The following is a 72,089-nucleotide window of genomic DNA, read 5'->3' as shown; positions in this document are numbered from 1 at the left end:
AGCGAACGGTTATGCACACTGGGTTTGTTTGCCAGCGAAGTTTAGAAATATAAGCCTCATTAACGTTCACGCCCCTACTGAGAATAAGAAGTCGGAGAAGGATACCTTCTACGAGGTAATTGAACGGACCCTGGAAGTCTGTTACAAGTATGATATCAAAACCATTTTAACAGTTAAGTAGAGACGGAGCCCGTATTCAGGTGATAAATCGGCTCCCATATCTTACATCAAACTACAAATGATAGCGGACTCCGGATTATTCAGTTAGCAGTATCGCACGAAATGGTTGTTGGAAGTACCTGGTTTGCGCGGAAAGCGGTCCACAAACATACGTGGGTCTCTCCTGACGGGATCACTTCCAAACAAATTGACCACGTGTTGATTGAACGCCGCCACCTCTCAACATTGATGAATGTCAGAATATATAGGGAGGTCAATATAGACTTGAAACAATATCTCGTTGGCATAGTGCTCCGAGTTCGAATTACGACACCACCTACACTCCCCTCTGACAATCAGGTGAGAGTCAATATTGAATCCATGCACAACACAGCCCTCCGTAGCACCTATAAGGGGGAAGTGGATGCTGCAATAACCTCAGCTAACAGATGTGCTGAAGATGAAGCATCAACAAATGACCTTCACAACTACAAGAAGGGCGTTGTCATAAATACGGCTACAAGCATACTTGACCTCAGTCCCAAGAAAAGTTGGTGTGACAATGAATGTAAGCTAGCAACGGAAAAATGCTGCATATCGAGTAATGTTGTATTTTCAACGAGGGGGGTACACGTAGAAACTTATCACGAACTCCGTCGAGCGGAGAAGCGATTTCACAGAAAGAAAAAGGAAGCCCGTCTGAACTAACAGGTCTGTGAACCGGGAACAGCCGCACCAGGTGATAAAATTTCACCAGAAAGTCAGCAGGATAAAGCCTTGCACACCTCGATACTCATCCTGCCGAGACAAAAAGGGAAATTTGATTTCCGACAGAATGGACATATTAGAGTGATGGGTTGAGTTTTTTAATGAACTGCTCAACAAACAAAATATCGGCGAGTCAGATGTCCCACCAACTGAAGATGATACACAAATACTGGCGTCACCAATCATCGAAGAAATAGCCCGTGCAATTCATCGGCCTAAAAACCATAAGTCGCCAGGAGCCGGTGGAATTGCAATCGGATGGGTTAATTATAGGCGACCAACTACACCAAGCGATTCATCAACTTATGCTGACGGTGAGGGACTGCGAATCAATGCCTGACGACTGGCATCATATGCCCCATACATAAAAAAGGGGATATCACACCGGCTGAGTACCATTTATAAAATATTAGATAAACTATCTTGCTAGGCCGGATAGCCCGTACGCCCAGAACATCATTGACCCATTCCAGAGATTTTTTCTCTCCGGTGATCGATGGAAAAACTGTTGGAATATGGACATCAGTTGCACCATCGTTTCATCGACTTTAAAGCCGCCTATGATAGCATAGCCAGGGTAAAACAGTACACGGCCATGGGAGAATTCGGTATCCCAGGCCCCGAGACCAGATAAAGGCAGCAGGATCACTCTAGAGACAATGCAACATCAACAACGATTTAGGACAAGGGGATGTCTTATCATGAGTCCTCTTTAACCTGGCACTGGAGAACGTAATGCGCGGTGCAGATCTCAATGCAAGAGGCACCATCCTCTACAAGCCCACCCAACTACTAGCCAATTCTGACGATATTGGCATTATTAGAAGAATGACCCGAGATGTACAGTCTATCTTCACCCAGATGAAACAGACGGCGTGAGATCTCGGGCTGCATATTAATGAAGGCAAGACGAATTAGATGGTGGAAACTTCAGCGCCAAAGAACAAAGAACTAACAACATCGCATCGCGCTGATTAAACAAGAAGAATAAAGATTGGAGAGGTTAGATTTTTGTCTGCTACTTGTAGTCTACCGTAAAATTGATAGACAACGGGGTTTATGGAGTTCCTCACTAAGGCAGGCCTAGATCAGATTCCCGTTGTTACGCCGTTGATTATGATGATATTGTTAATATTTTTAAGATTTTTCGAAATTAAACTAGAATTGAATTTTTTTCTTTTCATGTTATGTATATTTCATGGTCTATTTCCCGTCTATTGCCTATTTTATCAGGATCGTTGCATTTACGCGTCTCGCCTCATGTATCGGGTAGGTAATCACTTCATCTGTAGTTATGTGGCACCATGTCAACATGCCACCGTTGATGTTTTGCTAAAATGAGTTGCAATTCTCACAAGGATTTCCAGAGAAACTTCAGCTCCTCCACCGCTATTCTGCACCATGAGTTTCTGAGGCGAACCACCCATCAGCCCGGTTAGGAAAGTGAATTCTACTGCATGGAATAGCAAGCAATGGAGCTGTCGCATTTTCTCTATGTGCGACCTATTCAATACCACTGTCTCCTCCTTATTAGCGTGTCCATGCTATCTGTCCCATGCGTCGAAGAAATTCTTATGGCACAATGCGAACATGTGTTAATGAAATCTAGGCGCTTTTGAGTAACAGTGGTTGTCAGTTTCCGTATGGTACCTCCATAGAGATAGTTCCAGTTCAAGATTTTATGTCAAGCGAAATTAAATTCGGTGTCTTCGTCAGCAGAAACGATGCTTCTGAGAGACAAATTTATCAAAGGCTTCTATGATTTGCCCATTAATGTGGATAGGACCAGTGTGATGACTAATCAGACTAAGAAGCTTGGTTTTGTTGGTCTTTACTTCAGACCGAGTCTAATTGCTTGCTTTTCCAAATTCAGAGGTATTTCGCCAAAATGATACACTCGAAGTTATGGTATATACAGATGACATCAGCATTGGCGAGGTATTTGAGGAAATATATTTTGGTCAATTGAACGACCCCCTTCCAAAGTCGCATGGAAAGTACCACCGATAACAAGAAAAAATAATCTCAGCCACAGGATGCAACACTGGGGGGCTCGGTTGGATTTCAAATTCTGTTGAACGCGGATCAGCGTGACGACGAGCGAAGAAGTGACGGAGAGAAAAAGGAGGCCTACGAGAATCAACACCAGGCGCGCAAGTTTTATCAACAACAGGACAAAACCTAATGAGTCGGGAAACCGGAAGGTGGACGCTTCAGGTATGAAAGATTTTGTGTTTTCTAATGTGGAAAACTTATAATGCATGACAGTAACTGTTGCAAATAGTTAAAAATGCAATTGTGCATTATTTTCCATGAACCATTTACATAAATAATTTGCTCTAGGAGGTATTGTATCGTTAATAGTCAATTTCATACGCTTTGCAATGCAGCCGAATTCCTATAGACGCAGTTGTGGTAAACAGATGTGGTGAGTGAATTTTATTGCTTTTTCTGTGTTTCATTGTACGACAGGCGGGCTTTCTTTATTTTCTTCAGAATCAATTGCATTATCAATCAATTGTTTTAAAAAAATAGCGTTTTTTGAAGATGAGTCGAAGGAAATTTCTTAATGATGAAGAAAGGAAGCTGGTAAGATACTATAATATTATTAGTTTATTTGAGCAGATATTGAAATGGGACATATTTTGGGGCATATAATTGCATCGTCCTCAGTTTTCCCAGATTTTTGGGTTGGCTAATTTCCAAAAATGAGTCCTGTCTCACTTTAAGTTTGCAGAATTTGACGGGTACATAAGGTGAAAAAAATTTTTACATCCACTCCTGGGGAGCAGTTCTTTAAACTCCACGTATATTTATGTCGACGAGGCAGACCCTGCCTAAGATGGAGCGATGGCGTAGGTCAGGACGCCAGACAGCTTTTAGGGATATCGAATTGGTGGACCTCGGCGCAAAACCGGAATGTTTGGAGTTCCTTATTAAGGCAGGCCTAGACCGGATACCGGTTGTAGCGCCGTTGATGATGATGATATAATTATTTATTTAGGGCACTATAATTCCAGAAATATCATCGAGCATGACCATTATTTCAGCTCTGGACTATGGTAGTTATTCGGGCGAAAATGTCCATACCGTCACGTGTTTTAAAATCAGGTATTTTTTTCTGCTGTTGTTCGAAAGCTTTTTCTTTATAATTCTGCTTGACAGAGAAGTAGCGTAATTCAGTGGGTGCATTAGTAAGCCGCGTTTATATACTTCTGGATTAGGAGCTTCTGCAATATTTTTCCCGCTAATAGGTTCGACAAAGTTATTATAAATTATGAAGCGGTACTGGTGTGTACTTTTGTGCTTTTTAAATATTTTAAGAAACGTGAAAGAATCATTGAATGAAAAGGCAGAGCCGGTGTGAACGACAACAAGGTGCGTTTTATCAGCTAATTAAACTGCTGCACTCATATATATCTTAAATGTTGTCAGCGAGATCTACAGTGGTCAAGAAAGTTTGTCTTTTTCTTATGCTTCAGCCTTTGCCCCGTTCGGAAGCGGGGTCGGCTCGTTTTGATTGGTTGTGCCATTTGGTCTGCCAAAGCCTTGATCTGGATGCAGTCGCGAGGTTTCCAAATCACCATCCAGCATATCGAGCGGAAATTGTTTCGGTCGGTCTTTTGATCATTTCCAATCGATTTCCATGTTCAGACTAATCTAAACAAGTGAATTATATCATCGTACCATCGAAGAAGCCTTTCTTACAATTATTCCGATCGCGGATATCCTCATTTCTGCTACTGATCTGATCTTTATTAGCACGAGAGGCTGTTCATTGTCTTTTGTAGTCGGCTAACACTCAGAATCATAGAGTGCGATAGGTCGAATGACATTGCGGTAAACTTTAGATTTGAGACGTTCCTTGATACGTCGATCACAAAGAATATCAATTGTGGAACGCCACTTCATTTAGGTTGCGCTAATGCGTGAAACAATTTCATAACGCTGTTTTCCATTGGTTGATAGTATTGACCCGAGATATTGAAATTGCTCAGTTACAGCCACTAACAATAATATTACCTGTTTCATGGGGATTTTCGTCAAAAATTCAGTTTTATTCAGATTTAATTTGAGAGCGCATAAAGCAATATACGAGTATATGGCGCTGGGGCGGTGCCCATGGCCAGAATGAAAAGAAGTGAGAGAGAGAGCTTTCGTTACGGACACCGACAGAGACACGAAGCGGTTTTATACACACGCCACAATTTGAAATTTAATCGAGTTTTTCTCGCATTAAGATGTTATAGAACATACCAGACGAGTTCGTGTGGCACACGGTCAAAGGCTTTCTCCAAATCCCGAAATGCAACGTAAAAAAGGCGATATTTCTCACGGCTTGATTCCCAGTTATTTGAATGATTTCACGAATACGTTTGCGGAGAATGTGTTTAAAAATCTTTATGGTATGGGACAGCAACCGGATCGGATGGAATTTGAACATTCTGCTGAACTACCTTTTTTTTCCATATTGAAACTGTGGTACTTGCAACAACTCGATTGAAGAATTCACTAAGTTGCGCTTTTCGCTTTACAGAGTTCAGATGCAATGTCGTTAGGTCCTGTCAATTTCCCTAATTTCAGTCGCTTTATTGCTTCCGCGACTTCAGTGGCGCTGATAGGTAGAATTGGTGCATTAGGAGGATGAACGAATTCTTCAGTTCAACTCTGCTTGGAATATTCTCGCCATCTATCCACCGCTTTTGAGAAGCCAATAAAGCTCTCTTCCGCCATGCTGAGTGTCTAGTTTATCGTAAAGATCTTTGCAATGGACGGCCCGGGTGGTTGGCATTCTTATAAATTTGCCAACTGCCCAGCGTTTTATCGTCGAAAAACTTGAGTTAGAGGTATTCCTTTTCACAGACCTTCATTTCAACATTGTCATTCGAAAGCCAGATATCTCGGCTAATAAACCATCAAGTTTGGTGACCCTGAGGTTTGCATAATCCGCTTTGTGGATCGTGTCTTTAATTTGGTTTCACGATTCTTCCACGTTCGTAATGGTTGGTAATCGCGCAAGTAAGATAATTTCTCTTTTTTTCTCAGGAAATCGCCACCATTTAATGCGAGGCGGGCTAGTGCGTTCCTTCATTCTGTTTTATGGATGGCTTGATTCGCAAGACGGCAATCAATGGCCGGTATGGAGGTGCGATGGTCTCATTGGAAAGGGATTAGTAGTCAATGACGGTGGTAAAATGTGGGAGTCTAAGAATATAGTCAATTTTCGTTTTATTGCTATAAAGTACAAGGTGGATGTCCGCAAAATTGACTATACGCTCACCACCGTCATTGCGCGCTCCAAACCTTCTTTCCCCATCGCACCTGTTGCCGTCTGCCTTTTCAGCCACATAGAAATGGTGATATACCCATCAGTAGGCACGTTACAGGTGTTTGTATCGAGAAGTTGCCAGAAGGCATCTTTCTCAGCATCGCGTCGACCTGTCTGTGGTGCGCATACAATGAAGAAGTGAATAGTGCGATCGGCTGATATAATGGTAAGCTTAAGGGGGTCATTCTGTGTGTCGGATAAGCGGATTAAATTTTTTCTGGCATGAATTGTATCTATATATAGGGTAGAATATATGGGCAAAGTGATTTTTTGATATTCGGAGTCGTTCGGGAATTATAGTGTTAAAAACGTGATGAGTGACATGCCAGATTTATGTCGATCGCCGTAATAAAGCTCGTATTTATCGGTCCGAATGACTTTCGAATGACTTCGTTAAAAGGACAAGAGTTAGAACCTAGGCTGTACATGTGGTTTATGGATTAGGTATAGCAGATTAACGGTCAGTTAAGGTTTTGTGGCTAAAAATCGCATTCTACTTTTTAAATACGTTTTTCTCGAAACTGCATGTTGAAAATCGGCTGCCACCATAGCCCGCAATCTATCTAACCAACTTCTTTCAAATTTTCACGACTTATTCAGAACGTATTTGTACGGTCCGCAAACTAGGATAATTACGATTCATTCAGTAGTTTTTTTTATTCATTGAAGAAGTCGTGAAAAGACGCACCAAAAATTTAGCTTTTAATATTTTTTAATAATCCTAGTTTGCGGGCTGTAGTTAAGTCTGTACATTAAAATGCCGTTTACTTTTTTTCTTTAAGATAATTACAGCGCCCTCTAGCGTGGCAGCAGAAAAACACTTTTTTTTGAAGATGGGTGTATAAATTGCTCTGTATTTCAATAATGAATCATGCGATCGGGCTGGAAAAATTACTATGCACACTCAAGATATTAGTAAATCTATGGTGAAAAATTCGTATTTGTATCTTTATCCGGTTCTTCACAAACAATTTCTTAAAAAAGTGAAAGAAAAGGGCCTTCACACGGGATGACCCTCTTAATTTACCAGTCGTCAAATCGTTTGACTTCTTTAATGGTATCACGGAAACCCTCAGAGATGGCAATGTCTACACCGTATTGAGTGTGTCAGCTACCAAAATAGAGAAGTTTATAGCCATAGGGCAAGACCAGGGTCTGTGCTGCCGCGTTGACTGAAGTGAACGCTCCAGCGTTCTCTCCAAGGCTTAGCATAGACGAATAATGCCAGCTACACTTTATTTATCTTCTTTCCTGTCTCAGCATTTTATTTTTGTTTTATTGGGGATAGTACCTCAAACCCTTCTATTTTGCCTGGGCTTGGGACCAGCATGCTACGTCTTGCTTTAATTGACTTTTATAAAAAAGAAACGAGTACGATAAACGAATCTACCAACGAACCTGATAGCATTGCAACCTCAATTAGTTTCCAATTTCACCCTCAGTCACTTTCGTCCATAATTAGAATTCTCTCTCGCGGCGAACTAAGTAGTATCCGTTTTCAACAGAATAAAAGTTGAATTGATTTCACTGGTTTTTATCGCCTCGGGTCCAATAAACTACATGTTATGTGATTCACTGAAATGGATTGCATATTGTTCATTGCATCTGGATACATTCCTGCATACAAAATTTCTATCGAAATGCACTAGTTTCGAAAACAGGAAGCGTTTAGGTCCAACTAGTACAAAAGGCTTCTAGCTGAAGCACAGACAAAATAGTGAATCAATTAAATCTAAAAAATGGGCAGAAAAAGGATTTTCCAATTAGCGACAGTTTTTCATGTTGCCATGAAAATTAAACCTTCACTTTTCCTCGCATTTAAATCTTTTCTATTGCGTAGCTAAATAAAAAGTAAGTGCAATTTTATTGTGCATGTGACCTAGCTGAGATTTTCAAACGTTGTGAAAATGCATATATATTCGTGTGTTGGGCTGTAACCCAAATTAAAACAATAAATTGTAAAGATTGTGGCCAGCACAGAGGGATATATGTATTTTTTTATTAAAAGCCAAATGGGTGCATGGATGCAGTTCGTGGGGCAAGTCGTTCCAGCAAACAGAATCTGATGGGAGGGTAACCTCTTTTGGGTTTTGCTAGAATTTCGGTCCTGCTAACTTGTACGCTTTCTTGAAATGCTTTATTGTAATTAATATTTTCGTAAATCAGTCTAGTCATCAAAGTGAGGTTCAGTCATGATAAGGGTTGAAAAGTGACTAGTCAGTGTCAGCCACAGACATTGTTGAGCCGCAGACTTCCATAAGCAACTGCAAATCGAATACGAGTACACCCTTTGTCTATCAAAAAATCTCATTAAGAATTCTAAAGGACCCTGAAATAGATTTAGAATCAGTTTCCATACATTCCGGGCAGAGCATCATATATTCGAGATTAATATAAATTTGATAAGCATTAGCCTAGTTCCGGGGATGTTCTCTGTCACAAAAGAAATTTCACATTTCATAGTCAGTCACACACGTGCTCAAGTATGACATCTCTATTTGTCCAGGTACGTTGTCTGTCTCCTCTGTGACCATCTGTTTCTCCCAGAAATTGCTTTTTAAAAGGGCTGACATCCTATTTAATGACTTTTTCCAGAAAAAAGTGAAACGCAAAGTGGTCTGTAAATGACATTGTAATGGAAATGGAAGATGATGAGTATTTCTACGTTGTTGGTGAATATAATTATTCCTTTTATTCCTTGTTCGATATATAAATTTAGTTGATAAGCATGGAGAACATATGAAAAAGTTGCTGGAGCGAATATGAGGTTCAGCGATGATAATCGTGAGAAAACTCCCATATTGACTTCAGGAAAGGAACGTTTGGACAAAGGGGATGGTTGTTGTAATTAGTTTGGATTCATTTTATCAATAAACTAATGAAGACCGTAATTCTTTCTGTGCACTGAGATGTTTCTGTTTGCATGAATTTCGGTAGAGAGGAAGAGAAATTGCTATCACCTACTTGTCGGAAGAACATTTATCCTTTACCTTTGAGAATCAAAATTGGTTGTCTGTTTTAAAATAGTCACTTGTTCTTTTAGCTTTCTTCCTTTTACTTTTTGGTATCTGCGAACTCACTGCATCCAAATTTCTGTGGTTTCTTTATTTCCTAGTGCCGAGTCACTGGTGCAAAGCCATTTGTTTTCGCTTTTTCCGACTATTGCACATAGCCTAACTTTTCAATCATTATTTTCAATTTCGTAAATGTTCTCCCAATCTTCATAATAGTTAGTCAATTTTAAATACAGATAGTCTATTATATAAAATTGAGAGCTGTTGGTACACCCAACGTTTGTGATTGATGGACACAGAAATCGTTGAAACGATCACCATGAAAATTGGTACATATATCCTTTTTTTAATGGAGAGGGTTTATATGTACGTTGTTGTAATTCGCCACTGGATTGCGCTACAAACGATCAATTTCTACATGTTCAACTTCTCACCATTCACCTGATTGTCATGAAAACTGGGGTAAAAGTTGAATTTTCAATTCCTTCCTCTTAGGGGTGAGGACTATCTGCAGGGCGAGGGGGACACTCCTTCCTGGCGGCCCATTCCCTTACAAAGTGACGGCCCTTTATGCGTTTTTTTTGTCTAGATGGTAATGTTTTAACTTTGAATCCTTTCCCCCCAGTCGAAAAGCAAAATATGAATGGGGCAGCGGAGGATCTTTTTTCTCAAAGCCCGTTGAAAAATCGCAGCAGTCGCCTCGCCTTAAAAAAGAATGGCGCTATAGATTTGGTTTGTTAGCGCTACCTGCGGAGTGGAAGTGGATAATGAGGGTCCACAGAAGGAAGAATAAGGTCTCCCTTTCTAACATCGTCGGTGAATTATAGTGATCATCACCCGTTGAAAGGTTATAATAATAACACAATCCCGGCCTCCATCAAGGAGCGTGTTCAACTTGAGGTCATCGGGGAAACTGATAACCCAGAGTCGATAGGGGCAGAGGCTGCGGCATCAACAACATCACACCGCACTGCTGGCAACAGTTTCAGTACTCGCCGAAGCATTCTTCTCCACCGTCCAGCTGAGGTTTCTGCTGAGGTTGGGGACGAATTCCAAAGAGCGTGTGTAGAATTCTCGGATCTGGATCCTTTGCATAGACCAGGTATTCCCAGGCTCAATGCATCTCAAGGAACTCCGGGAATTCTATCTCAAATCAATGATGAGATTGCATCTCGACTGTGTGCTGATATGTTGCTGCTGCAACTACAATCGCTTGTGTATTGTGGTGCAGTTGCGGCTATCAGATTGCACGGTCAGAAGATTCGCTTTCGCGTTATTGGTCTGAGTGACAAAAAAGATCCACCATGGAAAATTCGTCTGGAACATCGGCGAGACTCACTAAGGTAGGATATTGCTAAACTGATTCACATCAGCACTGGCAATGCCAGCAGATGGGTGAGAAATAAAGTGCAGAGGGTTTACAGGAACTATGCCATCGGCAGTGAGACACCCGTAGTTGAAATTCTGGACACACTAAAACAGAAACTTTCTATCATATGCAGTCGATTACGACGGCATCGCGAAAGTCATTCCAGACGTGTTCAGAATGCAACATGCGCGAGGAACCAGAGGAGCTTTTTCAGATCCAACAGTGCAGTTTTCGGTGACGTAAGCGAAAGAATATTGCGTTGGTTTTGGGGGTTACCCGTCCGGCATGTTGAGCATGCTGAGTGGATCACTGGCGAAGGCACTCGCCATGCCAATATGCCTGGCATGAATTTTGCGGATGTTACCGAAGAGGAAGTTCGACGAGCCATAAACAGCTCGAAGAACTGGAGGGGTCCAGGTATGGATCGGGTACAGAATTTCTGGTATGAGAAATTTACCAGCGTACACAGTCGGTTGGCACGCAGTATAAATGAGGTCATGAGTCGGCCGGTGGAATTTTCACCCTTCGTCATTGCGGGGATTACCTACCTTATCCCTAAGAAGGACACGGGGCAGGACCCCGCAGATACAAGGCCGATTACTTGCTTACCAACCCTCTAAAAATTCATCACATCCATTATTAGTGGAAGGATCAATACGCACCTCGAGACCAACAATATTCTGTCCGAGGAGCAGAAGGGCTGCCGAGTTGGATCATGGGGTTGCAAAGAGCAACTCATTATCGACTCGGTAGTTGTACGACAAGCAGCTTGAAGCCAAAGAAACCTCTTTAGTTGGTATATCAATTATGCGAAGGCTTCTGATAGCGTTCCGCATATTTGCCTAATCGATATCCTACATATGTATCGCATTGATCACAAACTAATAAAGTTTTTGGCGACAGTCATGAAAGAGCGGCACATCACCTTATCATCGCCTTCATCTGAGGGTGCTAATACCTCAGAGCCCATCCGTATACGGAGGGGCATCTTCCAGGGGGATTCATTGAGTCCCCTTTGGCTTTGCACGGCACTGAACCAACTTTCATGACTAATGGATGATGTTAGAGGGAATGCTTTTGCAATTAAATATGACGTACGTGCTAAGTGCGATTAACTTAGATGACATCAAGCTGCATGCTGGCACTGACGACCATCTTAGAAGTCTATTGTGAATAACAGGCATGTACAGCCGGTGATATTCGGATGGAGTTTGGATTAGACAAGTGTCGAATGCAAACCATCCGCAAAGCTCATCACGAGCCGCATGCCGGACAGAGTATTGGTGGCCTCCACATCGAAGCTATGACCGAGACAGATTTCTACAAGTACCTAGGAATTCTGCAAGGAACCTATGCTCGAGTTGGTGATCTGAATGATGCTCTGCTGTCCGAATTCCTGCGACGTGTAAAGCTGGTGCTGAAATCGGATCTCTCGGAGAAGAATAAAATAAGCGCGTTGAATGTATTCGCTATCCCTTCATTGGCTTATGCATTCGGAATATGCCGTGGACGACGACCGATCTGGAAAACGTCCAGCGGCGGATACGGACAACTATAATCCAAATTCCGAATGCATCATCCAAACTCTGCCGTGGGGCGGATGAAACTGCCTCGTGATATCCGAGGTAGGGGCGCGGTTAACGTGGCGGCACAACTTCATCGCCAAGTCGACTCGCTGCGCTTTTATTTTTACAGCAAAGAGCAGGCAATTCCCTTGCATGCGGCTGTCTGTGGGCTGACTCCACTTAACTTGAAGGATCGATTTTTCAATCCTCTGAGTGGGGTGAAGTCGGACCAAGAGCGGATCGATGGATGAAGGTAGAAGGCAATGCACGGTAAACACGTCAATTGCCTTTGGCAGCCATTTGATGATTTGCATTTGTCGAACAGATGACTGGGTGCGGGGGAGCTCTTTGCTGAGACGAAAGGGTCCACGTGTGCCATTCAGGACGGCGTGGTCGCCACCCGAGCTTATACAAAGCTCATCATGAAAGGACTGGTGGAGAACGACCAGTGCAGAATGTGTGGTTCGGCGTTAGAGACGTTGGACCGTCTCATTTCTCGCTGCACTGTTATGGCACCGGTGCAATACATCACCAGGTGTAATGCTGTATGGAAGGTGATCAATCAAAACCTTGCATGTAAGCATGTGCTGATCATGGAAACATGTCCGGTTTACCGATATGAGCCGCAAGCAGTACTTGATAGTTCTGCTAACAGCATTTATTGGGACCAGCACGTTCTGAGTGATCGCCATACTGCACATAACAAGCCCGACGTACTGTTACTTGACAAGACGGGTCGCTCCGCGCAACATTAAACGGAAATACGTGGAGAAGAAGGTGAACTATGAGCCACTGGCTCGGGAAATCAAAGAAATTTTGCGTCTCGAGCGGGTGGTTGTAGTTCCCATAATATTGTCAGCTACAGGTATTATACCTAAATCCTTCACGACTTCCCTTCATGTCCTGGGACTTTCGCACAGTTTGGTTCAAACCATGCAAAAGTACACCATCCTGCATACGTGCTCGATGTTGCGGGGAGTTCTCGACGGATTCTCCCATTAACCTACCACCGGCCACCACCACCAACGCCTAAATGCTTGACACTTAGTTCTAGTATTAGGTAAAATCGGGCATCTGCCGAGATTGTGATAACTCGTAAAAATGATAATAATCGTTGGCGCAACAGTCCATATTGAATCAGGGCCTTGAAGTGTGTTAGAGCACTCCATTCAAGAACGAAACGGTACACTACAGTATACTGTAGGAGCCAATGTGGTCAGTATTGCGCTCGCTCGAGATTATTACCCTGATTTGACTCAGGTACTCATTCACAGCTGAGTCGACCGGTATCCGACGTCAAATTATGATACAAATCCCATTGCTACCGGTGAGATTTGAATCACGACCTTCCGTACGACAGCCTTGTGCTCTAACCACTCAGCTATCCGGACACCATTGAAATGTTATGGCGCCTCGAAATGGATAGAAAGTTAAAGCGTTGCAAATGGGGAATATTTTGATACCATCATGGTAAACCCCACCACCCGAAAAAGTCCTTGTTTCTACCCCCGCCAAAAACCCCATTCCGAACTTTACCAGGATGGTATCAAAATAGAATGGAAATACCGCCAAAAAATTGAATATTGAAAGTTCTACCAGCCAGATACACGATTTGATAACAAATGAGTTTGAATTTCCTCTTCGAGGACTGCCGAAACATCTCAATAATACGACTATTTGCTGCTACAATTTCTGAAGACCAAGACACCCTACGTGAAGCTCACGACAGGTTCGGACAAGGTTGAGAATAGATCCTAGTAAAGCAGTATTCAATTACAATGGAGACTACGAGTATAAAATGCATCGATTTGGCATCATTGATATAATATATATTATGCTTATATTGTCACGCTTTGAAGTTTCTATAAGAAACGCTCGGCATGTATTGTTTCACTGGCTAGGTCAATTTGTCACCATTGACTGACTCATATTGCTGGAGCTACTCTGGAATCCAAACACTATTTACAACTTCGGAAATACAATGCATGCTTTCAAATCACATCGTTTGGAGTGATGAATATTGCAAATTTGGTAATTTTACACCAATATTCGAGTTGCAATGATATGAAGTTCCAGGGAATCTAAGGTAAATGCCGGTGAGGTAGGTATAATCCCATGGCCCCACTTTAGACACGGATTAGAGAGATTTGGAGAGCACAATCAAAGTCCCATCGAAATTGGAACAGCGGTACTAGTTTATACTGAATGCCTGAGAATCCTATCTAATACCACTGCCGCAACTAAGAGGTACATGGTGCCAGTTGTACAGCGTAACTCCACGCTATACCCTTAAGGAATTCTGCTCGCAATATTGCAATTCCCACAAAGAACCAAGTAAATAATCGGGCCGGGAACACATCCCTCAAAAATTTTTCGGGAGCAGATGTTTCAGACGGCTATTCCGGTTCCGAAGGTGCCAAATAATTTCCAGTACCCTTCGTGGCAATAGCCACTTCAAATGGCGCCCGAGTTATACAGCGGAACTACACACTATAGCCCGCAAGTAGCTCTGCTCCTGATACGGGTACAATCACCTTGGAACTCGGGCGCCAACTGCAAATAATCTGGTTTGGGAGCATATCCCTGTGGGATTCTTCTGAAGAATATACTTCAGCCGGAAGCACGGATAAGTGTATCATCTGTATTTGTAAGTGATAAGTGTGTCATCTGTATTTGGAAACATGTCTTTTTCTTTTTCATACATTTAGCGTTGCAATATAATGTATCTTTGTATGCTAGCGTGCCATTGTGTGACTTTCTATCTAGAGATTCGAAACCGACAATGGAGAAACCTATATTTCCTATAGCAGTACTGCCGAATATATGTTGCTTGCTGACAAGTGCAGTCTGGGGTGATCGTTGTTGCATGTGGAACTAAACATTTTATGTCATGGTTCGAGGAAGGTAGCAAGTTTCTTTATATCAGATGACGAGTGGACGATCGGCGATACATAACAAAAAGTAGCAAATTTTTTACATCAAACGATGGTGTTATTGTTCGGTGCAGACTATTTTGGGACAGACAGGTTTTAGATGGAAAACAATGTGATCACGGGAAGGATAGCAAGTGTGAATTTCACGTGACCTCATAACTGTTCCTGGTTCCTAATGGATGACAAAGTAAGTAATTGTCGCACTTCATTTTCCTTCAAGTTAAGTTGTTATGGTTTTGAGAGGAAAATTAAAAATCTTGAAGGTCACAACAATAGTAACTTTTCAGGATCTCGTTGGAGCTATCGGTATTCGAAACAAAAACGATGCAAGTGTTGATTTACTGCAAATTAATGTGAAGTTAAAAATTTTGCAATTAGGTAAGGGCCATACGTGTATGAATGAAGTAGCTGCCATGGAGGCACCTCCACTTTCGGTAAACTATCCAGTTCGGTTCGATTGATCAAGGGATGTGAGAGAGCCGCCTGATCCGTACCAATCCCAGATTTTTTTTTTCTGAATATTGTAAGAAATTTCTTTAATTCGCTCTGGATTAAAATGCAGTGAGGGAGGGGCGCATTAACCAAGGGGATGCGAGGGAATCGCTTGATTTGTTACCCCAGATCCCCACCACCTCAAAGCATTTCCGTCCGATATTATCTTCGCACAGACCATACAGTTGCTCCATGTTAGGTAGTGAGTGTGTACTAGGAGCTGCTTAAAATTGAATGTGGCGTCTATCATCAGTTCCACATAATGGTCAACGTGGAAAAGGACAATATGATTCTCAATGTAGATGAAAACATGCTTCAAACTATTAACTTCGTTTTCTGTTCCACGAGTTTACATCCACAAACAAGACATTTGAAAGTTGACTACATTGTTGTGTACGATGTTCTGTAATAGTAAGCATGAAGCCTTGCGGGATACCTGTCCAGGCTACATATCCCTTGAATCCACCCAGCATGTACTAGTACCGTACTTTCTCCGGATAGCTGTCGACAAAAATAATAAAACAACTGGAAACATCAAAAGCTAAATTGGTAACCACTTCCATGATATCAATAGCAAGCCCGCATAGAGTAGTTATTACCATTTTAGCACTGTCCCCATTATGCTTTAAAGATGTTTCCCTACAAGAAGAGAAGGACTCGCCTCAAGGATAGACAGTTTTAGGTATCAACATAAGCACCTGTCCCTTCTATAATGATGGGAGGATCTCTTCTTCTAACCATTTCAGGTTTCTCTTCCGAATCTGAAGCTTTTTTCCTGATATTCTGTTGCAGGTTTCCAGTACCTCCTCTCTAATTACTGTGGACACTACTTCTAAGGTCGGCTGCGATGCGAGGGAAGATTAGGCAGTTCCTTTTCACTGGAAGCTAAAAAGGAATTAATTTTGTAGAAAGATCTGCCCTTCGTTGGTCGGTACCATGCCTACCTCAACAAAACCTAACAATGAAATGCGCTTGCTTTGACTTTTGGTGGTCATCAGCAACAAGGAAGAGCAAATTGGATCTTGGAGAAGCGTAGTAGATATACATATAACCGCCACCTGTGATAGCTAACACACAACTATCTCTTACAATTTCGTATGGCTTGGCCGCCTGCACATCCATGTAGATCCATCATTACAAACATTCCTGTAAGATTCACTAAGGAAATAATGGGAACGTCAAATGTTAACATCGAGTTATGTAAGTTTATTTTTGCGATCCAGTTACAATTGAGAATATTCAGCACTAGCAGTAATCTAGTTATTATGTAAACCCTCCTTGAGGCGGTGTCATACTCCGTGGGAATGTCTGTGACTTCTGCATTGAATAGACTGAGAAACTCCCTTTTACATAGTTTCACGAAATATTCATGCTTCAGCACAGTCAGTGGAGAAAAAGTACGAAGTTAAGGTGAATAAGGTCTATATTTATTAAAGTCTCTATTCAGGCCCTTGTGAAAACTCCGAGCCCGGAAGAATCACTCCTTCCCTACCCCTTTCGTCAAGCCTGCGGGTTAAATGGACTTTTTCAGCAAAGATTTCGCCATTCTTATCTCTCAATTGCGTATCATAACACTTTGCCGTGACAAACAGTCAAACTACCAAGTTTTCTGCATAGCCAAAAACAGTATGCTCTTCTTGGACGGGAAGCACAACAAACCCATTATATACCCGGATTGCAACCTCTGGATCCATCGGTCGTCTTCATTAAAGATTCCCCGCGGAAAGATTACTTTCGACTAGCTTCGGCTAGTCCCGAAAAACACTTATGTTATTTCAGTCAACGTGTCTTTGATTAGTTCCCAATTTGTAGAGTTCAGTCAATTTCTATCGTCTGAACTTCGGCAACTATGATTATAGCGATAAATAGAAATATGTTGTCAATGTCCCTTTCGCTTGTCCTCGCCATTATATTAAAACGGTGATAGAGTCCAATGTCTATTTTTTCCACTGTTCAGGTATTCTTGAATGGATCGGATCTAATCTCCATTGTCAGCTTGAAAGTTCTGTTACGAGTGCCAATGGAACCTGGCCTGGACATATCGTTCGCTTTTTAGTTTCGGCAACTCTTTGCTGTTCATGGTTTTCGTCATGAGAGAAGAGGGTGGTTATTATATTTCCATGAAAGTACGGAGCCTTGTAGCCTCCTCATTATGCTGCTGTAGACTCCAGCGGTTTGTTCAGGGCCCTCGTTCGACATTATCAGGTCTCTTTCCGAATTGCTGACAGATTGATGTTGTAGCAAAGTAAGTACTTCATGGGGCTGCCAATTTCGATATTCAACCAGTAGTTGGATTGGATTGGATTGTCTACTGAAGAGCACTTATCTTTACTTTTATGCCATTGTGGCACTACGTGCTTCCCTGATTCAAGGTTTTTAGATGCGTCTCTCCATGGTAGCTGATAAATAAAGTTAATCATGTACTAGTTTATTTTGTAAATTTCCTGAAAACTCCGCTTAAGTTAGTCCTCGAAGCATAATTGTAATATTATAGACCATACGATGGGGTATAATTCCGAAAAGGAAGAATGCTTTCTTTTAGCGACTACAGGCAGAGGGAGTGGAGGGATAACTTTCTAGATTGTTGAGAATTTTATCTCCTTAAATCAGTTGTGCTTCGGCTGACTGGTATCGAACTTCTAATCGAATCTAGTATATTCCGATCAACAGTATATTTAAGAGGTGTTAACATCGGCCTCAAAAAGGATATCTTACGATCTTCGCGTGCTTTTGTTGCTAAAAAATCTTACAGGTGAATAGAGCGTTGACTCCCACGTTTAGCATGTACCATTTTCGCGATCCGTTCGTCGTCCAAAAGTGGAAAAACTTTCTTGCTACGCAAAAACACAAAATCTTAACAGCCCGACAACGAATATTAATGAAAAATGTGCTGCTATCAAATTGTCTTAATTTTTTGGGGTGGGTGAGTTGTCGGCCATACCCCTGAAGGACCTTACAAGGTATCCTCACGCTGACTGCGGAAACGTGGAGATGCATCAATGAACAGTTAAGAGCTCTTTTTATGTCTGTGAGCGGGGGTAAACGTAACTAGTAAAATCGAGAATTACAACTTGACGTACACCTTGACAAAACGAATTATTCCCTTGCGTTGCCAAGGCAAGTAGAAGCTGCCTTTAATTGTAGAAATTTCGCCTCCGTATACTGCATCACTAAGGAACTTGCAGGTGGGTATACACTTTGTTGTTGTTAACGGTTTTCCCATGCAAAAATGGATAGTGGAAGGAGCTCTTCACCACGATGTTTTACGAGTTTTACCTTTTATACGAACTTGTATTGACAAAATCCGATTGGGCGATGGTCAGTAACGAACCTGAGTGGCCGCAGATGACAAAGAGGGAAGAGCTATCCCAAAAACCTTAAAAGGGCAAAATTGACCGTAAAGATCCGCCCGTAAATACTGAGGCTTCATCGAAGTGTTTTGTCGTGACACGCTTGCTTGCCTCTATGGTAGCCAAGGTCGGCAATGTGGAGGTCTTTTGAGCACTTCAGTCCCTCACGCGTCATCATATAAATTCACGTGGTCTTTTAATCAGTTCATGGGTCCGCACTGGATGCTGGAAATCCAACAAACGGGGATTTGCGCGAGCCTACCGAAAGATCAACACGCGAACTAAAACTCACATGAAAATAAAACAAGTCGGGAAACCGGAAGCTAGACGCTTCAGGTATGAAAGGTTTTGTGTTTTTCGTTTATAAGGAGATTTGGGCGTGCATTTGTCCCATTAGCATGTAGCACGTAAAACATGCATATATTATGTGAAAAAAGCCACTTTCAAGTGATATTGACATTCATAGTCTTGAATTTACAGAGGAGCGCAGATTTGACCTAGTATAACTTTGTTAGTAATAGTGCGATTTTCACCAAATTTGGCAGGATCATGACCTATACTGTAGCCTACATTGCTGCAATTTTGTGATTCTAGGGTGAACTTAAGGGGGTTTTCCTGTCAATTACTAAAAATTATAGTAATATACTATTATTAACTTTATTTGAACAGATATCGATATGGAGGGTATTTCGGAGCCTAGGCACCATTTAGTGGCAGCCCCCTGATTTTTTCCAGATTTTTCGGTTTGGTAGTTCCTCAGAATGGGTTCGTTAAAAAAATGACCACTTTCAACCCCCCCCTTCCGGGAGTTGCTTTCTCAGCCAATCCAGTAACCAATTTGATGGCGTTTACAGTTGATCTGGCTCTATGGTCTCCAGTCCAGTTTGAAAGGCCTCCTTCAGTCCTAATAACCAATCAAACTATTGTCCATCTTACATTGGTGATAGTTTCTGGAAGACGTAGGAGGCCTATAGGAGGATGGTTCACCCGAAGATATACCAAACTTTCCCAGCAGTACCAGTCTCTGATACTTCCATGCCGTAGGAAATATCCCTTCAGACAGCTCAGCGAACATGTATGGTCTGCATTTTACGGCGAGCTTACGGGCTCTGCAACAGATCGTCTGTGGTTCCTTCAAAAATTGCCGTCACATTTAGACATCTCGGAAAAGTGTCCGTGCCCTCTCTTGCTGGGAAGTTACCCCCGGATAATTTTCAACAAGAGGGTAGGGCACATGATCTACGAGGATGATCGGCCTGACCATCGCAATTTTATAGCTGTTCCAGTATAGATTTGCATCTGCTTCCTAGTGGATCACTGAGCTTGAAGTCTTTCGGGCTTCCTTATGTTGTTTTTCTGTACCTGATCGATCCTACCTTGTCCTTGCAACTCACAACTTCTTCATAGATCGGACCACTGGTTTTTACCCTAGCAAAGTGTCCAACATAAGCAACTCGAAGCACCTCTTAAGTGAAATCTGCTCTCTCAGCCGGCAAACAAGCCATCCTATTCGAATTTCTCTGGCAGGCAATAATTTCTTGAGTACTACCATAGGCTTTTCTCGAACTTACGATGGATTCTTCTCTCAGCTCTTCCAACTTAAAGTGGTTAAGTTTTACTTGGGTCGCCTGTTATACTGTTGGTTATGGTAAGTTTCGACTTTTCCTGGGGACCTCTTTCCTCCTTCTGCGCCCTATTATAGAGGGCGCTAACGGCTCTCACCATGTTTTCGATTGCTTGGCACACGTTGTGCTTGTACTTAATAAACCCGGGGCTAAACTGTTTCAGATCCAAGCTGCGGGGGGTCAGGGCTCCATTCTCTATGAACCTTGGCCGGATTACTCCTTCTAAATACAGCTTCCCCCTTAGCGCTTAATGCGCCTTCTTGGCTTTCGAGTTTTTGGCATTGGTGAAGATCAAAGAATTGGGAAGCTCTCCATAATGCGTGAATTCTTTAGTCTTGGGATATCTCCTACGGTCGTGCCCCTTGAAAAAATGCGCCGCCGGCTGGGTTTCCGAGCCCTTGCAATGTTAGTTTACTAATTCTCTTGTCTTCCATGGTGGCTTTATAGCTTTTCATATAGTTTCATAGTTTTCCACTGCCATTTTTAATTTTAGTTTTCGAAAAACCTTTGCGTTAGCCTTCATCTGCTTCTACGAATTCTACGTATCGAAATTCGAGGACTTGGTTCATACAGCGAGGTTTGCTACCATCTTTAAACATTGTTAATGGGTTCATCCCAAACAAAAGGGCTGACCTCACTCACCCTTATCTGACGGTATACAATATACAACTTATAAGGAGGTTTCAACAATCTTCAAATAGTATTCCTACCGTATTTAAGTTCGATAGATTGCAAGGTGCATCAGCCTTCTTGTTCCCGGAAGTTTCCATCCTTTTAAATTAGGTCAATGGTAATTTGAATCTCGGTGGTTCCCGCTCTTATCCCTTTCACCCAAATCTGCAGTCGAACAAAGCGATTCTAAAGGAACTGCAGGCATTCCCCCTCAAGGCACCGTATCGTGTTTGCGTCCCAATGCAATTGTTACACCACTTCATCTTGTGTGAAGATTTCTGTATAGACCCTCATCCCCCCTCGAAATATTATTAATATGTACACATCGCCAGGTAGTTTACTTATTGCATCAAATTCTAGCCGAAAGCTCGATCCTACGAGGATGTGCGAGGCTACAGCCCGTATGCACATAAATTATTCGTCAAAAGGAATTCCGGGACATAACAATAACATCAGCAAGCTGGAAGTTATCTCTTCATTCTTGATTAAAGTTTTAGCACTGTAGGTACCATGATCTACGTGCCTTTGTCTCACACACTTCACTCCACTTCGGCATATGTAATTGGATTTTCAGGACCAGAACATGTGCAAACACAAGTTGACAAAACAGAGTGTTCCGCATTTGTTTCGAGCTATAAAGGTGCAATTGTCCGGCTTGAGTATGGGAAATTTAAAATTCGAGTAGACGAGGGATGAAAGTGTGTTTTGAATAATAGACGTTAAACTTTTCCTTTTTAGCTTTTGGAGAAATTGTGTCGTTGAATTGCATATTAGTTTTTGTAAGGGTGTATGCAAAAGATGTATATGAGAAGTGTTAGGGTCATGTTAAGGGTTTCCGATTTCCACACCCAGGACTTTGTTATTGAAATGCGAATGAGTTTTTGACAGGGAATAGGACCTTAAGGCGGATTGTATACAAAATTGGCAGCATCTTAAGTGGTTTATTCATATTATATATACCATTTAGGTATATGTATTTTATACAGGGTGCGGCAGCATAACTTCCTTTTTTAAAATGCGCGCCACTCAGTTAGTTGATGTCATAGCGGAGCGCTAGTGGTCTCGTTCAAGGGGGGATACTGTAAAGTTTTGTCCTGATACGGTTCAGTTGCCATTATGCGTTGGAATAGTGAGGAGCGTGCCTTTGCCGTTGAGGTTAACTTTTCAAGCGGATGTTCGGTTATTGCAACACAGCGTGGATTTCGGAATCGCTTTAATTTAGCCCCGTTGGCTCCCGTCCCAGACCGCAAATCAATTGTTATATGGGTCACTACATTCAGACAAACTGCAAGTGCCAAAAAAAAACAAGAACTGGAGTCCCTCGGCCCGTTAGATCACCTGAGAACGGCGTTCTGCGCGCAAACACGCATCTGCCCTTGGACTATCCGATTGTTCTGTGAGAAGAATTCTTCGTGATGATCTTCATTTTCATCCCTATAAGATGGCGATAGTACAGGAACTTTCAGAATGTGACTTCAATTCTCGGATGAACGCGTGTGAGCTTCTTCTTGATGTCGTTCCCGAGGGTGCTATTGTTTTTTTAGCGATGAAGCCCATTTTCATTTGTGTGGATCGGTTAACAAACAAAACATACGCTACTGGGCTGACACCAACCCTCGAGAATTGCATCAAAAGCCTTTGCATTCACCCAAAGTCACAGTGTGGTGTGCAATTTCCTCAGCTGGAATTATTGGTCCCTGGTTTTTTGAGGAAAATGAGGTTACAGTGACAGTGAATTCGGACCGGTATGTAAACATGCTACAGAATTTTTTTTTCCCACGGCTAGAAAATTTGGATTTGGGGGACACTTGGTTCCAATAAGACGGTGTGCAACAGCACACACTTCAAAAGCATCGATGGCTGTTTTGAGGAAACACTTTCCAGAGCGTCTTATCTCAATTAGAGGCGATTTGGAATGTCCGGCACGCTCTCCCGATCTGTCCCCTTGTGATTTTCTTCTATGGGGTTTTTTGAAATTCCGTGTTTATGTGAACCGTCCAAGAACCCTATAAGATTTGAAGACCAACATCCAAGAAGAAATTGCCAGCATAACACCTGCTATGCTAACAAGAGTCATGACAAACGCCAGAAATCGGTTTACGCAATGTATGGAGAATGGGGGGCGTCACCTAACAGATTTGATCTTCAAAACAATGTAAATAAAAACTTTAGACATGTACCTACATTATAAAAAATAAATAAATATTTTCCGATGACAATAATAAAAAAATAATAATAACAATAGGAAGTTATGCTGCCGCACCCTGCATATATGTATATCTTGGGGAAACAGCTCCAAAATTTATCAATATCACAACTTCATAGATAAGCTTACCAATTTGTGGGCTAGCCTATGGCAGGCAAAATCAAATTATTCCCTTTTCGATATTCATTCAATTTTAACATCTATGAGGAATGGTGGTTATTGAGCTTACCGGATATTATTATACCTTGCTGCCATGAAACCTTAATTCCGGATGTAAATCTTCAAATAAGCATGGAAATATATGGTTGAAACTGTATCAGGCCAGCTTACTCAAATGGCAGACAAGTGTTCAAGAGGGCTTGGGAACTTTCGAATACAACCACCCCAAAGCAGAAAGGACACAAGCCCAGAACAGTCTCAACTTGATCCCGGCGCTCAGACAATGGCATTTTCAGATTCAGATCAGAGTTGGCCAGAAACAGCACAGACGAAAGTATTCATATTTATCAGTAGTTCACGGTACGTATCCAGCACAAAGTAGAAGCCACGAATATTCGGTTTCCCTGCTTGGGTTTGTTCCGCGCATCCCAGTTGGACTTTATTTTTGCAAATATTCAGACTTTCGTCGAGATTTGTTTATTGTCAGTTGTTTTTTCTTTGTTTACAGAACTTACTTTAGTGTTTTACGCACGTTTCCATGCAGTCAGCTGTGTAGAACGTACGGCCCAAATTTTGTGTTCCGCCTAACACGCTCTAATTTCGATCTATTATTTTGATTGGGGCGGTCAAAGGGTAGTATAAGTCCCAGGGGGAACGAGGATTGGTACCCACGATGGAACATAAAACGCCTGCTGAACTAACACCCCCAAGTGGTGATCGCTGGGAGTTCCTTCTGCATAAAAACTGCAGGCGGGAAAGGATGAAGCGAGTCTCTTGCGCCTAAAAATGGGACAAAATGTACCAACTGGTCCTCCAGGTTGGGGGTTGGGTAGGGTTGACCACCCCACACGGAAAACAACTCGTTACGAAGCCACGGAAGGAGCCTCTGACAGGATGAACTTTACAACGACGAACTCGGCAACGACAACGGATAAACGATTTGCGCATTTTCTAATGGAACGTGCGCTCCCTATACAGACCGAATGTAGCTGAACAGCTGCGTTGTAATAAATGCGGTGGACAAGGACCGGTCTCATGGAAAAGAGCCGCTACACCATATATTATAGTGGGCACCCAGTAAACTATGTACTCGGAGTAGGTTTCTTAATAATAATAATAATCGTTGGCGCAACAATCCATATTGGATCAGGGCCTTGAAGTGTGTTAGAGCACTTCATTGAAGACCGTAACGGTACACTACAGTATACTGTAGGAGGCAATGTGGTCAGCATTGCGCTCGCCCGAGATTATTACCCTGATTTGACTCAGGTACTCGTTCACAGCTGAGTCGACTAGTATCCGACGTCAAATCACGATGCAAATCCCACTGCCGCCAGCGAGATTTGAACTGGGACCTTCCGTACGACAGCCTTGTGCTCTAACCACTCAGCTATCCGAACACAGTAGGTTTCCTAATCAACCAAAAAATGAAACCTGCTGTTATCGGCTTTGAAAATATAAGTGAAAGGCAATGCACTCAGCGTTTGGGAGGCAAGTTTAGAAATATAAGCCTCGTAAACGTTCACACCACTACAAGGAGACGGCAGAGTCGGAGAAGGACACCTTCTACGAGGCAGTTGAGCGGGGGCCAATGTAGACTTGGACCACTATCTCATTTGCATAGGGCTCCCAGCTCGAATTACGACACCACCTACAATCTCCTCTGACAATCGGGTGGGCATGAATACCGAAGCCATTCACAACACAGCCCTCCGCAGCACATATAAGGGGGAAAAGGATGCCGCAATAACCGCAGTCAACAGAGATCCTGGAGATGAAGCATCAATGAATGATCTTCACAACCACCCGAAGAACGTTATCATACATACGGTCACCAACATACTTGCCCCCGGCCGCAAAAAGAGTCGGAACGCTGGAAGAATGCTGCATACCAAGTAATGTTGCATAAGGGGGGCTATTTGGGCTTCATCACAGCAGGGTGTATATTTGTATACAAAGAAAACAGTGTTGGACCCGAGACAGTGTTCGGCGGTACACTAGCTGCAATTTTTTTTCAGTTCAGAGTAGGTTCCTTAGTGTTTCACTCTTAATAGGCGCTCTGATACATACGATTTTAAGATATCGAAAAATTCTTTTGGGTGGTCTCCAATAGACCTTGATGCCGCACCTTATCAAACACCTGTGCTTCTTTGCTGTCAATGAAATCGCTTTTGAATTTTCCTACTTGGACGTTGTCCAGTACGGTAAAAATATTCTTTGCAAGAATTCAGATGGGTGCTGCGCAGTGCTTCTGACGGATACATAACGCCTGCTGCATACTCCCCTAGTAAATATATGCAAAAATACTTTTGTGTCTGACACGCGACGTGCAATACACGCTAGCTACTTGTAGCTGCTTTACTCCCTTTCAATGCAATGATCGCCAAAATTATTTCCATTCTGATACAGTCCGTATCCGCATGTTACGGTGACTAGCACTTTCATCCGTAAAAGGAATAACTTCACCTGAAGTGCTGCGGATAAGAATCGTGGTGAAGTGTTCTTTCCACCTGTTTAGTTGTTCATCATCGTGAATAAGAAGTCTTGCATTAACGTCCTCCACAGGAAGGAAAGGTTTGGGATCACATTCAAGCACTTTCGTAAAGCGGAATATCCTTGCGAAATCATTGCGTTTTAAGGCGTCGGAGCTTGAGCTCTCCAAACCTGCGAAAAGTGGCGGATGCAACACGCAAGCAAATGTAACAAACCATCAGATGGTGATCCATTTCAAGGCCGATGTCAATGCCTCCCCTGTTTGAGCACATTTGATTTTGAAGGGAGATCGATATGAGATGCATTTTGGGGTGTAAATTTTATTAGGTGGCACTTTCCTGATTTTTTTTTTTATTTTTTGGTTAGGTGGTTTTCAGAAAATGAGTCCTGCTCCACTTTAAATTTGTATTTTTTGACACCCACTTTGTTACTCCGATGCTACCGATTATCTGAGACCTGTATTGTAAAGTGCTAATCAAAACCTTTCGAAATTCGGACTGCTTTGGGATTTCACTTTATTGTAGCGCAAGACATTTTACACCATTATATGCCGCTATAATGATAATTGTTTCTCAGGAGTCCTTCTACTATGCCGATCATTTCAGATACAGTACGTGTACACGCTGAAGAGAATTTTCTCGAAATTGACAACGCACATGCAATGATTCGCAGCGTGGTTGATTCAGGTGGATCCAGAGCGGAACTAAGCCTGATCCCTATTGATCAAGCTTCCGAAGTGCTCTTCCATACGCTCCACTGTATATGTATTGATGAATTGCATGTAATGATTGCTGAGGTGTATACCGAATCACGAAAGAACTCGCATGTGGTAACAAGTCTTTCGATAGTGGTGGTGGTGGGAGTGGTCCGGAGAAGGACGTTAAGATTTTTGGATGAAGTGGTTGTTGTAACATGCAGATACAGGCGTTTCCCCAAGCAGAGGAGGAACGGAGTAAAACTGCTATGCATGACGGTGTCCCGCAGAGTAATTTATCACTGAACCTACCGTTTCTGCAAATCTGTTACTTCCACTCGTACAGGAATCCTTTTAATTCCAGATCTTCCTCGGAGAGAGGAAGAAGGTGATCATCGTTGGAATTGCAAACAAGGATACCGGTTTCCCAGCTGTCGCAAAGATAATAGTCCTGAAGTGCATCAAAGAACATCTCCGATGCTTGATGGACAAAGAGCAGGCCTGCTTTCGAAAACGCTTTCAACACAGTGAGCAGTGAGTGCATGTGCCGCACTCTGCGCAACAGGGGCATTTCAGAGGAACTATTAACTATAATCAGAGTAACATATATATGGTTGCATTCACTCCTTCGTTGCTCATAGCGCCTTTACCATATCTACGCGCCCTTGCTCGCGGTTACTTGAAATGCCCTTCTGCACCCCCACGACTTCCCACGACGCCCGCACTCTTCCTCTACCGTTCTGCGCCGAGCGCTCTTGGGGCGACCCACTCGTCGGATAGCCTGGGAGAGTGGATTCTACTGCATGATGTAGTCAACAATGAAATTATCGCCCCTCCTTAATGTATGACCAATCTACTACCATTCCCGCTTTCCGATCAAAGCGCGTACGAGTACTAGGCCTGCGCGCCTACCAAGTTCTTTGTTTGAGATAGTGTCAAGCCAGTCGATGATACAACACAGACAGGTATTGACGAAAGCTGGAAGCTTTTGAGTAACAGTGGAATTGTAGTAACACAGAAAAACATTAGGGCAAAATAGTCTCAACTTGATTTTAGTGTTGAGGTAACTGAACTTCCAGATTCCATATAGCACAGCGAAAGCTGATCTAGTACTGCTAATGCGTCGAGCAACACCCAGTTTGGTGCCGTCGTCGGCAGAAACCACGCATCCTAGATATGCAAGATAAACGTCCCTTCGGTGAGAGAGCAAACAGATGTCATCAGCGTAATACAGGTGTTTGAGAAAATATGTCATCTTCAATTGAATTCCCCCATGTCTTCTGGACAAGGCAGCATAAAGAACGTCACTGATAACAAGAAGAAATAATATCGGTGACAGGATGCAACTCTGGCAGACTCCACTTTGGACCTCGATTCCTCTGAGATTTTACTTCTGTGCAGCACGTGATATTTTGCCCAGAATGTCCAGCTTATATTTTTGGAATTCGCACCGTTGTCGAGGAGCGTGTGCATAGTCTATTTTCCATAGCCAAAGGTTCCTACCCGAGACGTTGTTGACGTTTCGGTAACGGTCAAGTTTCAAAATTTAAAGCCCACAAATTTCTATCCCTTTTAGTCGGATTTGTCTGGAGGGGCAAGTAGAATTGGTTGGAAGGTTAACAGCAATAAGACTATCATTCTTCCGTGTATTCGCAGTTTCCTTGTCTGCATTAATGGGCAAAGTGGCGAAGACGTCAATTGGTTTGTGTATCTAGGAAGCGTGGTTTTTACTCCCAGTGACATCGAACTGGATGCTGCTCGGAGCGTTAACCGCGCTGTGTTGCTATATGGGAGTAGCACATGAAAAGTGACAATAACTGCAAATTTGATAGAAGTTGCCTGATTATTTTAACTTTCAAATGTTGGGTTTAAATTATGGAAAATTTAGGAATACAGGTATTATGCATTGAATGCATAATACCTGATATGGAGCAAATTCACTCAAATGTGGTATGTTAGTTTTAAATGCGATGAATGGAAAATTAATACGCCAAAACACTAGAACTACGACTGCGGATGATTGCGCGTAAGTGTGGTTGACGTGCTATACGCCACCAAGGGGTAGGTCACACCACATGTACCTACACTCTTTCATCGATCTGCCTCCGCAGTCAGTCCATATTCGGGGTATTGTTGATGTTTCAGTAGAAATACTTTGATTGTGTTTTTAAAGTTTAATTAAATTGGCAAATAACAAGCAATGACAATATTCCTTCTCTTATTATGCAACAGGTTCCGGTCCAGTTATCAAGATCGTCCTCGCCACTCCTTTTGGTCATAAAATTGGTCGGCCTGGAGTGACGTGTTGCCGGGTCGAGATCCCCGCCACCAGCAATCGCCGAAGCGCAGAAGGACGACGAAGTTTCCTATCTTCGAATCAACGTCCACTATATACTGCGGGACCTCAGACAAGGGAGCGAGGTCATATATTCTGGCCAATTTCCGAAAGGTATTTCACGCCATTCACGATCTGGGGCACCCAGCCATTAGGACAACAAATCGGTTAGTTACCGCGAAGTATTTCTCGCTGTCCATGAACAAGGACGTAAATTCTTGGGCCAGACAGTACTTCACATGCCTCACTTGCAAGACTACACAGCATGGGATGAAAGAGGTGTTCCCTCGGTTCACCAAGCATCTCAACATCATTGGCCCTTTATAAGACACGCACGGTTCGGGTATTGCTTCACATCCATTGATAGATTCACGTTGTGGTTTGGGGCGATACCTTTGAAAGACATTACCACTTAATATTGTGCAGAGGCCCTCTGTCGAGAATAATTCCACGCTTTGGTGCCCCGGCTATAAAAATCCCCGACCAGGTACCCAAGGTAGAACTAAACGCTACTGGTATATTGCATCTGCTCAGGGACGCAACGCCAAAGCTGAAGCCGCCACCACCAACCGACCACGAGGAAACCGTGGCTGACGTACCCAGTAATTTCGAATCCTGGACGCATATCCTAATTAGGACGGACGCTCCTTGGAAGCCGCTAGACTTACCTTATGAGGGCAGGGTCAAACGGGTCACCTTGGAAGCCGCTAGATTTACCTTATGAGGGCAGGGTCAAACGGGTCACCTTGGCTCCACTAAAGTCCTTCGTCCAGCAAGAAAACGCAATCAGGGCGAAAGGCGAGCGATGGGTCCGTTTTGACTGTGGTCTGGTCTGGTTCGTGGCTGAAATCCCCCTTCGGTTTTAGCTGGGAGTAGACTGTTGTGGCGGAACAAACAGCTTGCATTGCGGACGCACGCGTGAACCATGGTGGCCATGACATCGAAAAACAATTTTTGATAGCGACGTTTTTCGGTGTCAATTCGAGTACAGAATCGAGGGAGCGGGAGAAGGACTTCTCTCTATAAATAGGCTCATTAAATTTATTTTAATGAAATTTAATAAAAATTTTGATTATCTATAAAACCAACGGACAATGGAAACGTATGGCATGGAAGCTAACTTCGAAACACATATGTAGTATTCAAGACGGTCCTTTCAAGCATTGCCATTAGAGTCTTATTAGCAAGAATGACCCATATATCTAGAATTTAGAAAGAGCAACTGATTACAGTTGCTATCTTTTAAATTAATACTTAAACGGTTGCCTAATTACAAACATAGTTTAGTAATGCACACGACTTATATCTACAATAATATATCGATACACAAAATTATAATTATTGCAACATGTTAGAATTAACTTGAAATAGACTTTCCCTCCTTCCTTTTTAACTTCGGAATTTCGAAATTTAATGTAAATTTTCTTTCTCTGGTTTAAACAAAAACGACAATCTATTGACTATTCAAAACTCAAACAATTCATAAAACAAATGTCCAAACATAATTTATTGATTACCTGAAACAGACCGAAAATCCAATCGAGACAATCTGTAAAGAAAATTGCGAAAATTTTCGACACTTCATTTAATTAAAATTCTTTCCAAATTTCTCGTCATTTTGAAATCGAATACTTCCTTCTATAAACATAATACTTGCTAAATTTTCAACTTTATGGACGTTTGGATTAAATTCAACTAAGCCTAATAAGTTAAAAGCATCACGTTGCATTGAAGAGACGGAAAAATTGAGCTCAAGGATATGGAGAGACAAAATAGAAAGTTCATTCAGACTTTTCTTAAGTTAGATTTATTATAAAAGTTTTTCAAAGACAGCTATATCCACTGTTGAAAGACTCCTGCTGATGCTTTTTTCTGCTTTTATTCTTATCCTTTGAAGGAAATTTAAGTGCGGTGAGAATTTTCGTAGACCCTTCTACGTTCCTCACAATTTACGCCCCCATTTTTGCCACTGTTGGTAGTAACAAATTCACTCTATTTTCGGACGGATATACTATATAGCGGGATTTGAAACTTTTCCTATACTTTGGTGGAAACAGGAAAAGATCGACTAGGTCTTAGAAAGTTTCGAATAGCCAAGAGTTTTTTTTTTACTTTCAAATTCTTTCTGGATTGCTTTCACTATTTTGGGTGATATATAGGGCTTTGTTATGTGAATTATGCTGTACAAGTTTTGATTTGTTGATAATTGAAAATTCAAAAATTAATAGAATTCAAGTGATGAATTGTTGAGGTTTTAATTTATCTTTCTTAAGATTTTGTGGATGGTTTCCGAAAATAAAGCCCTAGGCTACTTCGATCAAATATGCTTGAGAGGTCGAGCCATTTAAATTGTCAGCAGTGCTAGTCAACACTGCAACAGAGTATAAAATCGAGGGAGTTCTAATCACGAAACAAAGAAAGGAAAGGAAGGATTTGTGAGCAAATAGCTAGGCGCTAAGATTGACAGGTCCAGCAACAAAAGCATCTGTAACGAGTAGAGGGTTTGCGGTAAATTTGGCAAATGTAGTTAGCCCAACGCAAAACCCCTGATCTTCCATTATGCAGCTCCTGTCCACCCTTTGGCATTAGAAAATCAAGTCGGAATACCGGAAGCTGGCGCTTCGAATATAAAGTTTTTGTGTTCATCTCACACATTTAAATTATCCAATTCGTATATGGCTAAAAACAAAAAAAATTCCTTCATATTTTTCAAACTGCAAGATATACGTACATATACCCTAAACAAATAAACATCGCCTATTACCGAATACTATACTTGTATATGCATTTATATGAATTGATCGTATTCCTACTTCCGATTTACTTCGTGCATAAAAGTGGTCAAAGGGTAGTATAGGTCTCAGGACGAAACGTGGATGGATAATAAAACCTGGGAAACGCCTGCTGAACCAACATCAACAGCTCTACTACCAATCCTTTCTCCACCTCTACGTGGTGACCGTTGGGAGCTCTTTCTTAACTAACAGCTACAGACGGAGAAGGATGAAGGTGAGTCTCCCGCGACTAAAAACGGGAGGAATTGTACCAACTGGTACTCCAGGTTGGGGGACTGACAACCCTACACGGAAAACCGAAGTTACGAAGCCACAACAGGAGACTCGGACTAGACGGATAACACAACGACGAACCCGGCAACGAGAAAGGAATAAGGATGTGTGCATTTTCTCATGGAACGTGCGCTTCCTGTACAGAGATGAAGCTGCTGAGCAGTTAGCCGATACCCTGTTCCAGTATACGGCGGATGTAACAACGTTACAGGAGATGCGTTGGACCGGGATCGGTTTCCTGGAGAAGAGCCGCTGCGCTATATTATAGTGGCCATCCAGTAAACCAGGTGCCGGGAGTAGATTTCTTAGTCAGCCAAAAACTGAAACCTGCTACTATCGGCTTTGAAAACATAAGCGAACGGCTATGCACTCTGCGCTTCCGAGGCGAATTTAGAAATATAAGCCTCATTAACGTTCACAGAGGAGACTGCAGAGTCGGAGAAGGATATCTTCTACGAGGCAGTAGAATGAACCCTCGAAGTCTGTTCCAGATATGATATCAAAATCATACTTAGGGATTTTAACAGCCTAGTAGGAATGGAGCCCGTATTCAGGCGATACATTGGCACCCGTAGTTTGCATCAAAATACCAATGATAACTGACTGCGGATTATTCAATTAGCAGTGTCACACGAAATGGTTGATGGAAGTACCTGGTTTGCGCGGAAAGCAGTCCACAGACAGACGTGGGTCTCTCCAAATTGACCACGTGTTGATCGAACGCCGCCACCTCTCAGCATTGATGAATGCCAGAACATATAGATGGGCCAATATAGACTCGGATCACTATCTCGTTGGTATGGTGTTCCGAGCTCGAATAAAAACACCACCCAAAATCCCCTCGGACAATCAGGTGAGAGTTAACATTGAAGCCATCCGCAAAACAGCCCTCCGCAACACCTATAAGTGGGAAAAGGGTCCACAATAACCACAGTCAACAGAGATCCTGGAGATGAAGCATCAACAAATCATCTTTACAATCACCTGAAGAACGTTATCATAAATACGGAAACAAACATACTTGGCCCCAGCCGCAAAAAGAGTTGGAACGGCTGGTTTGACGATGAATATAAGCAAGCTACGGAACGGAAGAATACCGCATACCGAGTAATGTTGCATTCTCAAAGAATGCGGGCATGTCCGGAGACTTATCACGAAATACGGCGGACGAAAAAAGGAAGCTTCGGAGAACCAACAGGTCTGTGAACTCGAAACAGAACATGATTGGCCCATACCAAACAGGGTTCACTCCAGGCAAATAAGTAACAGATCAGATATTCTCTTTGCGGCAAGCGATGGAAAAACTGTTTAAATATGGACATTAGTTACACCATTTCCTAATCAACTTTAAAGCCGCTTATGACAGCATAGCTAGGGTAAAACTGTACACGGCCATGAGAGAATTCGGTATCCGAACGAAATTAATAAGACTGACTAGGCTGACCCTGACCAGTGTGCGAGGCCAGGTAAAAACAGCAGGATCACTTTCAAGACCATTCGACATCAACAACGGTCTACGACAAGGGGATACCCTATCATGCGTCCTCTTTGTGTATGTCAGTACGAAGTACCAACCCACCAACAACATCAAACCGCACTGGTCAAACAGGAAGAATAAGGATAGGAGATACAACTTTGAGACCGTTGATAATTTCTCCTATCTAGGGTCGAAAATTACAACCGATAACAGCTACGATGGTGAAATCCGCTCACGGTTGTTGGCAGCCAACAGAGCCTATTTCAACTTGCAAAAACTGTTCCGGTCGAAACGTCTCACCATTGGGTCAAAGCTCTTACTGTACAAGACAATGATCTTGCCAGTCCTTATGTATTTCTCGGAAACTTGAGTTCTTAGCAACAAAAATTGCGAAGAGAAGAATCCTCCGAAGAATTTTTAGTCCCTACATGAGGATGGACGATTCCGCAGCCAACATAACGACGATATCTATGAGCGATACCATGACCGTCAGGTTGTGGATAAAATCCGGCTCAATAAGTTACGGTGGGCGGGTCACTTAATCCGTATGGATGAGGATGCTCCAGCCCGGAGAGTTTACAAGGGCAATATCCATGGTAGAAAAGAAGGTGAGCCAGACCCTGCCTGAGATGGAGCGATGGCGTAGGTCAGGGTGGACAGGACAGGACAGCTTTTAGAGATATCGAATTGGTGGACCTCGGCGTAAAACCAGGATGTCTGGAGTTCGTTATTAAGGCAGGTCTAGACCAGATACCGATTGTTGCGCCGTTGATGATGACGATGATAAAAGTATCCATACGTACATATAAAATACGTATATTGAATACCGCCTGTTCAATGTACAAATATATGTATCTGAATTTGGTACTATCCCAAAGCTTCAATTACATCAGATAAATACATACATATGACTTGCGTTTTTGTTCAGGGTGGAGGCAACTCCTCAGACGCTGCCTCGCCTCTGGCCTGGGAGCAGGGTGATCGAGGTAGTTACAAGGTGGCATTTGCTCCCTTATATTAATTCAAAAACATAACATTTGTATGAATTATATGGAATACAAAACCGCCTTGTAAAATTTTAGGCCTAAGCCGGATTAGGTTAAACTAAAGTTTTTTTTTAAGAATCGAGGGATTCCTAAGTCCGCCATCCGCTTAAGGGTGGACCGGACCAGTTGGAAAGCAACATGCTTTCTCGGTTGTGTCTGCCCGCCATCCATTTCATTTCGGCCGCCAGCCCGCCAGTTAAACTGAAAACACAACGTACCGGTAAGCCAAGCGGCATTATTACTTCAACTCTGGACTTGGAAGGCGTTGAGTGCAAATTTGACATATTTTTGTGGGAGAGCACTTATGAAAAATTCCTACCAAGATGACAAAGATGCCTGGCCGGTTGGCCAAACCATCATTTGATCACCGTCCACTTGAAGGGTCTAAACTGACAGGCAGAGAATCCCATCAACATTCCGACCGCCGGACAAATGTGAAATGTTCAGACATAACTGACAGGCCAAACAGAATGATGGCTTGGTTTCCGCAGATACAAATTGTCCCGATTATTTTGTGCGTTTGAATAAAGCTATATGTGCTAGGCAGTCTTATCACATTGGACCTAGGTATCGAATGCAATTCCAGTTGTGTTTTTGAGACCTTGCACTGCACTGCACTTGATGAAACGGACGCGTTGTGTTGCCGATGTCACCTGTTGCCCGGTAAACGGGTTGAATTTCGATTGGGCCTGCCCCGGACTACGAGTTTGAATGCGTGAATACATCGCCCCAGGACTTTGATGAGGCCCTCGTATGATGACTGCAGCCGTCCCCGAACAGCATTCACTCTGATGCGCACCTACCACCACATTGTTCTTGCCAGACATGTGTTGAATATTAGAAGTGAACTGACTAATGAAACTCAGTTACCGAAGTTGACCAGGGTATGTTTTGTCGGGCTTCAGTTTGAGAGCGAACGTGAGGAGCTTGCGGTTCGAGAACACTGTGAATAGTATACCCTCGAGGGAAAAACGGAAGTATCCAATGACGAAGTATGCGGCGAGTAACTCACGATCATTGGCGTTGTAGTTCTGCTGAAGTGGGTTCGACTGCTTGGAAAAAAAGCCCAATCGCTGCCAACCAACCAATCACCCGGTGGTGAAGAGAAGCACCTAGCGCTATGTCTGAGGTATCGAAGAACTTGGCTACGGGTGCATTTGATTGAGGAAATGCTACAGTGGAGCCTCAACGAGCTGTTGTTTCACAGCCTCAAATGCTTAAACAGTCACTGTGGACCACACAATTACGTGGGAGGCTGCGTTTTGGACCCAGACAATCGAGCGTCAAGGATCGCTTGATGATGAGCGTCTCTGGGCAAGAAAGGACAATAGAAGTTTCACATGCCCAAAAACCTTCGCAGATGGGTAGCGGGAAACTTAAAATTGCCGTGGAATTTCACCAGCTTTCTTAGAAACTCGCACTTATCAACATTAGGAATAAGTCCATGCTGAAGGAAACGTTGAAAAACGCACTCGAGATGGTCCAGGTGCTCAGACTCTGAGGAAGAACCGACCAAAATATCATCCATGTAGACGAAGCAAAAGTTTACGTTTCTCTGAAAAGTTTACATTTTTACAGTGAATTCGAAGGGTCCGAAAGGTGCACAAATAGCCGATTTCGAAATATATTCAGGAGCTAGAGGGATGTGATGGTACGCCTTGGCTAGATCCAAGGCCGAGAAACACGGCCGTTTCTCAAGTAATACGCCACACATGAGTGGAATAGGGTATCGACCGGGTACTGTCTGACCATTTAGCGGCCTGTAATCTCCGCAGGGTCTTCATTTGCCGTTTGACTTAGGGATCATATGGAGTGGAGATGACCAACAGCTGTTAGAAGGCCTGCAAATACTTTGCTTCATGCGCCCAGAAAACTCTTTCTTAGCAACAGCGAGCTTCTGTGATGGTAATGGATGCACCTTGGAGGAGATTCGGGAGCCGGTAGTGTTGATGTGGTGCTGAACATCATGCTTCACTGGTTCAAAGAAACTACATTCGGTAATTATGTTGCTGAATTTTCGAAGAAGTGCCCGCATAAGTGGATCGGCAACGTCTTCAAAAACGAAGCCAGGCGGAATGCTCGATCACCCTTTCCGGGAGGCAGACCCCCATTGTGATGTACCTGCCAAATGCGAAGTACCGCTCGTCGCCGCCAGCTTTCCAACTGCAGCCGCCATCGAGCTTCGCAGTTTCGCCAATTGTTCCGCGGTTGTGTTCCGTGATACATATGCCACGCGTGCGTGCGCGAATTTGAATCGGCGATAGCGGACAGCACTTCCAGCGGCCCTCCCCCACGCACCGACCACTGAGCGGAAACCGGACCAGAATGAAACCTTCAAAATCTTCACGCCGGCTCTCGCAGCGAGTGTTCACTTTCATTAGATAGTTATGTTTACAAACTAACAATAAGAAAAATTTGTAGATTTTTAACAATGAGTACAAGCCACATGTGGCTCCTCTGCTACTCCGGAATATCCACGATTGTGCCCCGTGGAAAAAAGGATTATTGCGGTCGGTATTGGTCAGGAAAGTGGAACAAATGGTTTTAGAAGTGTACACCGCTTCATGAAAGAACTTGTATGTGGTAGCAAACGTCAATGGTCCCACGAAAGACGTCAACCGTCGACTGTGAAGGACATTAATGGTAGACCCCCCATCTACGAAGACAAGCAGCTGGAGAAGTATAATAGAAAAAACACTTGATCGCGGTTGTAATCGTATCACATCCGATGAAGTTCCTTCTGTTGTGGGTGAAATGGCTAGTCACCATTACATGGGGATACGGACTGTTCCTTTAATCAGAAAAAAAAATTAGTCCATCCATCAATGCACTCAATTGGAGTAAGATTCCCCACGGATTTATTTATCACTGCACCTGTTGTTTCTCCAGATCTTCTGCTTCCACTCGTAGGAAAATCTTGTGAATCCGAGACTTTTTCAAAAAGTAGAAGAAAGGAATGATCGTTAAGGTTCCATACAAAGGCACCGGTTTTGATTGTGATAATTGCAACAGTATTTGCGTGCTTCCTCGCGTTGCGAAGTTAATAGCTAAAACAATCGTGGAACGCTTCAGAAAACATCTTGAGCAAGAGATAGCCAGTTTTTTTCCGCTCCGAATTCTCCTGTACTCATCACATCATTACACTACTGATCATTTTGGAACAGTGCGCTGAGTTCAGATCTTCACGGGATCTTCATCGATTTCGGGGAAGCTTACTGTGAACAGTGTGTATCTGGAGCAAGAAGACTATAAACAGGAGAAGCAACTTTAGCGGCAAAGGGGCACGGAATCTCATCGTACACCCTTCGTGTACGTTTGTATGTATTCCTTCATCTTATCCCAGCAGGAAATTGATGTATCCGAAAGACTGATCTTGGATGCATCTACTGCTAAAGAAAATATGGATCTATTGCCGAGAATGTTGCGTGTGTTTACATTCACCAAGCTTTCTGTAGAGAAATTTTGAAGCGTCATTCGTGCAATGATTTCATTAAGATCTATTACCATTAATCCAAAATGACTAAACACCTTCCTGTCATCAGAGCATTAGCCTGGAACCGTTTGACACATTACTTCGGGCTAGCCCTCCCACTCTCCCGGCTTTGGGAGCCTTCAAGTCAGGGAATTCCTTTCACCAACGGGAGGGGAGAGAAGAAAGGGAGTTGTTGTTGGTTCAGGGAACCCCTTACCGTCCGATCCCTTCCCCGGTCGAGTTCAATCTTCTTCGCAATAAGAAGAGCCCGAACAAAATGCGCAATACGATTTCAGCTGCCAGCGCTCTTCAACACCTCTCTGACAATGTTGTCTAGAGGGAGCTCCCCTGTGTCTGCATAAAGCGACGAAAGTCGTCCCACTTCCCGCAAGAGTCCGCCACTCCATTGCAGAACACACAATCAGGAGATCTGGCGCCTTCCCAATCCAGTGCAGGTAAGACTGAAAACCTCCATGCCCACTAAGAAGTTGGGTACGGAAGTAATTAATCTCACCGTGCGTTCTGTTCAACCACGGGTATAATTTGTCGATGAGCCGTGCAGTCCATTTGCCCCTTGGCTCATTTTGCCAAGAAAATTGCCACTCGGTAAGGGTGCGTTGACGTTTTTTACGGGCAACCACCTCTCTTAAATTTTCGCCCTTACGACGGTAGATAGCTTTGCGCAAGGAGGGCAACGGGGATCACTCCCACGATCATCATCACAGCCGGTTTGGAGACGGCGCGATAAGCAGACGCCAGTCGCAAAGCTCCTTGCCTCTGCACTTGAACGAGGCGTTTACGATGCACCTCCTTGTCAAGGGCATCAGCCTATACCTCCGCACCATAGAGAAGAATTGACTGCGTTTCTCCCATAAGGAGACGTCTCTTAGTTGATATAGGGCCCCAGACATTCGCCATTAGCCGACTCAAGGCCACGACTCCAGCTGCAGCCCTGTCCGTTGCTGCTTTGATTTGCTCGAAGAAGCTCATCTTCGAGTCGAGCATTAAACCAAGGTATTTAATCGCTGGTTTTGACTCTAAAGTCAACTCGCCGATCGATGTGGGACGCAGGGTCAGGATTCTCCTTCTGGTCAGGATGACTACTTCGGTTTTTTCCAGTTCAAGGTTGAAACCGTGAGCAGTCATCCATCCGCTTACCCGTCGCGTCAATATGCCAAGTCTGCTTTATGCCTGTTCAACAGTGCGTCCGGAAAAAAGTACCGCTACGACGTCTGCATAACCGACCAGGCGCGACTCTTCGGGCATATCGAGTCTCAACACACTATTGTAGGAAGCGTTCCAGAGGTCCTGCCCTAGGATCCATCCTCCTTTGGCACTCTAGCGTCTCATAGAGCAAGGAGCGGTCTTTCAGATAATTCCTCAATATCCGCAAGAGATAGCTTGGCACGTGAAAGGAGTTCTCAAGTGTGCCTGCTATGAGGAGCACTATCCGTCGAGAGCGGCGGCTGTGCGCCTGTTCTGAATCCGAACTGCTTTGGGGATAAGTCCCTGGCAGTGCGGATCACTTCAGCGAGTCTACCCCTAATGAGCTTCTCGAGCACTTTTCCGGCGTTGTCATGCATACACAGCGGTTGGTATCCAGACGAGAGCTCGGGGTCTCCGTTACCCTTACTGATCAACGCGAGTCTGGCCACTTTCCAGTGACAAGGAAAAATGCCCTCCTCCAAGCTGGCGTTGAACACTTCAAGCAGTAATTCTGGCCGTTGGCGGAACACCAGTTTGTAAACTTCCGCCGGGATGATCAGGACCCGGCGCCTTCCTGTTTTTCATAGTGAGAACCGCTTCTTCGAGCTCTCTCATTGTGAAAAGGAGGCAATCCACGAGGCTTTCCGCGCTATTTACATCAAGCCGTACAGGGTGTCTGGGAAACAATGCGGCCCATCTGGTCGGTGCTCAATATGCAGGGCTTCCGCAGAGTCCCGATTTTCCGGATGACAAGCTTATAGCCAAGCCCCATGGGTCCTCATTCATCTCGTTAACAAGGTTCTGCCAGCTGCGAGCTTTGCTTTTATTTACATAGAAGACTTGCCGCGCCTGGGACCCCTCCGGGGCATGGAAGCCTCACACCTCGCCGTTATCAGGTTCACCACTGAATTTACGACGGTGTCATCTGCGACACTACCATCCCCCGAAGTGGCCCCCTAGTGCGGCCCTACCTGCTCCAAGTGCTTCGACGAATTTCCCGATGTTCATCCTCGGGACATTCCGCACGCACGGGGAGCGTCGCATTGGTGCTCGCCGGCAAGTAGCCTCAACCACTTCGAACGCGATGTACTGATGATGACTTGCCGAGAAGTCTTCTAGGACTCGCCACCCGTCCACAGATGCTGCCAAAGATTCCGACGCAAAAGTGATGTCAGGAATGCTGCAGCCTGGGCGCCGAAACGTTGGCATAGATTCGGCGTTTAAAACTGCGAGCCTGGTTTTCGCCGCCATTTCCAGAATCCGTTTCCCTCTGGAGTCTGACTGAGGCATGCCCCATTCAAGAGCCCTGGTATGAAAATCACCGCCAATCAGGATTCGTCCCTGCGTGCTCGAAACCGCGTCCTCCAGAGCATCAAGCCGGTGCCGAAGGTCCGGCTTCGTCTTATTCGGCGTTAGGCAAACGCTAAAAAACGTTATTCCTAAACACGGGATCCATACAAACCCGTTCCCCCGGCTTTCGGCATGAACATGAAGTCGAACGTGGTCCCGAACCCAGATGGTAGGAGTGCCCGAAGAAGACTGTTGAGTGGGTCCCCCAAGAGCACTTGACGGTGAATAGTAGAGGAGGACTACCAGCATCTCTAGAAGGCCTGGGGAGTTGAACGGTGTACCACGGTGGGTATTTGCAATTTATTTATTTATTTATTTATTTAATGAGGACAATACACAGAAAGCAAATTTCTTATTACATATTGTCCTCAGAGGGAGGAGCAAGTAAATGGCATATTTTGCGCTTAAAGCTAGAGAGGGACATAGAGTCAAAGGAACCAAGCTGTAGGGCATTGTAGGACCGACAAAACCTCGGGATCGGAGAGTGAAAGTAAATCTCGAGCTCGGCGAAGGGTACATCAAAAATGTCCGCATTACGTGTGTTATGAGACGAGGCGATACGGAAAGTAATATCCGAGTTGGCGGAGCAGTCCATCAGACAATTGCAGAGTTTGAAAAGAGTACCCGTATCAAGGAAGATACGGCGTTGCTGTAGGGAGGGGAGATTGAGGGTGCGGAGTCGTGACGGATAATCAACCCGTGGAAGGTTCTTGTTATAAAAGAGGGTCTGGGTGAATTTTCGTTGTACAGCTTCAAGAGCGCGGCCGTCACGGATGCGGTAGGGGGACCAGACTACACAGCAATATTTCACGATGTTTCTGACAAGGGAATTGAACAGTGTTAAGGAGGGCTGGATTGAGGTAAAGTCGGACGAGGTACGTAGGATAAGACCAGACATTTTGGAAGCTCTATTGATGATGTCAACGAAGTGGAAATTGAAACGAAGTTAATCGTCGAATATTACATTCAGGTGAAGGAGGTCAGTAGTGAAGGGGGTTGACCACTGAGAGAATAGGAAAAGGATGATGGGGAGGGTTCAGGGAATAGCGCATCCAGTGGCATTTGTTGACATTCAGTGTTAGCTTGTTGACCGAACACCAACGGGCTAAATTATCAAGGTTGGATTGTAAGAGAGCACAGTCCAATGGAGAGGAAACAGAGGCAAACAATTTAAGGTCGTCTGCGTAAAGCAAATACGGACAGGTGAAAATGGAGGCGAGGTCATTGATAAAAAACAGGAAGAGTAGCGGGCCAAGTATAGAGCCTTGAGGAGAATTGACGTGTTATATGCCATAAAGGGTGAGTAGCAATCGAATATTATTATATATACATATATAGGATGCCCGGTTTTTGAAGCAGGAATTTTTGCCCAAGTTTAACAGAAGAGGCATTCCGTGGGTCCTCGGTATCGTTATCGTTATTGTTTTTCTAGAAATAAATCATGGACCATTGTTTTGTTCGAAAATTGAAGGAGTCCTAAGTCCGCACCCGGTTAATGTCGGACCGGCCTAATTGGGAAGAAATTTTCCACATTTCCGTGGAGGGCGACTCACCTCTGAATGAGTAGTCAAATCTGAGTAAGAATCACTAGCGACCGCACTGCTGACAAAGTTGCCTCCTAGCATAATCTCATAGTTTCGAATTGAAATGCTCTAACAAGATCAAGAAATGCACCGGCGATTGCTACAGCGGAAAAGATGAAGTAATAAAATCCTACCCAAGATTTCCAATCTGGCTGTTATCAATCCTACATATTATTTAAGTTAGCTGAGAGCTATTCTTGGCTTAGATAATAAATTATTGAATGTCGAGCATTATACAATGACCCTACGAGGATTCAAATTTATTCAATTGCAGCTTCTTTTCAAAATAATTTCCAAATCTTCTCCGGTGTAAAATAATGTCATAAAATCTATTATTTTGGGTGGAAAAATTAAGGTCTTAATGAGGGGAAGGTCATTTTTCAGGAGCAAGTGCTTCGGAAATGAATACCGTTTACTGGGAAAACATGCAAAAGGTATCGGTATTTGCTTTACCTGCACTCATATCCCTTGCAAATTTTGTTATAAAACTAGAATACTCTGCATGGATATCATCATTACGAAACTTAAAATAACAAGGTATGAAACCAGAGTATTCGGATCAAAAGTCCTTCAAAACCATATTCAGCACCACATAGTCGTTTCGTATGCATCATGCACATTACCGTTGCATATTGATCGGAAGAAATGCATGTAGCACTTTTGCACCTTCAATTTCAATAAAGTTCATCTTGTTGGTCGGCTGGCGGAAGATAGTACGTCCTTGCAAAACGACTGGCGGGCAGAGTGGTAGAGGGAAAGATGCATGGATGCATAAATATTCGTCGACATGGAAGAGAGTCTATAGCTGCATTTTCGGTTACTATCGCAATCTTTTTATGGCAGCAGCCGCTCGAAAGCTCTTATGCCGTGAGGTATAATCTGGGGGATACTGAATAATGTATGCGCCAAGCGGCACCATAATTTAGCCCGGGCACAGGTCCTCGACTAACGTTTGGTTTCGTAGATTCATAGATCCGTTATATGCTGGAGTATCTAGTGTAGATGGCTTAGCACTAGTGACTTTCTTCTCAGTTATATTTTTTTCCACTCCGACAGTAGTCGGAGTATATGTGAAGAATGGACTATCTTCTGGTTGCCGATAAATGCTTTAATCGCAAATATGCATAGGAAAAGTCGTCGTGTAAAGTCTTGGAGCATGGTTAGAAAACTATAGGCTGGGATGCTTACATGTTTTAAACAAATTTGCTTTAGGACGTGGCAGTAGGCTGCCATACTAGAAAGTCTATTCGACCTCTTATTTTTATCAGCTGGGTACATACCTCCTTAGATGGCTAGAACAAACGTAAACCTGTACATCAACCTCTCATATTAGGATATCAAAGACTGCCAACTTTTGTCACTCTGTGGGTTTTCTTCCCAGCATTTCTATGATTTCTAAGCATATTTTGTACGAACTTTGCTCCTGAACAGTGTTCGCGTGAATAACTCCTCGCAATAAAGACCATTTTATGGAACGCTATGCACATGGTTATAAAAATGTAAGGTAAGTGAATTTCTGCTTCTTTTATGGATATTTTTATTACACACTCTGAGCCTCCTGCCGAACTTGAGTTCCGGTTTGCCAGGGAAATACTTACTTCAAGTGCCATAATATCTCAATGCTACGATTATTGCATTAAAATGATTTCCAAAAAAAATTCAGCGAAAATTATTGGGTTATTGCAGCATCAGTGAAATATTCATAAATCGGAAAAGATGCTTTTGACAGAATTGAATATTTGATCGGATTTGGATGATATAGATATTGTTGGTATTGCCTCCAAGATTGTGCTGGATATGTTGTGCAAGGACACAAAATGTTGTTGATACAATCTGTATCTGTAAAAATTCAGCCATTACAAAGTACACGAGGATTTAATTAATTATATCCGAGCATATTTCCCCTGTTCATTATCATAAAAACTTTTTTACCAACCTCCTCACATGCATGCAAAACCAGCCTCATTTGTTTAATGAAAAGGATATTCAATTAAGCTAATCTCTCTCTAATTATGTAATGTGTTCCTACACTCGCACAATTAATTCACCACCATGTTGACGCTCCGCTCTCTGGCATCACTTCAAAATTAGCTAATCCTATTCAAAGAGATTTGTTTAGCGTTTGCCTGGAAATCACTGCCAGAGTTACCTTATCAAGAGAATTGTCCTCCACGTACATAGCATTTACATTACACTCATATGGCCCAACCGCTTGTTAGTACGTAGCCTACCCGACTAGAAACTATAATGCTACACTAGATAAGCTAGTTATGCATATATGCAAAAATTATTTTACATATTAAATCCGGGAATAATGTTTGGCGGCAGAGCTGGAAGTATGATCTCATTTCAGCAATTTTAATCTGTTTAAATAATTAGTCAAGGATTATTAAAATTAGTGGAGATAAAAACGTTTAGCTTCCGTCATGGTGAACTCATATGAAATCCACGTTTGGAATAGAAATTTATATGCGGCCACATTTAGTTTGTGTTTAGAGGGGGCTGACAGGGGCGGAACCTTTTTGATGGTCGTTGACACTAACGAAGTAGCAAAAATATGTATATTTGGTATACACCTACACAAGTTAATCCGAAATTTTATGAGAGGTTACTTGATATTCTAACGAAGCAAAACCAACAAAGCAATGGAGCTTGGAGAAGTTGAGAATGTAAATATTGACGGAAACACTTCAATAGTTTCCTGAATTAATTTCAGAAATGTCTCACTGGAATAGGAAAATAAAGGAAAGGAAAGGAGAGGCAAACTTAGGAGTTCTGAAGAATAGTGTTGTAGAGTCCTTACATTGAGGAAAATATCGCACGTAGTAAAACTCAGATACAAATTAGGGCGGCCATAGAGAAGACGCCCTTCTCCAAGCTTCAGTACTTCGGATTCAAAGACAAATTCGCAGAAACTGTTTTTCATGAGGTAATTAGCGCTGTTGAGCTGTCGCTGGACTACAAGCAATACGCCAATGTAAGGTATGATCCTGAATCCTAAATTAAGTTAGATACTGAACATTAAGCTGATGGTTAAAAAGGCATGTATAATCTTTTATGCCTGGAAGAGGATCTTCATCCATAAGTACCAACTTAGCTTCGTCGAGATTTTTTCCAACACACAACGACACACAACGCGACGTTGAAATATTAAGTACAACGATATGTATGATGTCACCAATGCCCCATAGGACACTCGGGGAGGCAACAAGTCCATTGGGTCACTATTTGTGTTATGCAAGACACTTCGTTCTTGTCGACAATAGAACTGGACTGGAATAGGAATGGACTTGAGAGAGCTTCGCACATCAGTGCCACCAAGTACTTCCAAAAGAAGCTCTCAACTAATCAAAGTGAGTGCATTTCTATGAACTTCATTTCCGAACTATCCAGTAGCCAATTTGGTGGTACCAATAGTGGATTTCGTCTGACGGAATCCATACTGTCTATCTGAAAATGTTTCTTGGATTCTAACAACTGTAGGCAGTAATTCTGGATTAACTTCTCCCAAAAGTGTCCATTGTCTTCACTTCACGACGAATGTAACATAATCGCCTACAGCCGAGGAAGCTTTGTTCGTTACATATTCTAAGCACTTAGCTTGCCTCTGATTAAGGTTAACATAGTCTTTAGGTCAAAGGATAGTACAGGTCTCAAGGCAAAACCTGGATTTGTACCCACAATGGAGCATCAAACCTAGGAAACGTCTGCTACCAAACCCTATCTTCACCTCCACGTGGGGATCACAGGGAATCCTTTCTTAATGGAAAACTGCAGACGTAGAAGAATGAAGGCGAGTCTCCTGCACCTAAAAACAGGACAATTAGTCTTCAGGTTGGGGGTTTGGTAGGGTTGACAACCGATACGGAAAACCGATGTTACGAAGTCACATCAGGGGCCCCGGACTGGACAGATAACACAACGACGAACACGGCAACGACAAAGGAATAACGATTTGCGAATTTTCTCAGGGAACGTACACTGCCAAGCAGCTAGCGGATACGCTTTCCCAATACAGGGCTGATGTAACAGCGTTACAGCAGATGCATTTGACAGGAAACGCTTTCCTGGAGAATAGTCGCTACATCATATATCATAGCGGCCAACCAGTAAACCATGTGCTCGGAGTAGGTTTTATAGTCAGCCAAAAAATGCATCCTGGTGTTTTTGACTTTGAAAATATAATCGAAAGGCTATACACTGCGTTTGTGAGGCAAATTTAGAAATGTAAACCTTATAAACGTTCACACGTCTACAGAGGAGACTACAGATTCGGAGAAGGATACCTTCTACGAGGCAATTTTCGAAGTCTGTCCCAAGTATGATTTCAAAATCTTACTTGGAGAGCTTACATAAGGATACCAATCATAACGGACTTTTATTCAGTTAGCGGTATCGCACCAAATGGTTGTTGGAAGTACCTGGTTTACTCGGAGAGCGGTACACAAACATACATGCGCCTCACGGGGACCATGGGACCATTTCAACAAAATTGACCACGTGTTGATTGAACGGCGCCACCTCTCAGTCTTGATGAATATCAGAACCTATAGAGGGGCCAATATAGACTCCGATCACTATCTCGTTCGCATAGTGCTCCGAGCGCGAATTACAACACCGTTTACAATCCCCTCTGAGAATCAGGTGAGAGTGAATACTGAAGCCATTCACAACACAGCCTTCGTGATACCTATAAGGGGAAATGGATTCCGCAATAACGGCAGTTAAGGGATGTTCTGGAGATGAAGCATCAACAAATGATCTTCACAACCACCTGAAGGGCGTTATCATTGATATAGCCACAAACATACTTGGCCCCAGTCGGTAGAAAAGTCGGAACTGCTGGCTCGACGATGAATGTAAGAATACAAGCGATTTCACAGAAGGAAAAACGAAGCCTGGGAGAACCAACAAATCTCTGAACTCGAAAATTGCAGGAAGCAACCACACCAGAGGCGCAAGTTTTACCAACAAGTCAGCACGATGAAGCCTTATACAACTCGATGCTCATCCTGTCGAGACAAAGAGGAAAATCTGATTTCCGACAGAATGGGCATATTGGAGCGATGGGTTGAATATTTTGATGAACTGCTCAACAACCAAAACATCGGCGGATTAAGGGTCCCAGAACCTGAAACTGACAGGCAAATGCTGCCACAATCAATCATGGAAAAACAAGTTTATGCAATCCACTGGCTTAGAAACCATAACTCGCCAGGAGCTGATGGAATTACAGCCGAATTGGAGGATAAACTACACCAAGTGGTTTATCAACTTGTGCTCAAAGTACGGGACAGCGAATCAATGCCTGACGACTGGCAACGAGGCATTATCTGCCTTGTACATGAAAAATATCATACGGTGCAGCAATTATAGAGGTATCTGTTGAATACTATCTATAAGATATTCTCCGCTGTCTTGCTGGGTCGGATAGTCCCATACGTCCAGAACATCATTGGCCTATACTGAAGCGGCTTCACTCAAGACAAATCAGCAACAGATCAGATTTTCTCTGTACGGCAAGTGATGGGAAACTCTTGGAATATGGATACCAGTTGCATCATCTTTTTATCGAGTTTAAAGCCACCTATGATAGCATAGCCAAGGAAAAAACTGGACGCGGCCAGGAGAGAATTCGTTACTCCGATATTGATAGGACTGATTAGGCTGCATCTGACCAATGTGCGAGGCCAGATAAAAATAGCAGGATCACTCTCGAAAGTATACTGTTACCATGTGCACTTGGTATATTTTCCCCAAAACATATGTTCAGCCTGCCAATTTAGGAGACTGTGGTTTTAAACTTTTCCGCTGTCTATTCCGTCGCACAGTCTACCAGTATCAGATCAGATCGGAAGCGTATGAGGGGGGCACTCAATTCCTTGTTTATTTCCATTATGCTTATATTTATTTATTTATTCGTAATAGTATAGCAGTATAGCCAGTAAAATGCCTTCAGTTAGCGTATATATCATATAGTTTGCGCGTCACTCTTATATGTATGCTTGCTCGAAGAGGTCAAGCTTATTCACTGAGGCGTACTTCACCGCATTTTCTTCTCTCCTCTGCCTTTCGTAGTTTGTTCTGAATAGATACGATCATGGAGTTGACCACACCCCAATACTCTTGACGGCACCAGATTTTCTGGTACTACCACTTCTCCTCGAGTCTCTTCTAGGTTCCTTACCACGCGCCAATGCAAGGCCAACCAATGTCCTATCTACAACCGAGCCTAACCCCACTTTCTGAAAGGTGTTTACAATTCCTTCACTTGCCAAAACATCTGCACAAAACCTTCTAATAAACTTTGAAATCACTAGCAATCACCTTTGGACCCCGTCTCATTGCATCAAGAACAAAATTATCAAGCATTTCCTCGAATTCAGACATTGTCAACCTTGGTGGGGCGCCCAGACAAAATCATTGGCTGCCAGACTTGCAGTACATTATAGGGCCTATCGACCACAAGCCCATATCGCCGTTCCATCGGTCAAATCTGTGACCCATATGCCACCGTGACGGCTTCTATAGGGTTCACTTATGATGGCAATTTCCATTGCAGATTCGAACGTGGTCTGCTCAACTAAACCCTGAGCGACCTTGCAATGATTGAGGTCTATTTGAATAAGCCTCTTTTTCTCATTGCAGTCAGCGGCTTCCTTCCGGACATTTACTACTTCCGGCGGTATACCGGTTATCCTGTCCCAATTTTACTTCGCACAATAGTCACTTGGGGACTTTATTATACTCCCTGAGAGTTTTGCTTTTTTCCCCACACCTTCGGTTTTAGCGATTGAGACCAAATTTGAGAAAAAAGTGAGAACTGTGAACGCTGTCGCATTCGACGAGAGATTCTCAGAAACTAACCTACTGAAAAATCTTAAATAAGTCGGAATACGGGAAGCTTGGCGCTTCAGATAAGTTCACTTTATATTGTGATGACGTCATACATGTCTTAGAGTGCAATAAATTTACGTGAAATGCATAAATTTAACTTTCAATAATAATATTATAGTTCGATTGCGTTTCAACATTCAGGAATTATGTCCCCTATTATCACTTATAATGATACTAAATTTTATACTTCAAGAATGAACTTAAAAGGGGTTTCCGGGTAAATTTCTAAAATATGGTATATCAAAAATAAGGTTTTCAAAAAGTACTACAATTTGTACACACCACTTTTGCATGTCTGGGGAGCCCCCCTTCAAACCCAACACAAAAGACGGTACTTGCTATATCTAAGGGGATTCACAGACCACAGGTTCCCACCAAATTTTGTAACAACCGGTTAAGCTGTTGTCGGGTAAATCCGGTGTGACAGACATGCATTTACGCAAAACAAAAGCGTCCAGCTTCCGATTTCCCGACTTGTTTTATACAATGTATCTTCAAAGTTAAATTGTAAATAATCATCTTATTTTATCGGTTTAAGTTCTCACCCAGAATCCGCTCTGACAATCAGGTGAGAGTTAACATTGAAGCCATCCACAACACACCCCTCCGCAGCACCAATAAGAGGGAAATGGATGCCGCAATAACCGCAGTCAACAGAGATGCTGGAGATGAAGCATCAATAAATGATCTTCACAATTACCTGAAGAACGTTATCATGAATACGACCACAAACACTCTCAAGACCATTCGGCATCAACAACGGTCTACGAAAAGGGGATGCCCTATCATGCGTCCTCTTTAACCTGGCCCTGGAGAAAGTGATCCGTGATGCTGAGGTAAATGCGAGGGGCGCGATCCTCTTTAAGTCTGGCCTATGCTGACGATATCGATATCATGGAAGAACGGCCCGAGACGTACAAACTGCCTTCACCTAGATCGAGCAGGTTACGGTGGGCGGGTCGCTTAATCGAAATCGATGAGGATAATCCAGCCCGGAAAGTCTATAAGGGCAATATTTATAATAAGTTCTCATTGTTCGGTTGATAGAAAAGATCAGTTACAGTTTACAAATTGATCAGATCGGTTCGAATTTTGGTAAGAAATAGAGTTTCCAATGTTATTCAGCACTGTTCCCTTTCATAAAGTCTCACGACAATATGTGCAGTCGTATAAGTTTGAAGTGACAGACAACGAATGACCGTGCAGACAATGAACCTACTTTGTTAAGATTTCAGTCTCTTCACACAAAGTATCAAGTTCGAAATTTTCTTTAATTCCATCCAATTCTACATCAGCGCAGTAAGCTCTTTGGTTTGTGTTTGACGGTAATCCTTGTGAGTAACATTCACTGTGTAATCAGTTAAAATCTTGAAACCCCTACTTCAATTTGCTCCCTTGCTTATGTGCTGAAGTGCTAAATTCTTATTTCGCATTTATAACAAGTCCAACGTCTTCACAAAGCATTTTTATGTTCATCTCGGCTAATGCATACACATTACATCCAACTTCCGTCCGTTCTCCATTTTACGGTCTACTCATTCAAGCTAATCTACTTTACGGATACTCATCTGGCCATAGTATACGCCATTGCACCTTCCTCACTTCCGCCTGTAACCCATTTGCTCCCTTTTGAATTGATGTTCCATTTTGCACTTAATCCTAAATTAAATGTCGTTCTCAAAACAAAAAGATTTGTCAAGCTGCATACGATAGTGCATCTCCGTGCTAGTCGTCCAGAAACCGTAGCAGGAATGGGCACAAAGAAGGATTATCCTTGTGTAAAGGGACAAGGGAAGTGTTTACATTCCCAACACTGAATTGTTCTCGACTATTTCGTTATTTTCTGAAAATCAATGTGTTGCATATGCAAACCCTTATTTTACTTTCGTTACGAGTTTTTAGCAGATATAGGTGTACTAGCCTTGCTCGGAAAATTTGCATATTTACTTTAGGGTCATCCATTGCCCTGGTATGTACCAACACACAGATACATTATACACACACACATGCACACGAAAGAAGCAATGTCTGAATTTCACAGTCATTTGGTTTCCTCTTTGGAACTGATACCTACTAGAATCGAATAAATGTAGTATAAAACCTGGGTCCATTTAGTGAATTGCAGTGAGGCAGCGGGAATGGCACAGGACGACATTCCAAGCGCCAGCATGTCTTCGAGCTTTATTGCTGGAATGGTGTTTTCATAGGTTAAAGAGAACTATAGGACAAAGAAAACATGTTCCCAAGTTATTTCCGAAAGTCCTAGCCTTCTGTGTATTGCACACGCAAGAAGATAATTTGCTTTCGTTTTATATCTGGGAAATGCAATTCCCTGGATGGAATACCAGAAGGAATGCAGCTTTTTCGATTAGTTATGAATATTGGAATGGCAATGTCCAGCAGGTTTTTAAAAATTGTTTTGTTTCAATGTCATGTTGAATGAGTCCTTTCGGCCTCATAATGGATACACGAGTTCCGGGTCTTAGCTTCTTAAAAGTGGTAATTGTGGGCACCTCTCAATATCTCGCGTTACTATAGCCTTGTTATAGGTTAAGATTCCCAAAGTCCTTTATGGTAAAATAAAATAAAACTAAACAACTATTCGAGGAAATCCCCATTGAAGGAATAATATTCGGCTGGCCTTTCCTCCCATAGAGTGATAAAGGCAAGTTCAAATTTATTCGATTCTTCTAAATCAACTTTACAAGAAACGGCACACAATAAAATCATTGGAACTATTCATTTTGATGGGGGAAAAGAGAAAACTCTGGTTCGTATTCAGAAAGAAGGTAAACTTGATAGAAAACGGCTGATGGATGAGCATTATATGATTTTATCGGAACGAGGAAGCGTCTATTTCGGGCACCTTACCTTACCTTAAATGCTTTTCAGTCCCGTCGGTTCTGAATTACAAAAATATCAAACAATGCAAATAATTGAATTCACAGTTATACCAACAATATTGCCTGCAATTACTAGGAATGAGTTGAGTACCGACCAAAAATATGTTTACGATATAATGACCGCTTTCAGCACTGATAAATTTGCTTCTGATTTAGGTAACATTGCACCTGGACCTCTGAACCTGTTCTAGATGGCTAACAATGACTAATCGAATTTTAAGGTTGAATGCCACTAAAACAGACCCGAAGAAAAGTCTGTGGTGTTAACCACGTACGTCCCCAATCCCTCGTGCATAAACGGAGCTAAGAATCTGTGGCAAACAATTGGTCTCGGTCACTATTTGAAATCCGATTTGAGATGATAATTGACAAGATAATCCAAAGAAATGTATATTTTGGCCACCCAGAGTCTTCTCATTGCTATGCTTGGAGACGACAGAGAAATTATCCGTGATCGAAAAATTTTAAAAGCAAGATCAGAGAATATTCGAGGACTTCGAACATTTAAGGTGCTGGCACGGCACACGGAGTTATTACTTTGAATGTAACTGATGAAGCCATCAAAGTCATTGTCAACTGTCTCGGCACATGTCAGAATATTAAAGATTTTTCATGCCACACACCAGCCGTAGAGCGTATCAAGTTGGTGATCGAAGCTTCATTAGGGCAAGGTTACTATTTCGTCAACGAATGCTTAATTTCAATACACAAAATAATTGGATATTCAATTACGTATTGTTTATATATGGCTTAGTAATTTCTATAATAAATGATAATTTGAAAAAATAAAAAAAATTTCTGATTTTCGACTGTGTTGGAGCACCTATAAACATTAAGCCAAGTAGATAAAATTTTGTACACTTGATGTATTTATAGTAAAGCAATTTTTTATCGCTATGCCACTGAAAGTAAAAAAAAAATCCGTGCAGGATCGCTCCACCCTCAGTATACATGCATGTTTTCTGCTCATACCTGCTCCAGTTTGGCCACTGTAAGGTCACTGGAACTAAGTCTGGACACAAGAAGAAGTGCACGCTCTCCTTGGTGAGGATACTTCCTCTATGAATGTTCCTATCAGTGTCTCTTGTGCTGTCGAAATAAGTATAATATCCGGATTGGAGTTTTCTATATTAGTGCGGCGTTGATGTCAGCAGGTTAAACGAGTTGCACTTCGGGTCCAACCTACGCTGCCCTCAGCATGGTCCGATTACGTAGGAGGAACGGTGGTCTCCGTCACAACACCGATCTTTATTTCCATCAACAGCTCGTGTCGACTAGGTCTAAGGCGTCCTCCGGTTTGGGGGAGTGGAATATTGAATTTTTTTTTTCCTAACTCCGAATGGAGTAACGGAGATAGCCTTTTCCCTCCAATCACTCAGCATTTATGCCTCATAAGAAAAGTTGGCAGCTTGCATGGGGTCGCTTTTCCTTTTTCACAACCCAGTTTTCAATGGAGATTTTAAACATCAACGGCGTAACAACCGGTATTCGATCTAGGCCGGCGTTAATAAGGAATTCCAGACATCCTGGTTTTGCGCCGGGGTCCACCAATTCGATATCTCTAAAAGCTATCTGGCGTCCTGACCTACACCATCGTTTCATCTCAGGCAGGGTCTACCTCGTCTTCTTTTCTACCATAGATATTGCCCTTATATATGATACATTCCGAGCTGGATCATCCCCATCCATACGGATTAAGTGACCCGCCCACCGCAACCTATTCAGCTGGATTTTATCCACAACCAAACGGTCATGGTATCGCTCAAAGATTTCGTCGTTATGTATCATAGATTACGGAGTCGTCCATCCTCATGCAGGGGGCCAAAAATTCTTCGGAGGATTCATCTCTCGAACGCGGCCAAGAGTTCGCAACTTTTTTTGCTAAGAACTCAGGTTTCCCAGGAATACATAAGGACTGGCAAGATCATAGTCTTTTACAGTAAGAGCAAACATATGATGAGACGTTTCGAGCGAAACAGTTTTTGTAAGCTGAAATATGCTTTGCTGGCTGCCAACAACCGTGCGCGTATTTCATGTTATAGCTGTTATCGGTTGTAATTTGCGACCCTAGATAGGAAAAATTTCCAACGGTCTCAAAGTTGTAGTCTCCTATCTTTATTGTTTTCGTTTGGCTAGTACGATTCATTGTTGTCCGTACTTTGATTTTTGGTGCTGACCTTGCCACCATGTACTTCGTTGCCTTCATTAATGTGCAGCCCAAGATTTCGCGCTGCCTGCTCTATCTGGGTGAAGGTAGACTGTACATTTCTGGCAGTTCTTCCCATAATGTCAATATCGTCAGCGTAGGCCAGTAGTTGGGTAGATTTGAAGAGGTTAGTGCCTAGTGAATCACTTTCTCCAGGGCCGGGTTGAAGAGGACGCATGATAGAGCATCCCCTTGTCTTAGACCGTTGTTGATGTTGAATGGTCTCAAGAGTGATCCTGCTGTTTTTATCTGTCCTTACACATTGGTCAGAGTCAGCCTAGTCAGTCGTATTAGTTTCGTCGGAATAGCGAATTCTCTCAGTTGTGTACAGTTTCACCCTGGCTATGCAGTGGTAAGCGGCTCTTAAGACAACGAAAAGATGGAGCAACTGATGTCCCTATTCCAACAGTTTTTACATCGCTTGCCGTAAAGAGAAAATCTGACCTTTGGTGATGTGCCTGGAGTGAAGCCTCTTTGGTATGGAAAAATGATGTTATGGGCGTAGGGGGTATACTATAGATAGTACTCAACATCGTGATACCTCTATAATTGCTACGCTGCATGATATCTCCATTTTTATATATGGGACAGATAATGTCCCGTTGCCGTTGTTAGGCATTGATTCGCTGTCCTACATCTTGAGCATAAGTTGATGAACCGCTTGTTGTTGGTCGCCTCCATATTTAACAATTCAGCTGTAATTACATTGGCTTCTGGCGGCTTATGGTTTTTAAGACGGTGGATTGTACGGACGGCTTTTTCTATGCTTGGTGGTGGCAGCATTTCTCCGTCGTCTTTAGTTGGTGGGACCTGCAACTCGCCGATATTTTGGTTGTTGACAGGTTTATCAAAATACCAAACCCATCGCTCCAATATGCCCATTCTGTCGGAAATCAGATTTCTCTCTTTACCTCGGCTGGATGAGGTGTATAATGCTTCATCTTGTTGACTTATTGGTAAAACCTGCGCGCCTGGTGCGGTTGCTCGCTGTATTTTTCGAGTTCACAGACCCGTTGGTTTGCCCAGGCTTCGTTTTCCTTCTGTAAAGTCGCTTCTCCGCTCGACGGAGTTCTTGGTAGGTCTTGTACGCGTGCCCACGATCTTTGAGAATGCAACATTACTCGGTATGCGGCATTCCTCCGTTGCATTGCTAGCTTACATTCACTGTCGGACCAGCTGTCGTATGTTTGTAGCCGTATCAATGATAACGGTCTTCAGGTGGTTGTGAAGATTATTTGTTAATGCTTCATCTCCAGGATCTCTGCTGACTGCGGTTATTGCCGCATCCATTTCCCCCTTATAGGTGTTACGGAGGGCTGTGTTGTGAATGGCTTCAGTATTCACTCTCACCGGATTGTCACAGGGGGTGTAGACGGTGTTGTAATTCGGCGTTCAATCAGCACGTGGTCAATTTGGCTAAAAGTAGTCCCATCTGGAGAGGCCCACGTTTGTTTATGGACCGCTTTCCGCGCAAACCAAGAACTTCCCACAACCATTTTGTACGATACTGCTGAATAATCCGCAGTCCGCTATCATTGGTATCCCTATGTAAGCTATGGGAGTCGACGTATCGCCCTGAATACGGGCTCCGTTCCTATTTGACTACTGAAATCTCGAAGTATGATTTCGATAACATACTTGGGACAGGGTTTGAGGGTCCGCTCAACTGCCTCGTAGAAGGTATCATTCTCCGACTCTGCAATCTCTGCAGCTAGCCAACAGCTAACCAAAAATAGGGATGTATAAACCATCCCCCCATCGCTCAATGCCAAAAAAGGACAATTTTTATAGTGACTTCGTCTCATAAGCACTATTTTGGTCAAACGGGGAAGACACCTATAAATGTAATCACGCTTCTTCTACCATTTTCAACCGAGGATGTAGTATCAAATATATATGTAGTTACCACTGGCTTTCTAAAATGTACAATTAGACCAATCCTTCCTAAAGCTGCAACGATAGGCTGCTCAAAAAGAACTGAAAATAAGCGCTATTATTCTCAGGCGGCATTGATATGATCTATTCGTCTCCACCCCCAGCCACTATATATGCACACTCATAGGTACATATAAGGGCAAACCCCAATCCCATACGTAATATACAGTATGGCGAAACTTATTATTATTTATTATACTATATCACAATCCAGGATATTCTTTACATGCACTCTCATTCATGGCACCAAGTACGAAGGATAACCCCCGCATATCGAAAGAAAAAAGTTTGATCCGAAATGAAACGTCAAGGGAACATGCGAGTACACAATTACAAGGTAATGGGTTTTCAGGGAGGCACATCCTGGTGGTATTGCTTCCGAAACACAAACTCATATGCATGTATCAATATCTACACGTATATGTACTGGAAAATGTCGGTATTTCAACCCGGTGAACGCAGTAAAATATGAAAAGATGCCATAAGCCTTTTGGACTCCGACCCGGGCAAGAAGAAGAATTTCATATTAAGGGAAAATAGTTTTCGGATATTGGATTTGTTTCCTATGAAATTGCGTGGAAACTATTATGGATTGCTGCACGGCATTTGAAATGATGATGATGATAGTGATGGCGATGGCGGCGGGTTCGGTTTGGTCTGTGGCCGCAAAGCAATTGCAATGTCCAATTTTTTGAAATATTGCTCTCATGAAAGATGGAAATAGGTAGATACTTGTTCGTACGCTTTCACATATACATATTTATGGGATATGGGAAGATTGAGGTCGGAGCCAATTTCACTGCTAAAGGGTTTGTGTGCCGTTCAAAGTAGGATTTGGCTGATACCATGAATTCTAATAAGCTCAGAGAAGGCTTTGGACAGTGTTGCTGATAATCTGCCTGCTCCGAAGTAGCGGAAACTCTTTGATATGAGCACGACTTCCGGCGGTAGGAGCTCTTATCTAGGAATACACATTTCATCACTTTGATTAATTAGTTTCAGCTGCAACATCACTTTGCACTTTTGAAGTTCCTTAGAGTAAATTGAAATCGAAACTCGAAGTAATCAAAGTGATGAAAGGAGGAATTACCGACTGTTAAGGAACTCTTGCTCGGTTCAATATTCACAGACGAGCAATGCAGTTTGCAGTTTCTGAATAACTTGCTTTCCCGAAGACGAGCTGGAGTGCCCCTTGTGGACCTAGCAGAAACATGCAAACAAGCAATAAATACACAGCATTGATAGCTATGGCGCATAACATAAGCTTAATGGAGTGCAAATGGAAAATTCTGTTGCTGCTACTTTCCCTAAATTGTTAAATACTCCCAATACGTGGCTAAACTTTTCAATGTACCGAAAGAGACTGCTGCAGCAGGAGCAGCGCTTCGGCGAACAATTTCTGTTTTTCTTTCCCCCATTTCGAAAATTAAATCCTAAAATCCGTTTTAGTGCTTAGCCCCGGGGAAACTTTACAGAATAGAAATGTAGTATTTAGAGTTTTAACATCTTCTGTGAAGATTAACATTTTATCACTTGTACGAGACAAAATTTTTAAAAGTTGAGTTATCCAGTCAAACTTTTCGGGTTCTGGTCTAATTCATTTAGTGGGTTTCCACTAGTAGTTCACATTATGGGATTTTTCCATGCGATGAATATATGAATGAATGTAGGAGTCCTGGATAGCATTATTATGGCTTGTCGAATGGGAAGTCGTAGCAGTGGATAGTGCAGTTTCGGAAAGTGAATTAGAGTGAATGTTGCCATTCGTTTGGATTTTAATCCCCGGGTCCACAATAAACGTTGCATGAAGTGCAAAAGCATACGATGTATAATTGAAATTGAATCTATTTTGCTTCGCTGATAATTTAGCATATTCTTCCATTTTATATATTTTAATGAAATATTCACGGAGTTATAACTCCAGCGACCCTTGAACTACTCCTGCTCCTGCAAGAAATAAGACAACAACATAATATATTTCAAACAAGGCAGCAAATAATTGAAAGAATAGTAATTTATGATCTATTTACGGTATGCATGGAAAAAGTGAAAAGTGCTTGTGGAATAGGCATGCAGTACAAAATTTCCAAGGAACAATTATTCGTTTTAGAATTTCATTGAAAAAAAGCCTGTTTACCTTGTTAGTCGGGAGAGGAATGTACCTTTGCTTGTGGAATGCAAATGATTACTTATTCTAAAGTGAGACATATTTCCTTTCCGATAACAAGAGCTCCATGATCTTATCCCCAATCCCTTTTAATAATATAATAATTTATTGCCAATAATTCATATGCACAATTTCGAGAAAAGAAATAAAAAGAGTGTAAGAGTCCATCGATTTTTGACTGTACATTTTATAATTATAAACTTAGCCTGGTCACATAATTTTTAAAGGTTTTGTGTTTTTTAAGGGGGGCCTTTAAAAGACACTGGCTTGGAGACGTCAGCGTGTAGGATTTTTACCCCCGACACCCCCCCCCCCGTTCCTCGTGGATCCACCATAAGGTATTACATAACCGGGCGGAGTTAGTTTGTGGCGGAGAGAGCAGCAAGTGCGAATCGCGTTAGCCATGACATCGGAAACTATTTTTTACAGCGGAAATTGTTTTTAGGTGTAATTTGGAATTCGCGACGGCATCAGGAGGAGGGAGGTCACTCCTCACTAAACTAATTAAAATAAAAATAATCCATTTTAACTAGAATAAAGTGCTTTTTTACAATTGCTAAATTAAGTTTCAGAAGCTAGAATAAAAATAGCGCCAATTTAGACGCACTGTGCTCCTCAGCAGCAGCACCGAGAAAACGAGTCATCTTCAATAGCCAGTCGCTTCCCTACGGAACTATGAATGTACGAGCGTTTTCAAAAACAATGTCAACCTTAGGAAGCGTAAGCTTTTCAGCCTGTGAGCCATCAGCTTCAGCATAAAATAACGTCTGCACAAACCAGCAACAACATCCACATCGCTGCCATTTTCGTGGACCAGCCAGAATTCAAAGGGAAAATCGGCCAGACCTGGAATTTCGAGAGAATATTAAGCGAAACAAAATCACAACTTCAGATTGCGCCCATTCCGCTGAAACCTGCAGTCGAGTCGCAGTTTTCCCATATATTTTTATTATTATTCAATTAGTTAAATTTTTGTAAAAACCTTTTGCAAAGTAAAAATTGTCAGGCCGCAAGAGTCGGTACTGCCCCTTACTGTAATGATAAACAAGTCGGAAAACAGGAAGCTGGACGTTTCAAGTATGAAAGCCTTTGTGTATTTCTAATATAAAAACATTTGAGTGAGCATTTGCCCCATTATTATTATTATTCTGTTAAGGGAAAGTCGCACCGCGCCCTTGAAGAACTATTGTGCCCCTTTTACTGGTTATAGTGTATCTGTTGATCATAATATCTCAAGCAGGCCTGTAACCGTTAGGAGCTTTAGTATGTTCCCCACTTCCAGATGTTTCAGCTTTGCATCTGGTATTAAGTGTTCTCTCAGATGTATCGACCTACTTTGCACAAGTGCCGGACACTGTCCCAGGACGTGCATAGAGGTTTCGTCCTCCTCCTCACAAAACCTGCAGGCAGTGTCCGTAGATATCCCTAGCTTCCCTAGGTAATAGTTCAGCCGACAATGACCAGTGAGAATTCCCACTATGATTCGGAGGTTCTTTTTGGTGAGCACCCTGGACTGCTCCATCTCTGGTAGGCCCGCCCAATATAGTTCCCTCAACCGTTTCTCTTCGTTCGTTAGATTCATAGCCATGAAACCGTTTCCGATTCCACAGAAGGGTTCTGGCCCGTGTAAACACATCCCTACTCCTTTCTTGGCTAGTTCATCCACTGCCTCGTTGCCTTCCAACCCAGTATGGCCTGGAACCCAAAGTATCCAGACCTTGTTGGACGAGCCGGGTGTATTCAGTCTCTCAAGGCATTCCCATACCAGTTTAGAGTTCACCTGATTGGACCTAAGTGCCTTGATCGCAGCTTGGCTATCGGTGAGAATAGCTATGTTCTGCCCCCTGTAGTTCCTTTGCAGATTAAAGGTGGCACATTTGTCTATGGCGTAAATTTCCGCCTGGAATATGCTAGTGTACCTGCCCATTGGATTTTCCTTGGACCAATGACACCGGCACCCGCTCCCTCTGCTGTGAGGGATCCGTCAGTGTACCAAGTAATCAGTTGCTGGTTTAAGCCGTATGTCGCAGCCACGCTCTCCCAGTTTGCCTTGTTACTCCAACGTGTTTCAAACTTCTTATCGAAGTGAAACCTCGTTGTCATGTTGTCCCTCGGTATCAGTAATTCGGGATACCGCCTAGAAAGGATATTAATCTTCCTTCAATTTAGGCAGCTCCCCGCCTCACTCATTCTACCGGCCATCCTGAATATTGATCTCCTTGCCTGCATCTGTATGTGCAGATGGGGAGGGGTTAATCCCAGAAGGACCTCCAGGGATGCCGTTGGGCATGTCCTCATTGCCCCACTGATACACACGCAAGCCAGCTTTTGGAGCTTATGTAATTCCCTGGCTTGTGACTGTGCCCCATTAGTACGTAGCACTTAATATATGCATATATTATGTAAGAGTATTCACTTTCGGGTGATATGGACATTCATAGTTTGGAATTTGGACAGAAACAACAACTTTAACCTATTATAACTTTCTTAGTAATAGTGCGATTTCCATCAAACCTGGTAGGATCATGCTGTATATTATAGCCTGTATTACTACAATTTCTACTAGGATGAACTTAAGGGTATTTTGCAGCCAATTACTAAAAATTATTATTAAAAAGCTAATAATTTATTTGAAGGGATATCGGTATGGAAGGTATTTCCGAACCTAGGCACTCTATGGTGGCAGCCTCTTGAATTTTCTCAAATTTTTCGGTTGGGTAGTTTCTGAGAATGGACCCGTTAAATAAATGATCATTTTCGACCCCCCGCACTCGCCACCTCTCTAACAAAAGTCAAAGCTAACACCGGCTTCGGAAATTACTAACCGAAACTTTTCATTTGATATCCCACATGACTATATGTGATGTATTTATGATCCCCCTTAAATTCGATGTAAAAGGATATAACCCACTGTGTGCGTGAGCGTTCACGGTTCCCACCTACCCGCCATGGAAATTTGAAATTTAGTGTGAATCGTTATTACCGTCTCTGAGAAAAATGCGTGCGGTAGACAGACAGACAGGAAACCGATTTTAATAAGATTTTGCTTTACACAAAGCCTTAAAAAGAATGAATCCTTTCATTTTGTTGTAGGTGAAATATGAATTGAGTTATAGCTCGCCAAAGGCAAATTTTAGATGTCTAAAATAAAATTAATGCCTTCAAAGTCAAATAACACAAAACCAGTAACTTTTAGGGGAAATTGACCTCAAGTTCTTTTAAAGCACTTCAGAATTATTTTTCCAAAGAAAAATATTTTTTAAAAGTATCTAGAAAAATCAAGATGATAGTGAAGAAAATACTAAAGTACAAAAATGTGGGCTTTTTCTCTTTAAAATAGTAAGTTAGCGGTTTTACACAATTGTCTTTATTTTTGCGATATTTTAAAAAATAGATCTTTTTTTGCAAAAAAAAAATTAGTAAATGTCACTTTTTTCTGGAATCACGCCCTCTACATCCACCAAATTTTCAGAATTTATTGCGTAAATTATCTAGGGATTCGGCGTACTTTCAGTTTAAATGAGAAAACCACGTTTTGTTTTTATTGATTCAAACGCCTTCTCAAACACTTAAAAATAGCTTTATGTCAACTTCCACAAGAGCTGCTGATTTTGTGTTATTTGACTTTAAAGATATTATTTTTGTTTTAGACATTACAAATTTACGTTTGACGAGCTATAACTCAATCCATATGTCACCTTGAAAAAAGAGGAAATATTTGCTCTTTTTGTTATTTAATATGTTTTGTTTGTGCTTCATATTCCTTTGACAAGAAATGCACAGTTTTCGAGTTATTTTCAAAAAACCGTTGGTAAGTATGCATTTTTAAGGTTTTGTGTAAACACAAAACTTTATTAAAATCGGTTTACTGTCTGTCTGTCTGTCTGTCTGTCCGTCACACGCATTTTCTCGAAGACGGTTATAGCGATTGACACCAAATTTGGTAGAAAGGTGGGAACTGTGAACACTCACGCATGCAGTGAATTACATCCTTTTATGTCGAATTTAAGGGGGAGTCCCCATACATGCAAAAGGGGGGGGGGGGGGGGTAAAATTTTTTTTCATCAAATATAGTCATGTGGGGTATCAAATTAAAGGTCTCGATTAGTACTTTTCAAAGCCGAGATTTGACATTTGTTGGAAGGGTGGGGAGCGCGGGGGGTTGAAAGTGATCCCTTCTTTAAGGGGGCCATTCTCAGAAACTACCCAACCGAAAAATCTGAAAAAAATCAGGAGGCTGCCACTATATGGTGCCTGGGCTCCGAAATACCTTCCATGTCGATATCTGCTCAAGTAAAGTTAATAACAGTATGTTACTACAATTTTTTTTTAATTGGTTAGAAACCCTCCTTAAGTTCATCCTAGTACCATGAAATTTTGCAATGATATAGGCTATAATATAGAGCATGATCTTACCAAGTTTGGTGGAAATCGCACTATTACTAACAAAGTTACTACAACTATAAGTATTATACCTCAAATATGTTGCTTCTTTGAAAATTGAAGACTATGAATGTCAATATCACCCAAAAGTGGATACTCTCACATAATATATGGATAGATTACGTGCTACGTACTAAGAAATACACAAAACCTTTCGTAACTGAAGCGTCCAGCTTCCGGTTTCCCGATTTGTTTCATGTTTCAACATGAATAGCTCGAAAACAACTACTTGTACGAAAAATTTTGACTGAACAATTTTTGAATTAACCATTTAATCGATTTCTGTGGTTATTTCGAAAAAAGTGCACCTTAGAGGGTGTGCGGATTCGAGTTGTCTGGATACGTTAGCTGTAATTGCGGATAAAGTTCACGAGGTCCACGTGAGACCCATGGTTGGTGAAGTTTCTCGCGACAACTTAGGCCAGGTGGCCCAGCTGCGGTAGATGGTTTCAGTATTAACAGCCACCGTCACTGAGTTGGCAGAGGCCGTTGAACTAATAAATGTAGTCTTTGAAATTTCTCACCAAACAAATCAAACTTGTCGGGAGTTCCGGCGACTGCTACCCGAAATGGAGCACCACTTCGCATCATAATTTACGACCCCTTGAGCCGGCGCAACTATCTGGTCGATACAGACGCTGAAGTCTCGGTTCTTCCCGTATACTGGCATAACAGTTTAACACAGCAGTTGTTAAAACTCGCGGCAACAAATTCCTCGTCGATCCGTACGTATGGTTATAGGCAAGGAGACTTGAGTTTAGGATTTCAACGAACGTTCTCTTGGCGCTTCATAATCGCGGACATCAGCACACCTATCCTAGTTGCGGATTTTCTGTGCCTCTATGGTTTGCTTGTGAATATTCTTTATAGGTCTCTTATTGACCTTACAAATTCCCTCAGGTCATCAGGAAAAATCTCATCCTATTCACCGAGCACTCTTTTCATTGTTTGAAGGCGTTGCCGATGGACGTATTCGAGCACTTTTTCATAAGTACCGCAACATTACTACCGAGCGTAGTCTCTCTATAGCCGGTGAACATGATGTTCAGCACCACATCAACACTAGTGACACCCCATTTTTTAGGTTTTGTGGCGTTGGAAGGCGGAAAGGTTTAAAACCTACTACTGGCTCCTGCCATGCGATTATGCGAGAGTTTTACTCACTGAAAACACCTGTCTGCCTCTGTTGTCGTTAGAGGCGGAGCAGCCTGATAGACTGCTCACACGCGTTTTCCTCGGAGACGGTTATAGCGATTGACATCAAATTTGGTCGAAACTGTGAACGCTCCCGCATACAGTGAGTTAGTGATTGTAATTTTTTTTTTACCTAACATGTTTATATCGGATATCAAATGAAAGGGTCGATTAGTAATTGCCGAGGGCGGTCTTAGTTTGGACATTTGTTGGGGGGTTGAAATTGATCCTCTCTTTAACGGACCCATTTTCAGAAACTAAAAGAAAAATCTGAAAAAAAAACAAGAAGCTGGCACTATATGGTGTCTAGGCTCCGAGATACCCTATACGGATATTTGTTCAAATAAAATTGTAGGCTATAACATAGAGCCTGATTTCGACAAATTTGGTGGAAATCGCACTATTAATAAAGTTATAATAGGTCGAAGTTGTATCTTTCTCGACAAATTCAAGACTATGAATATCAATATCACCCCAAAGTGGATACTCTCACACAATATGTGCATATATTACGTGCTACATATTAATGGGGCAAATGCACACTCAAACGTCTTTATATAAGAAATACACAAAATCTTTCATACTTGAAGCGTCCAGCTTGCAGTTTCTGGACTTATTCTCTATTGCCACCGGAGGAGCTCGCAGTTGAGCGGAAAGAATTCGAAGTACTTCTCAAGAAGGGTATTTGTAGAACTTCAGACAGTTGTTGGTCTTCGCATTTCACATGGTCCCTAAATCCAATGACGGATGGAGACCTTGTGGCGACTACAGAAGTTTGAATGCTCAGATTATTCCAGACCGCTACCCCCTACCACTCATCCACCCTTGTGAGGAATACTCTCGGGTACTGCTCTGTGATCTGGTCACCTTGCCGCAACTGTGATTGTCTTGCCCTTGAAAATGTGCAACGTAAATTCACCCGTACCTTCTTGTTTAAGAAAAGCTTCCCTCGTGTGGACTACCCCTCTCTCCTTCGCTTTCTGAACCTTCCCTACCTGCAACAGTGTAGATCCCATCTGGATTTATGCACATTTTTTAAGCTTTCCTCGGGTCTGATGAACTGCTCCGCCTCTAACGATCCTTGCCGTCCTGGGTATTAACGCAGACATTTTCAACGTGCCCTATAAAGTTCGAAGTCTACTTCCATTCCCCGATTCCTAGGCTTTCCCGAAATTACAACGCCCAACAGCTTGGTCCTTTTAATTATTGCTTTCTCCTCCTCCTGAGCACAATAAGTAATTGGAGTTTATCTTTGTTTGTTGTGCGTTAAATAAATAAAGAGAAAAAAGACATGGTAAACTGCCGAATTTTCTCGACTCTGGACTTAGTAACCTTAAGGTCTCTGTAGCTCCCGAAAACATTCCGAAAACGGCAATATGTATGTCGCGTTGAGCTTCTTCTCCAAACAGCTCAATCCGCCTAAACGGAACTACAAAGTTACTCGCCGCGTACCCCGCAATTAAATACTTCTGGTATTCCCTTGAAAGCAGGCTGTTTACAATGATCAGGCACCATACACCTACTCACTTTTGCTTTAAAACAAAAGCTCCACAAAGCTTCCCCTCGGCAACTTCGGCATTTGAGCTTTATCAGCCAGTTCTTCCAACATTCAGCACATGTCTGGAAAAGATCATGTGATTGTTAACGCTTTGTCACGTGTTGCAGAGATGAAGATCCTCGCCACAGTCGATGTTCTGGAAATCACTGACGCGCAAAAGAACGACGCAGTTCATCATCGTTTCTTCTTCTCTAAGCAGAGATGACTTCAACGTTTTACCAGAGATGACTTCACCTTAAATACAGCTTAAGCGCCACATTTTGCGGGCAGGATGTTAAGGCAAGACAAAGTATATGGTGGCAATGTCAGCACCAAAAACCAACCAACAAATAACATCAAACTGCACTGGTGAAACCAGAAAAATAAAGACTACAACTTTGAGACCGTTGAAAATTTCTCCTATTAAGGTTCGAAAATCACAACCGATAATAGCTACGATGATGAAATCCGCGCCCGGTTTTTGGCAGCCAACGGAGCCTATTTCAGTTTACAAAAACTGTTCCGCTCGAAACGTCTCACCATAGTACAAGATATTGATTTTGTCAGTCCTTATGTATTCCTCGGAGACTTGCGTTCTTAGCAAGAAAAATTGTGAACTCTTGGCCGCGCTCGAGAGAAGAATTCTCCGAAGAACTTTTGGCCCCCACATGAGGATGGACGATTCCGTAGCCTACATAATGATGATAGTTGAGTTCCTCATTGGTAACCTTGAACCCAATGTCGGACCTGGCCCCGATGGGCTTCCTAATCTCTCCCTCCTTAACTGTAGAAAACACATTTCCCTCCCCCTGTGTATAATCTACAACAAAAGTCTAGACGAATGCTACTTTCCCCGTCTCTGGAAAGAGCCCCTTATCATTCCTATCCTCAAGAGCGGAGACCCTTCCCTTGCTGTGAACTACCGGCCCATTTCCCTTCTCTCCTCTTCCTCCAAAATCCTAGAAAGATACGTCAACGACTGGTTGACCGCGCACTTCGGTCACCTCATTGTCAAAGAGCAGCATGTTTTCGTGAAACATAGATCAACGGCTTCAAATCTTCTGGTCTTTACCAACTTTGTTGCTAAACGCTTGAATTCACGACAGGAGGTACATGCTGTTTATACTGATTTCTCCAAAGCCTTTGACACCGGTGACCATAACATTCTCCTCTCTAAACTTTCTTCGCTAGAGTTCCCTCCCTCAGTCATCTCCTGGCTTTCCTCCTATCTCTCATACCGTTCCTGCAAAGTTTCTTTTCATGGTCACTCATCTCGTTCCTTCTCTCCTTCCTCTGGTGTTCCCCAAGGCTCTATACTTGGCCCGCTACTCTTCCTGTTTTTTATCAATGACCTCGCCTCCATTTTCACCTGTCCGTATTTGCTTTACGCAGACGACCTTAAATTGTTTGCCTCTGTTTCCTCTCCATTGGACTGTGCTCTCTTACAATCCAACCTTGATAATTTAGCCCGTTGGTGTTCGGTCAACAAGCTAACACTGAATGTCAACAAATGCCACTGGATGCGCTATTCCCTGAAACCCTCCCCATCATCCTTTTCCTATTCTCTCAGTGGTCAACCCCTTTCACTACTGACCTCCTTCAAAGACCTGGGTGTAATATTCGACGATAAACTTCGCTTCAATTCCCACTTCGTTGACATCATCAATAGAGCTTCCAAAATGTCTGGTTTTATTCTACGTTCCTCGTCCGACTTTACCTCAATCCAGCCCTCCTTAACACTCTTCAATTCCCTTGTCAAAAACATCCTTGAGTACTGCTCTGTAGTCTGGTCCCCCTACCGCATCTGTGACGGCCGCGCTCTTGAAGCTGTACATCGCAAATTCACCCGGACCCTCTTTTACAAAAAGAACCTTCCACGGGTTGATTATCCGTCACGACTCCGCACCCTCAATCTCCCCTCCATACAGCAACGCCGTATTTTCCTTGATACGGGTACTCTTTTCAAACTCTGCAATGGTCTGATGGACTGCTCCGCCAACTCGGATATTACTTTCCGTATTGCCTCGTCTCATGACACACGTAATGCGGACTTTTTGATGTGCCCTTCGCCGAGCTCGAGATTTACTTTCACTCTCCCATCCCGAGGTTTTGCCGGTCCTACAATGCCCTACAGCTTGGTTCATTTGACTCTATGTCCCTCTCTAGCTTTAAGCGCAAAATATGCCATTTACTTGCTCCTCCCTCTGAGGACAATATGTAATAAGAAATTTGCTTTCTGTGTATTGTCCTCATTAAATAAATAAATAAATAAATAAATAATAAATAAAATCTATGAGCGATACCATGACCATCAGGTTGTGGATAAAATCCGGCTCAATTGGTTACAGGTCACTTAATACGTATGGAGGAGGATGATCTAGCCCGAAAAGTCTATTAGGGCACTATCTATGGTTGAAAAAGAAGATGAGGCAGACCATGCCTGAGATTGAGCGATGGCGTAGGGCTTTTAAGGATATCCGGTTGTTGTGCCGTTCCTATATCACCCAGCATCATCAAAAATTTGTATTTACATTTCTCTCATTCAATGTTAAATTTTTTTTACCCACCGATAAGCTGAAGAAAAAAAGGGGTTGAGTCTAGGTTCTCGTAGCTAGACTCTGGTTCTTACGCATCGGTGTTTGTATCGAAACGTAACTGATGCCGCAATGACCAGAAGATCATTAAAAACTTTAATTGAAGCGCTCAATCTATTATCACCAAAATTTTGAGGAAATAACCGCCATGCTATTAACATAGTATGCTGGTCCCAAGCCCAGGTAAAGGAGGAGGGTTTGAGGCAACGTACTTTGTACTATCTTCAGTGAAACAAAAATAAAATGCTGAGATCAGAGAATGAGATAAATAGAGTATAGTTGGAGTTATTCTACTATGCTAAATCCCACCTGATCTCCCCCCGCGACAGGTCGACCAAGAAAATGCATACAATGTCGTAACAAACATGATGATCGGATTGAGTCACAAGCCTCGGAGAAATGCTAGGGCGTCCACCTCAGTCGACGCGGCAGGACGGGCCCCGGTCCTGTCGAGAAATGGGCAAGGGTTCTTGCCGCATGGACGGCATCAGGACGTAAGCAAGTTAGTCGAAACACGACGAACAAAGCAAATATGTGTCTGCACGCTAAATGTTGCTACACTAACTGGAAAGACCGAGGAACTTGCAAGAGCCCTTCGGAAAAGGTGCATTGACATCTGCGCTCTGCAAGAAACCCGATGGTCTGGTTCCAAAAGCTGCGACATTGAACGCGAACGCGGTAAAAGCGGCTACAAACTTCTCTATTTTGGTTCCCATCTCAGAGGGTTTCCGTGATGCCACTAAAGAAGTCGAACGATTTGATGATCGGCTGATGAAGCTCACCATTATATCAGCTGATCGCACTATCCAATTCTTCACCGGGTACGCACCACAGACAGGTCGACCTGATGCCGATAAAGATGCTTCCTGGCAACTTCTCGATGAAAAGACTTGTCACGTGCCTGCTGACGATTATGTAATCATTATCGGCGACCTTAATGGTCATGTGGGTGAAAAGGCAGACGGTAACAGGTGCCATGGGGGAAAGGGATTCGGAGCGCGCAATGAGGGTGGCGAGCGTATAATCGATTTTGCGGACAACCATGACCTTGTACTTATAAATACATGGTTCATCAAACGATTGTCTCATCTTCCTACATTTTATATTGGGGACAACTAAACGGAAATCGACTATATTCTCATAAGACGCCAACATTTTACCACTGTCACTGATTGAAAAGTTCTTCCCTATGAGACCATCGCACCTCAACATCGGCCGTTGATTGCCGTCCTGCGAATTAAGCCACCGATAAAACAGCGTGAGGAACACACTGGCCCGCGACGCATTAAATGGTGGCGATTTGGTGGAAAGAAAGAAGAAACGATCTCGACCATTACGAATGTGGAAGAATCATGGAACCAAATGAAAGACACGATCCACAAAGCGGCCTCTGCAACCCTCGGGGTCACCAAACCGGGTAAGCGGTACATCAACCGAGATACTTGGCTTTGGAATGATGATGTTCAAATGAAGGTCCGTGAAAAGAAACGCCTCTACCACAATTTTCTCGACGATAAAACGCCTGGTAATTGGCAAATTTATAAGAATGCCAACCGGGAAGCAAAGAAAGCGGTCGCTGTCACCCGAGCGAACCATTTCAAAAATCTTTACGATAAACTGGACACTCGGGATGGCCAGGAAGATCTGTATCGACTTGCTAAAAGCCGTAATGAACGCACACAGGATATCGAACACTTCTGTTGCGTTAATGATAAGAACGGTACTTTGCTTACCAACTGTCGAGCCGCAACGGACTGATGGCGAGAATACCTCGAGCAGATTTCAACTGAAGAATTTGCTTTTCCTCTACTTCCACAATCATTGCCGACATTTGGAGCAGTTCCACCAGTCAGCGCAACTGACGACATCGCATCTGAGCTTTGGAAAGCGAAGAGCTGGGACCCAACACTGTGGCTCAGTGAATTCTTTAATCGGGTTATTCAGGAAGGAAGAACACCATCTGACTGGCAAGAAAGTACCACTGTTCCAACATGGAAAAAGAAAAGTAGTCCAGCAGAATGTCCAAATTACCGTCCGATCCGGTTACTTTCCCATACCATGAAGATTTTTGAACGCATTCTTGACAAGCACATTCGCGAAAACGTTGAAATAACCGTGAATCAAGTCGGATTTGTGACGAACTGCGGAACTACTGTCGCAATACACGCTGCGTGGTTACTCATGGAGAAACACCGTGAGAAGCATCGCCCTCTATACATTGCCTTTCTGGATCTAGAGAAAGCGTTTGACCGTGTACCACACGAACTCATCTGGTATGTTTTACGACAACACTTGGTGCCAGAAGAACTCGTGCGTTGGGTTCAATTGTTCTACCACGATCCGAAAAGTGAAGTTCGAAGTATGGAGGGTGAATCAAAACCGCTTCGTGTCTCTGGTGTTCATCAAGGTAGCGCCCTCTCACCACTCTTCTTTGTTCTTGTTATGAACACCGTCACATGGGATATCCAACGTCCAGCGCCCTACACATTGCTTTATGCAGATGATGTTTTGCTTGCATCTGATAGCAAAAATGATCTCGAGCAACTTGTTCAAAAATGGAATGATCGCCTCATGCAACACGGGCTCAGATTGAATTTAAACAAAACTGAATTTTTGACGACCGATCCCCATGAAACAGGCACAATCACTGTCAGCGGCAGTGATCTGCTCAGAACTCAGCGATTTAAATACCTCGGGTCAACGCTATCAGCCACTGGAGAACTGCGTTATGAAATTGCTTCACGCATTAATGCAACCTGGATGAAGTGGCGTTCCACAACTGGTTTTCTTTGTGATCGACGTATCAACGAACATCTCATATCTAAAATTTACCGCAATGTTGTCCGTTCAGTCGCTCTCTATGGTTCTGAGTATTGGCCGACCATAAAAGACAATGAACGGCGTCTCGCGGTAATGGAGACGAAGATGCTTCGTTGGACTACTGGCGTCACACGTTTAGATCACATTCGAAATGAGGATATCCGCGATCGTTATGGGGTTGCACCGATCGTGGAAAAGTTGCGAGAGAGGCGTCTTCGATGGTATGGTCACGCAATTCGTGCAAACGAGAATTCACTTTCCAAGATTGGTCTAAACATCGAATTCGATGGTAAATGACCAAAAGCAGACCTAAACAACGGTGGCTTGATACGCTGGATAGGGGTTTGAAAGCCTCGAGATTGCACCCAAATCAGGCATTCGATAGAGCCAAATGGCGAAGCCGATCACGACGAGCCGACGCCGCTTGTGAACGGGACGAAGGCTGAAGAAAAAGAAGAACCGAGAGAAAAAATAGTTGACTCTAGAACAAGTGAAACGTTTGAGATCTGGATGGGTATACTTCACCAGTATGGCGACTGTTGGCTGGACCAGCCCTAAAAACCTTGTGACATTGGTTTTAGTCCTAGTCTCTTGGGAAAATGTTTTTAACGTTTTGACTTGTAAAAGTTTGGTATATGTGTTTACTATTACGCTTGCACGGAAATTTCTGCACACCAAAAAAGGCTAAGGGGAAGTGATACTTGTATTTTGGTGCTTTCATAGGAACTTGTAAACAATAAGGTCAATAAGGTGTTAAATTCAAATTAGTTAACAGAATGTTAATCTCTAAATTTCAGATATTCATAAATGGTCCTATGTGTTGCTAAGAGTAGCGCAAATTCTCAAATCCTTCGCACATTTGAGCCTATTATTCTGATGCTTCGCAAATCCATAACATAATCCTATTCTCAAAGTCCAAGAGAATAAATTTATGGCCGCCAACAATATGCAAACGCAGATAGGGGCGCAACCATACCTTCCAGGTATTTGCATAAATTACATATCGATCGTTGCAATCTATAAATCAT

Source organism: Hermetia illucens, chromosome 3 (genome assembly GCF_905115235.1).
Source record: "Hermetia illucens chromosome 3, iHerIll2.2.curated.20191125, whole genome shotgun sequence".
NCBI classification, from domain to species: Eukaryota; Metazoa; Arthropoda; class Insecta; order Diptera; family Stratiomyidae; genus Hermetia; species Hermetia illucens.
This window is presented reverse-complemented; position numbering follows the sequence as displayed.